The sequence below is a fragment of the Arachis ipaensis genome, chromosome B9, assembly GCF_059453495.1.
Source record: "Arachis ipaensis isolate K30076 ecotype BB chromosome B9, ASM5945349v1, whole genome shotgun sequence".
Lineage (NCBI taxonomy): Eukaryota > Viridiplantae > Streptophyta > Magnoliopsida > Fabales > Fabaceae > Arachis > Arachis ipaensis.
This window is the reverse complement of record NC_142444.1, coordinates 124,984,824-125,056,912: the sequence shown is the minus strand read 5'-3', so window position 1 is coordinate 125,056,912 and position 72,089 is coordinate 124,984,824. Positions and strand designations below refer to the sequence as shown.

At 39.1% G+C, this 72,089-nt stretch overlaps 4 non-coding genes across 4 annotated transcripts; 2 read left to right on the top strand and 2 right to left on the bottom strand.

The window, feature by feature from the left end:
• Window positions 1-11,856: 11,856 nt before the first annotated feature.
• LOC148546211 (small nucleolar RNA R71) lies at window positions 11,857-11,964 on the bottom strand. Its single transcript, XR_015901062.1, has one exon. It is a non-coding gene; the product is annotated as a small nucleolar RNA R71 (small nucleolar RNA).
• Window positions 11,965-39,129: 27,165 nt separating this feature from the next.
• On the bottom strand, window positions 39,130-39,237 carry LOC148546210 (small nucleolar RNA R71). The gene has a single exon (XR_015901625.1). It is a non-coding gene; the product is annotated as a small nucleolar RNA R71 (small nucleolar RNA).
• Window positions 39,238-46,336: 7,099 nt separating this feature from the next.
• Window positions 46,337-46,444, top strand: LOC148546209 (small nucleolar RNA R71). The gene has a single exon (XR_015902044.1). It is a non-coding gene; the product is annotated as a small nucleolar RNA R71 (small nucleolar RNA).
• Window positions 46,445-60,697: 14,253 nt separating this feature from the next.
• Window positions 60,698-60,805, top strand: LOC148546208 (small nucleolar RNA R71). The gene has a single exon (XR_015901869.1). It is a non-coding gene; the product is annotated as a small nucleolar RNA R71 (small nucleolar RNA).
• Window positions 60,806-72,089: the final 11,284 nt, after the last annotated feature.

Genomic DNA, 72,089 nt, shown 5'->3' with positions numbered 1-72,089 from the left:
AAATTGAAATCCCGATGGAGAGGACCATATGTGATTACAAGTGTGTCACCATATGGATATGTTGAGCTTCAGGATATTGACTCTGACAAAAAGTTCATTGTTAATGGACAGAGAATCAAACACTATCTTGAAAGCAATTTTGAGCAAGAATGCTCAAAACTGATACTAGAATAAAGCTCAGTCAAGGTCCAGCTAAAGACAATAAAGAAGCGCTTACTGGGAGGCAACCCAGCCATTAGCAAGTTATTTGTTTTAATTAATACTTATAGAAGTTTGATATAAATTTTCTTCAAGCTTAATCATTAAATTGTAGAAATTCACAGAGTTACAGAAGGATTCAGTGCAAAAAGCAGAGAAAAGGAGCTCACTAGCAAGAAAACGTCAGTAAGGGGTATTTTGGGCGTTAAATGCCAGAATGGGTGCCATTCTGGGCATTTAACACCAGAAAATATACCATTTTGGGCGTTAAACGTCAGAATAGGTGCCATTCTGGGCATTTAACGCCATACTTGCAGCATCCTTGGTGTTCAGAAAAACGTCCAGTGACAAAGTTGTTTCTGGTGTTTAACGCCAGCCATGGTACTTGGCTGGGCGTTAAACGCCCACAATGGCCAATATATGGGCGTTAAACGCCAGAATGGATACCATTCTGGGCGTTTAATGCCAAAAAGGCAGGGGGAGAGGATTTTGCTTTCCACTTCAAAATTTTTCAAATTTTAATGTTTTGACTCATAATTTTCTGCATAAACATATTACAAATTTTCATCATTCACCTTCAAATTTTCAAAGATTCAACAATTTCCTAAATCCCTTTTCAAATTTCTTTCAAATCATTTCCAAATCTTCTTCAAAAACTCAATTATCTTCTCAATTTCTTTCCAAATCTTTTCCAACTCATCATTTCATCTTTTAATTCTTAGATGCATCAACAAATTTTCAGATTTAACTCTTTTATATCTTTTCCATTTAAAAATCTCATCTTTTTCATATCATGATTCTATTTTTTTTCTTTCACCAATCATATCTTTTTTTCAAATTTTTGAAATCCCTCCCCTCCACTTATAAATACACATTCGGCCATCCCCACCTCTCCACCATTCGAATTTGCCTCTCCTCCTATCTCTCTTCTTTCCTTTCTTTTGCTTGAGGGAAAGCAAACCTCTAAGTTTGGTATGTTTTTCCGTGATCACTGAGCTAAGACTCATTAAGATCATGGCTTCTAAGGGAAAACAAACCAATTCAAGAGGCAAGAAAGAGAATACTCCAAAGAGTCTTTGGAATCAAGAGAGGTTCTTAACCAAAGAACATGCAGACCATTACCACAAAATAATGAGTCTGAGGTCAGTGATCCCAGAAGTTAAATTCGATCTGAAAGAAGACGAATATCCGGAGATCCAAGAGCAAATTCGAAACAGAGGATGGGAAATTCTAGCTAATCCTGAGAAAAGGTTGGAAGAAACATGGTTCAGAAATTCTACTCAAATCTGTGGCTGATAGATAAGCAGAGAATAACTGGAACCGCCTTTCATACCTACAGAACTATGGTTAGAGAGAGGATTATTTACTTCCACCTGGACAAAATAAGAGAGGTCTTCAAACTGCCTCAACTACAAGATGATCCAGAATCCTTTAATAGGAGAATGGTGAGAGTAGATAAGGGGTTGGACCAAGTTCTAGAGGACATATGCCTCCCTGGAACTAAGTGGATAACCAATTCAAAAGGTGTCCCAAACCAACTCAAGAGAGGAGATCTCAAACCAGTCGCAAGAGGCTGGTTGGACTTCATTGGGCATTCTATACTGCCCACTAGCAACCGCTCTGAGGTCACTGTCAAAAGAGCAGTAATGATTCATTGTATTATGCGGGGAAACAAAGTGGAGATTCATCATCTGATTTCTTGTGAGATTTACACAATTGCAAACAAGAACTCCACTGAAGCTAAACTGGCATACCCAAGCTTAATTTCTCTACTATATAAAGATGCTGGGGTGAGAATGGGAGTAGATGAATTCATCCCAATCGAATACCCAATCACCAAGAAGTCAATGGAAGGACAACAAGTGTAAGATAACTCCATCAAAAGGAGGGCGCAGGAGTTCCTCCCAGAAATCCCTGAAATTGATTACTGGACCCGCTTAGAAGCATCTGTCACCAAGCTTCAAGAAGCTGTGGATCAACTTAAGGAAGAACAACAGAATCAAAACTGCATGCTCTGCAAGCTGCTTAAGGAACAAGAGAAGCAGGGGCGTGAGCTACAGGAGCTGAAGCGCCAGAAGCTCTCCCTTGAAGGACCAAACACCCCACGGATTGAAGGAGCATCCACTTTCTAAAATCAAGGTTGTTGAGTCCTAACTCTGTGATAACCTTTATTAGGAATCTATTTTAAGAGTCATTTATTTTTCTGTTTTTAATTTTTTGTCTTCTATTATTATTGGTCTGCTCTTATATTTATTTTTGGGTCTTACTTTTATTCCATGATTAATAAAATTTAAAGTTTATGTCTTAAAGCTATGAATTTCCTATGAATCCATCACCTTTCTTAAAGAAAAAATATTTTAAATCACAAAAGAACAAGAAGTACATGATTTCGAATTCATCCTTGAAATTAGTTTAATTATTTTGATGTGGTGACAATACTTTTTGTTTTTTGAATGAATGCTTGAACAGTGCATATGTCTTTTGAATTTGTTGTTTATGAATGTTAAAATTGTTGGCTCTTGAAAGAATGATGGAAAAGGAGAAATGTTATTGATAATTTGAAAAATCATAAAATTGATTCTTGAAGCAAGAAAAAGCAGTAAAAAGCTTGCGGAAAAAAAAAAGAGAGAAAAAGATAAAGCAAGCAGAAGAAGTCAATAACCCTTTAAACCAAAAGGCAAGGGTAATAAAAAGGATCCAAGGCTTTGAGCATCAGTGGATAGGAGGAGCCACAGGAATAAAATCCTGGCCTAAGCGGCTAAACCAAGCTGTCCCTAACCATGTGCTTGTGGCGTGAAGGTGTCAAGTAAAAATTTGAGACTGAGCGGTTAAAGTCGTGATCCAAAGCAAAAAGAGTGTGCTTAAGAGCTCTGGACACCTCTAATTGGGGACTCTAGAAAAGCTGAGTCACAATCTGAAAAGGTTCACCCAGTTATGTGTCTGTGGCATTTATGTATCCGGTGGTAATACTGGAAAACAAAATGCTTAGGGTCACGGCCAAGACTCATAAAGTAACTGTGTTCAAGAATCAATAATACTGAACTAGGAGAAACAATAACACTATCTAAATTCTAAGTTCCTAAAGATGCCAATCATTCTAAACTTCAAGGGATAAAGTGAGATGCCAAAACTGTTCAAAGGCAAAAAGCTACTCGTCCCGCTCATCTAATTAGAGCTAAGTTTCATTGATAATTTGGAATTTATAGTATATTCTCTTCTTTTTATCCCATTTGATTTTTAGTTGCTTGGGGACAAGCAACAATTTAAGTTTGGTGTTGTGATGAGCGGATAATTTATACGCTTTTTGGCATTGTTTTTAGTATGTTTTTAGTATGTTTTACTTAGTTTTTATTATATTGTTATTAGTTTTTAAATAAAAATCACATTTCTGGACTTTACTATGAGTTTGTGTGTTTTTCTATGATTTTAGGTATTTTCTGGCTGAAATTGAGGGACCTGAGCAAAAATCTGATTCAGAGGCTAAAAAAGGACCGCAGATGCTGTTGGATTCTGACCTCCCTGCACTCGAAGTGGATTCTGACCTCCCTCACATTTTTGGACTTTACTATGAGTTTGAGTGCATATCTCTTGGGTTTCTAATCTAAGATTAGAACCTTTGTGGTATAGGCTAGAATTATTGGCGGCCATTCCTAAGATCCGGAAAGTCTAAACCTTGTCTGTGGTATTCCGAGTAGGATCTGGGAAGGGATGACTGTGACGAGCTTCAAACTCACGAGTGCTGGGCGTAGTGACAGACGCAAAAGGATCAATGGATCCTATTCCAACATGAGTGAGAACCGACAGATGATTAGCCGTGCGGTGACAGCACATGTGGACCATTTTCACTGAGAGGACGGATGGTAGCCATTGACAACGGTGATCCACCAACATACAGCTTGCCATGGAAGGAGCCTTGCGTGTGTGAAGAAGAAGACAGTAGGAAATCAGAGATTCAGAAGACAGAGCATCTCCAAAACCTCAACCTGTTCTCCATTACTGCATAACAAGTATTTATTTCATGTTCCTTTGCTTTTTACAATTAAAACTAAGAATCATTACTGATATCCTGACTAAGAATTACAAGATAACCATAGCTTGGTTCAAGCCGACAATCTCCGTGGGATCGACCCTTACTCACGTAAGGTATTACTTGGACGACCTAGTGCACTTGCTAGTTAGTTGTGTGGAATTGCAAAAGTGTGATTGTAATTTCGTGCACCAGCTACCGCACGGCTAAGTTCCCACTAGCATCGGAATAGGACCCTTGTCCTTTTGCACACTGTCACTTCACCCAACATTCCCAGGTTTGAAGCTCGTCACAGTCATCCCTTTCCAGATCCTACTCGGAATACCACAGATAAGGTTTAGACTTTTCGGATCCCAGGAATGCTGCCAATTAGTTTTAGCCTCTACCACGAAGGTTCTAACCTCCGGACTCGGTCCGTGGATTAGAAACCCAAGAGATACGCACTCAAGCTGTCGCCCAACGACTACGTTGAGCTCAGATAGAACGGATGTGGTTGTCAGGCACGCGTTCATAGAATTGAGAATAATGATGAGTGTCACGGATCATATCATTCTCTAGATTGAAGTACGAGTGAGTATCCTAGAATAGAATCAAGCGTGATTGAATAGAAAACAATAGTAATTGCATTAATCCATTGAAACACAGGAGAGCTCCTCACCCCTACCTATGGGGTTTAGAGACTCATGCCGTAGAAGATACAATATGAAGTGTAAAATGTCATAAGTTACAAAATGAACCTCTAAAACTAGTTTTTATACTAAACCAGTAACTTAGGTTTACAGAAAATGAGTAACTAAGTGTAGATAGTGCAGAAATTCACTTCCGGGACCCACTTGGTGCGTGTCTGGGCTGACCTTTCAAGCTTTCATGTGCATATGCCCAAGGTTGGATTAAACGCCACCCTGGGTTCCAAAATGGGCGTTTAATGCCAAGAATTATGCCAGTTCTGGCGTTTTACGCCAGAAAGTTTTAGGCTGTAATTTAACGCCAGTTTGGGCCATCAATTCTCGGGTAAAGGTTGAACTATTATATATTTTTGGAAAGCTCAAGATGTCTACTTTCCAACGCAATTGAGAGCACGCCAATTGGCCTTCTGTATCTCCAGAAAATCTACTTCGAGTGTAGGAGGGTCAGAATCCAACAGCATCTACAGTCCTTTTTCAGCCTCTGGATCAGATTTTTGCTCAGGTCCCTCAATTTCAGCCAGAAAATACCTGAAATTATAGAAAAACACAAAAACTCATAGTAAAGTCCAGAAATATAATTTTTGAATAAAAACTAATATGAGCATTTTGTAGAGCATGCTGTTTTGATTATGTTGCTCTTCTTTGAGTTGATTCATAGCTTCTTGCAGCTTGGTGACAGATGCTTCTAAGCGGGCCCAATAGTCAAATTGGGAAAGTTCTGGGAGGAGCTCATGTGCCCCCCTCTTGATGAGGTTATCTTGAATTTGAGGTCCATCTATCACTTTTTTTTTGTGATTGGGCGTTCAACTGTGATATAATCATCCACACTCATCTGTACCCTAGCATCTTTGCATAACAGACTAATCAAGCTTGGGTAGGCCAATGTGGCCTCAGTGGATTCCTTGTTTGCAAACATGTAAATTTCAATAGGGATCAGCTGATGAATCTCTACTTCCTTCCCCAGCATAATACAGTGGATCATCACTGCCCTTTTGACAGTGACTTCAGATTGGTTGCTGGTTAGGAGTATAGAACGCCCAATGAAATCCAGCCACCCTCTAGCAACTGGTTTGAGATCTCCTCTCTTTAACTGGTTTGGGGCACCTTTTGAATTAGTAATCCACTTGGTTTCAGGGAGGCATATGTCCTCTAGAACTTGATCTAGCCTTTTATCCTTGGCCATTCTCCTGTTAAAGGACTCTGGATCATCTTGTAGTTGAAGAAGTTTGAGAACTTCTCTCACTTTGTCAAAGTGGAAGTAAATAACCTTCCCTCTGACCATAGTCCAAAAGGAGTAGAAAGCAGTTCCCTCTAATCTTTGCTTTTCTGTCATCCACAAATTTGCATAAAATTCTTGGACCATGTTTCTTCCAACATGTATCTCAGAATTAGCCAGGACTTCCCAGCTCCTGTTTTGAATCTGCTCTTGGATCTCCGGGTATTCATCTTCTTTCAGATTGAACCTAACTTCCGGGATCACTAATCTTCTGCACACAATTTTGAAATAATGGTCTGCATGTTCTTTGGTGTAGAATTTCTCATGCATCCAACGTGGTTTTGGATTGCTTTCTTTCCTCTCTTTTGAAGCGGTTTGTCTTCCTCTGGGTGCCATGAGATTTGTTTGTTTTATCTCAAGGATCACAGAAATCACACCAAACTTAGAGATTTGCTTGTCCTCAAGCAAAATAGAAAGAAAGAAGATGAATAGAGGGAGAGAAGGATATGAATGATGGAGTAAAGGGGATGGCCAAATTTATAAATAAAGGGGAGGGAGGGAAGGGGTTCGAATCTTTTAGAAAAAGATATGCTTTGAAAGATATGATTGATAAAAGATAAACATGATATGAAAAAGAGAAGATTGTTTTCAAAATTTAAGAGATATGAAAAAGATATGATGAGGTTAGATCTAAATTTTTGTTTATGCATCTAAGAAAAAAAAGATAATACGAATGAGTTAAAAAGATTTGAAAAGAAATTGAAAATATGAATGAGTTTTTGAAAAAGAATTGAAAAGAATTAAAAAAGAATTAAAATGAATTTATAAGATTATAAATTTTTGTGAATGGAAATTTAAAAAATGAATGTTTGTAATGTTTGGATGCAGAAAATTTTGATTTAAAACATGAAAATTCGAAAAAAATTGAATTGGAAACGAAATTACCTCTCTCCTAGCTGTTCTGGTGTTAAACGCCCAAAATGATAACCATTCTGGCGTTTAACGCCCATCTGGTGGCCATTTTGGGCGTTTAACGCCCAGCCAGGTACCCTAGCTGGCGTTAAATGCCAGAAATCCTTCTTTACTGGGCCTTTTTTCCGAACGCCCAGAATGCTGCCCATTCTGGCGTTTAACGCCCAGAATGATACCTTTACTGGCGTTTTGACGCCAGTGAGCTCCTTTTCTCTGTGATTTCTCTGTTTTATGTCTTGAACCTCTATTTTCCTAACTTATTCACTGAAATACATTAGCTAACATTAGGAACAAAATTAAATGGAATTATAAAATTGTTATAAACTTCTAAATTTTGATAATGACTGGGTTGCCTCCTAGTAAGCACTTCTTTACTGTCTTTAGCTGGACTTTTACTGAGCTTTTTAATTTAGTCTCAGTTTTGAGCATTCTTGCTCAACATCACCTTCAAGATAATGTTTGATTCTCTGTCCATTAACAATGAAATTTTTGTCAGAATCAATATCTTGAAGCTCTACATAGCCATATGGTGACACACTTGTAATCACATACGGTCCCCTCCACCGGGATTTCAATTTCCTAGGGAACAATCTGAGCCTAGAGTTAAACAGCAGGACCTTCTGGACTTTCTCAAAGACTCTAGATAACAGCCTTTTGTCATGCCACCTTTTTGCTTTCTCTTTATAAATTTTAGCATTTTCGAAAGTGATGAGCGAATAATTTATACGCTTTTTGGCATTGTTTTTAGTATGTTTTTAGTAGAATCTAGTTACTTTTAGGGATGTTTTCATTAGTTTTTATGTTAAATTCACATTTCTAGACTTTACTATGAGTTTGTGTATTTTTCTGTGATTTCAGGTATTTTCTGGCTGAAATTGAGGGACTTGAGCAAAAATCAGATTTAGAGGTTGAAGAAGGACTGCTGATGTTGTTGGATTCTAATCTCCCTGCACTCAAAGTGGATTTTCTGGAGCTACAGAACTCAAAATGGCGTGCTTCCAATTGTGTTGGAAAGTAGACATCTAGGGCTTTCCAGAAATATATAATAGTCTATACTTTGGCCGAGTTTAGACGATGCCAAAGGGCGTTTAACGCCAGTTCTACGCTGCAGTCTGGAGTTAAACGCCAGAAACACGTCACAAGCCAGAGTTGAATGCCAGAAACACGTTACAAACTGGCGTTCAACTCCAAGAATGACCTCTCCACGTGTAAACTTCAAGCTCAACCCAAGCACACACCAAGTGGGCCCCGAAAGTGGATTTATGCATCAATTACTTACTTCTGTAAACCCTAGTAACTAGTTTAGTATAAATAGGACTTTTTACTATTGTAAAAGGTATCTTTGATCAGTTTTATGCTATCTTGTGATGTTTAGTTCATAGATCATGGGGGCTGGCTATTCGGCCATGCTTGGACCATTATCACTTATGTATTTTCAAACGGTAGAGTTTCTACACTCTATAGATTAAGGTGTGGAGCTCTACTGTTCCTCATGATTTAATGCCAAGTACCACTGTTTTTCTATTCAATTCAACTTATTCCGCTTCTAAGATATCCATTCGTTCCCAAGAACATGATGAATGTGATGATTATGTGACGCTCATCATCATTCTCACTCATGAACGCGTGCCTGACAAACACTTCCGTTCTACATGCAAACAAGCTAGAATGAATATCTCTTAGATATCTAATACAGGGGACCGAGTCCGAGTTATTAGTGTCTTTGTGGTATAAGTTAGAACCCATGGATGGCCATTCCTGAGATCCGGAAAGTCTAAACCTTGTCTGTGGTATTCCGAGTAGGATCTGGGAAGGGATGGCTTGTGACGAACTTCAAACTCGCGAGTGCTGGGCGTAGTGACAGACGCAAAAGGATAGTAAATCCTATTCCAGTATGATCGAGAACCTCCAGATGATTAGCCTTGCCATGACAGAGTATTTGGACCTTTTTCACAAGAGGATGGGATGTAGCCATTGACAATGGTGATGCCCTTACAGAAAGCTTGCCATGGAAAGGAGTAAGACTGATTGGATGAAGACAGCGGGAAAGCAGAGATTCAGAGGAACGAAAGCATCTCCATACGCTTATCTGAAATTCTCACCAATGATTTACATAAGTATTTTTATCTTTATTTTCTATTTATTTATTATTATTATTCGAAAATACTATAACCATTTGATATCCGCCTGACTGAGATTTACAAGGTGACCATAGCTTGCTTTATACCAACAATCTCCGTGGGATCGACCCTTACTCACGTAAGGTTTTATTACTTGGACGACCCAGTGCACTTGCTGGTTAGTTGTGCGAAGTTGTGAAGTCATGTTTGGACCATGGTATTGTGCACCAGTTGTTGGCGCCATTGCCAGGGAGAGAACGAACAACAAATTTTACAACCTCAGAGTAACAATTTCGCATACCAAGTTTTTGGCGCCGTTGCCGGGGATTGTTCAAGTTTGGAAAACTGACGGTTCATCTTGTTGCTCAAATTGGGTAATTTTCTTCTTATTCTATTTTCAAAAAAAAAATATATATTTTTTCTTCAGAATTTTTAAGAATGAATTCTAGAGTTTCATGAAGCATGTGAAGCCTGGCTGGCTGTAAAGCCAGGTCTAATTCTTTTGGATAGGGGCTTCCAACCATCAGCATAGAGGCAAGTTAATTTGAATATCAGCTGTTGCGTGCCTGATTTATATCCTAAAGTTGACTGGCTATTAAGCCATGTCCAACCCTTTGATTGGAGCTTTGGGCTAATATTGAAAGATTCCTGGAATTCTTCTTAAAAATTTTGGAATCCTTATTTTTCTTTTTCACATTAATTTTCGAAAAAAAAAATCATAAAATCATAAAAATAAAAAATATTTTGTGTTTCTTGTTTGAGTCTTGAGTCAATTTTTAAGTTTGGTGTCAATTGCATTTTTTCTGAAAATTTTATGCATTTTTCGAAAATTCATGCATTCATAGTGTTCTTCATGATCTTCAAGTTGTTCCTGGTCAGTCTTCTTGTTTGATCTTGATGTTTTCTTGTTTTGTGTCTTTTCTTGTTTTTCATGTGCATTTTTGCATTCATAGTGTCTGAACATGAAAGATTTCTAAGTTTGGTGTCTTGCATGTTTTCTTTGCATTGAAAATTTTTCAAAAATATGTTCTTGATGTTCATCATGATCTTCAAAGTGTTCTTGGTGTTCATCTTGATATTCATAGCATTCTTGCATGCATTCATTGTTTTGATCCATAACTTTCATGCATTGAGTATTTTTCATGTTTTTCTCTTTCATCATTGAAAATTCAAAAATAAAAAAAAATATCTTTTCCCTTTTTCTTCTCATAAATTCGAAAATTTGAGTTGACTTTTTCAAAACTTTTTAAAATTTAGTTGTTTCTTATGAGTCAAATCAAATTTTCAATTTAAAAATCTTATCTTTTCAAAATCTTTTTCAAAAATCAAATCTTTTTCATTTTTCTTATTTATTTTCGAAAATTTTAAAAATATTTTCAAAATCTTTTTCTTATTCTATCATATTTTCAAAAATCACATCATCAATTAATGTTTTGATTCAAAAATTTCAAGTTTGTTACTTACTTGTTAAGAAAGATTCAAACTTTAAGTTCTAGAATCATATCTTGTGATTTCTTGTGAATCAAGTCATTAATTGTGATTTTAAAAATCAAATCTTTTTCAAAACTAATTCTAATCATATCTTTCTATCATATCCTTTTTTTTAAAAAAAAAATCTTATCTTCTTCAAAAATTTTATTTTCAAATATCTTTTCTAACTTCTTATCTTCTTATCTTTTCAAAATTTGTTTCAACTAACTAATTGACTCTTTGTTTGTTTCTTATCTTTTTCAAAACTACCTAACTAACTCTCTCTCTAATTTTCAAAAATATCTCCCTCTTTTTCAAAAATTCTTTTTAATTAACTAATTGTTTCAAAATTCAATTTTAATTTATTTCTTCTTTTAATTTTCGAAAATCACTAATCCCTTTTTAAAATTTTATTTTCGAAAATCCTCTTTCTCTCTCATCTCTTTCTATTTATTTATTCATCTACTAACACTTCATCTCACCCAAATTTGAACCCCCTCTTCCATCTGTGTTCGAATTTTCTCTTCTTCCCTTCTTTACATTACATTCTTTTCTTCTTCTACTCACACAGGGGAACCTCTATACCTGGGTAAAAAGGATTCCTATTATTATTTTTCTGTTCCCTCTTTTTCATATGAGCAGGAGCAAGGACAAGAACATTCTTGTTGAAGCAGACCCTGAACCTGAAAGGACTCTGAAGAGGAAACTAAGAGAAGCTAAAATACAACAATCCAGAGATAACCTTACAGAAATTTTCGAACAGGAAAAGGAGATGGCAGCTGAAAATAATAATAATACAAGGAGGATGCTTGGTGACTTTACTACACCTAATTCCAATTTACATGGAAGAAGCATCTCCATCCCTACCATTGGAGCAAACAATTTTGAACTTAAACCTCAATTAGTTTCTCTAATGCAACAAAATTGCAAGTTTCATGGACTTCCATCTGAAGATCCTTTTCAGTTCTTAACTAATTCTTGCAGATCTGTGATACTGTTAAGACTAATGGAGTAGATCCTGAAGTCTACAGGCTCATGCTTTTCCCTTTTGCTGTAAGAGACAGAGCTAGAGTGTGATTGGACTCTCAACCCAAAGATAGCCTGAACTCTTGGGATAAGCTGGTCACGGCTTTCTTAACCAAGTTCTTTCCTCCTCAAAAGCTGAGTAAGCTTAGAGTGGATGTTCAAACCTTCAGACAGAAGGAAGGTGAATCTCTCTATGAAGCTTGGGAGAGATACAAGAAACTGACCAAAAAGTGTCCTTCTGACATGCTTTCAGAATAGACCATCCTGGATATATTCTATAATGGTCTGTCTGAATTAGCTAAGATGTCATTGGATACTTCTGCAGGTGGATCCATTCACCTAAAGAAAATGCCTGCAGAAGCTCAAGAACTCATTAACATGGTTGCTAATAACCAGTTCATGTACACTTCTGAGAGGAATCCTGTGAGTAATGGGACGCCTCAGAAGAAGGGAGTTCCTGAAATTGATACTCTGAATGCCATATTGGCTTAGAATAAAATATTGACTCAGTAAGTCAATATGATTTCTCAGAGTCTGAATGGAATGCAAGCTGCATCCAACAATACTCAAGAGGCATCTTCTGAGGAAGAAGCTTATGATCCTGAGAACCCTACAATAGCAAAGGTGAATTACATGGGTGAACCTTATGGAAACACCTATAACCCCTCATGGAGAAATCACCCAAATCTCTCATGGAAGGATCAACAAAAACCTTAACAAGGCTTTAATAATGGTGGAAGAAACAGGTTTAGCAATAGCAAGCCTTTTCCATCATCCACTCAGCAACAGACAGAGAACTCTGAACAAAATACCTCTAATTTAGCAAACTTAGTCTCTGATCTATCTAAGGCCACTGTGAGTTTTATGAATGAAACAAGGTCCTCCATTAGAAATTTGGAAGCACAAGTGGGACAGCTGAGTAAGAAGATTACTGAAACTCCTCCTAGTACTCTCCCAAGCAATACAGAAGAAAATCCGAAAGGAGAATGCAAGGCCATTGATATAACCATCATAGCCGAATCCAAGGAGAAAGGGGAGGACGTGAATCCCAAGGAGGAAGACCTCCTGGGACGTCCATTGATCAATAAGGAATTTCCCTCTGAGGAACCAAAGGAATCTGAGGCTTATCTAGAGACTATAGAGATTCCATTAAACCTCCTTACGCCCTTCATGAGCTCTGATGAGTATTCTTCTTCTGAAGAGAATGAGGATGTTACTGAAGAGCAAGTTGCCAAGTTCCTTGGTGCAATCATGAAGCTGAATGCCAATTTATTTGGTAAAGAGACTTGGGGAGATGAACCTCCCCTGTTCACCAATGAACTAAATGCATTGGATCAACTGAGATTGCCTCAGAAGAAATAGGATCCTGGAAAGTTCCTGATACCCTGTACCATAGGCACCATGACCTTTGAAAAGGCTCTATGTGATCTTGGGTCAGGAATAAACCTCATGTCACTCTCTGTAATGGAGAAACTGGGAATCTTTAAGGTACAAGCTGTTAAAATCTCATTAGAGATGGCAGACAATTCCAGAAAACAGGCTTATGGACAAGTAGAGGACATATTAGTAAAGGTTGAAGGCCTTTACATCCCTGCTGATTTCATAATCCTAGATACTGGGAAGGATGGGGATGAATCCATCATCCTTGGAAGACCTTTTCTAGCCACAGCAAGAGCTGTGATTGATGTTAACAGAGGTGAACTAGTCCTTCAATTGAATGAGGACTCACTTGAGTTTAAAACTCAAGGACATCCTTCTGTAAACATGGAAAAGAGGCACAGTAAGCTTCTCTCAAAACAGAGTCAACCAGAGCCCCCACAGTCAAACTCTAAGTTTGGTGTTGGGAGGCCACAACCAAACTCTAAGTTTGGTGTTGAACTCCCATATCCAAACTCTAAGTTTGGTGTTGGGGAGTCTCAACAATGCTCTGAACATCTGTGAGGCTCCATGAGAGCCCACTGTCAAGCTATTGACATTAAAGAAGCGCTTGTTGGGAGGCAACCCAATTTTTATTTATCTAATTTTAATTTATTTTTATTATTATTTCATGTTTTATTAGATTCATGATCATGTGGAGTCACAAAATAAATCAAAAATTCAAAAATAGAATAAAAAAAATAGCAGAAGAAAAATCACACCCTGGAGGAAGAACTTATTAGCGTTTAAATGCCAGTAAGGAGCATCTGGCTGGCGTTCAACGCCAGAACAGAGCATGTTTCTGGCGTTGAACACCAGAAATAAGCAGCATCCTAGTGTTCAGATGCCAGAAATGCATAGTGAGAAAAGCTGGCGCTGAACGCCAGAAACAAGCATAGAACTGGCGTTCAACACCAGAAACATGCTGCATCTGGGCGCTGAACGCCCAGAACAAGCATCAATTCGACGTTTAAATGCCAGAATTGCATGCAAAGGCATTTTACATGCCTAATTGGTGCAGGGATGAAATTCCTTGACACCTCAGGATCTGTGGACCCCACAGGATCAACTCAGCATCTGTGGACCCCACAAGATCCCCACCTACCACCACTCACTCTCTTCCCTCTTCTCAATGTTCATCCTCTCTTCCCAATAAACACTCTTCCCCAAAACTCTTCACCAATCACCTCAATCTCTCTTCCCTATCACCACTTCACCACTCACATCCATCCACTCTTCCCCATAAACCTACCTCATAAACTCCACCTACCTTCAAAATTCAAAATCAATTTCTCACCCAAACCCTCCCTATATAAAGCCCTCCATTCTTCCTCATTTCCACACAACACAACCCTCTCTTCCCCTTCTTGGCCGAATATACCTCTCCCTCCTCTCCTCCATATTTTCTTCTTCTTCTTCATCTATTCTTTCTTCTCTTGCTCGAGGGCGAGCAATATTCTAAGTTTGGTGTGGTAAAAGCATAAGATTTTTATTTTTCCATTACCATTGATGGTACTTAAGACCGGAGAATCCTCTAGAAAAGGGAAAGGGAAGACAAAAGCTTCCACCTCCGAGTCATGGGAGATGGAAAGATTCATCTCCAAAGCTCATCAAGACCACTTCTATGATATTGTGGCCAAGAAGAAGGTGATCCCCGAGGTCCCTTTCAAGCTCAAGAGAAATGAGTATCTGGAGATCCGACATGAAATCCAAAGAAGAGGTTGGGAAGTTCTAACAAACCCCATCCAACAGGTCGGCATCCTAATGGTTCAAGAGTTCTATGCTAATGCATGGATCACTAGGAACCATGATCAAAGTAAGAACCCGAACCCAAAGAATTATCTCACCATGATTCGGGGGAAATACTTAGATTTTAGTTCGGAAAATGTGAGGTTGGCGTTTGACTTGCCTATGATGCAAGGAGATGCACGCCCCTACACTAGAAGGGTCAACTTTGATCAAAGGTTGGACCAAGTCCTTATGGACATATGTGTGGAAGGAGCTCAATGGAAGATTGACTCAAAAGGCAAACCGGTTTAACTTAGAAGACTGGACCTTAAGCCTGTAGCTAGAGGATGGTTGGAGTTCATTCAACGCTCAATCATTCCTACTAGCAACCGGTCTGAAGTTACTATAGACCGGGCCATCATGATTCATAGCATCATGATTGGAGAAGAGGTGGAGGTTCTTGAGATTATACCTCAAGAACTCTACAAGGTGGCTGACAAGTCCTCCACTATGGCAAGGTTAGCTTTTCCTCACCTCATTTGCCATCTATGCAATTTGGCTGAGATTGACATAGAAGGAGACATTCCCATTGAGGAAGAGAAGCCCATCACTAAGAAAAGGATGGAGCAAACAAGAGAGCCCACTCATGGAGCTCAAGAAACACATAAGGAAGCTCATCATCAAGAAATCCCTGAGATACCTCAAGGGATGCACTTTTCTCCATAGAATTTTTGGGAGCAAATCAACACCTCCCTAGGAGAATTAAGTTCCAACATGGGACAATTAAGGGTGAAACATCAAGAGCACTCCATCATCTTTCATGAAATTAGAGAAGACCAAAAAGCAATGAGGGAGGAGCAACAAAGATAAGGAAGAGACATAGAAGAGCTCAAGGACATCATTGGTTCCTCAAGAAGGAAATGCCACCATCACTAAGGTGGATTCATTCCTTGTTCTTAAATTCTCTGTTTTTCGTTTTCTTTATGTTAAGTGCTTATCCATGTTTGTGTCTTATTACATGATCATTAGTATTTAGTAACTTTGTCTTAAAGTTATGAATGTCCTATGAATCCATCACCTCTCTTAAATGAAAACTGTTTTAATTCAAAAGAACAAGAAGTACATGAGTTTCGAATTTATCCTTGAACTTAGTTTAATTATATTGATGTGGTGACAATACTTTTTGTTTTCTGAATGAATGCTTGAACAGTGCATATGTCTTTTGAAGTTGTTGTTTAAGAATGTTAAATATGTTGGCTCTTGAAAGAATGATGACAAGGAGACATGTTATTTGATAATCTGAAAAATCATAAAAATGATTCTTGAAGCAAGAAAAAGCAGTGAATACAAAAGCTTGCAAAAAAAAATAGCGAAAAAAAATAGAAAAAGAAAAAGCAAGCAGAAAAAGCCAAAAGCTCTTAAAACCAAAAGGCAAGAGCAAAAAGCCAATAACCCTTAAAACCAAAAGGCAAGGGTAAATAAAAAGGATCCCAAGGCTTTGAGCATCAGTGGATAGGAGGGCCTAAAGGAATAAAATCCTGGCCTAAGCGGCTAAACCAAGCTGTCCCTAACCATGTGCTTGTGGCGTGAAGGTGTCAAGTGAAAACTTGAGACTGAGTGGTTAAAGTCAAGGTCCAAAGCAAAAACAAAGTGTGCTTAAGAACCCTGGACACCTCTAATTGGGGACTTTAGCAAAGCTGAGTCACAATCTGAAAAGGTTCACCCAATTATATGTCTGTGGCATTTATGTATCCGGTGGTAATACTGGAAAACAAAGTGCTTAGGGCCACGGCCAAGACTCATAAAGTAGCTGTGTTCAAGAATCAACATACTGAACTAGGAGAATCAATAACACTATCTGAACTGTGAGTTCCTATAGATGCCAATCATTCTGAACCTCAATGGATAAAGTGAGATGCCAAAACTATTCAAGAGGCAAAAAGCTACAAGTCCTGCTCATCTGATTGGAGCTATGTTTTATTGATAGTTTGGAATTTATAGTATATTCTCTTCTTTTTATCCTATTTGATTTTCAGTTGCTTGGGGACAAGCAACAATTTAAGTTTGGTGTTGTGATGAGCGGATAATTTATACGCTTTTTGGCATTGTTTTTAGTATGTTTTTAGTAGAATCTAGTTACTTTTAGGGATGTTTTCATTAGTTTTTATGTTAAATTCACATTTCTAGACTTTACTATGAGTTTGTGTATTTTTCTGTGATTTCAGGTATTTTTTGGCTGAAATTGAGGGACTTGAGCAAAAATCAGATTTAGAGGTTGAAGAAGGACTGCTGATGTTGTTGGATTCTGACCTCCCTGCACTCAAAGTAGATTTTCTGGAGCTACAGAACTCAAAAAGGCGCGCTTCCAATTGCGTTGGAAAGTAGACATCCAGGGCTTTCCAGAAATATATAATAGTCCATACTTTGGCCGAGTTTAGACGAGCAAAAGGGCGTTGAACGCCAGTTCTACGCTGTAGTCTGGAGTTAAACGCCAGAAACACGTCACAAGCCAGAGTTGAACGCCAGAAACACGTTACAAACTGGCGTTCAACTCCAAGAATGACCTCTCCACGTGTAAACTTCAAGCTCAGCCCAAGCACACACCAAGTGGGCCCCGGAAGTGGATTTATGCATCAATTACTTACTTCTGTAAACCCTAGTAACTAGTTTAGTATAAATAGGACTTTTTACTATTGTAAAAGGTATCTTTGATCAGTTTTATGCTATCTTGGGAAGTTTAGTTCTTAGATCATGGGGGCTGGCCATTCGGCCATGCCTAGACCATTATCACTTATCTATTTTCAAACGGTAGAGTTTCTACACTCCATAGATTAAGGTGTGGAACTCTGCTGTTCCTCATGATTTAATGCAAAGTACCACTGTTTTTCTATTCAATTCAACTTATTCCGCTTCTAAGATATCCATTCGTTCCCAAGAACATGATGAATGTGATGATTATGTGACACTCATCATCATTCTCACTCATGAACGCGTGCCTGACAAACACTTCCGTTCTACATGCAAACAAGCTAGAATGAATATCTCTTGGATATCTAATACAGGGGACCGAGTCCGAGTTATTAGTGTCTTCGTGGTATAAGTTAGAACCCATGGATGGCCATTCCTGAGATCCGGAAAGTCTAAACCTTGTCTGTGGTATTCCGAGTAGGATCTGGGAAGGGATGGCTGTGACGAACTTCAAACTCGCGAGTGCTGGGCGTAGTGACAGACGCAAAAGGATAGTAAATCCTATTCCAGTATGATCGAGAACCTCCAGATGATTAGCCATGCCGTGACAGAGCATTTGGACCTTTTTCACAAGAGGATGGGATGTAGCCATTGACAACGGTGATGCCCTTACAGAAAGCTTGCCATGGAAAGGACTAAGACTGATTGGATGAAGACAGCGGGAAAGCAGAGATTCAGAGGAACGAAAGCATCTCCATACGCTTATCTGAAATTCTCACCAATGATTTACATAAGTATTTTTATCTTTATTTTATGTTTATTTATTATTATTATTCGAAAATACTATAACCATTTGATATCCGCCTGACTGAGATTTACAAGGTGACCATAGCTTGCTTCATACCAACAATCTCCGTGGGATCGACCCTTACTCACGTAAGGTTTTATTACTTGGACGACCCAGTGCACTTGCTGGTTAGTTGTGCGAAGTTGTGAAGTCATGTTTGGACCATGGTATTGTACACCAGTTGTTGGCGCCATTGCCAGGGAGAGAACGAACAACAAATTTTACAACCTCAGAGTAACAATTTCGCATACCAGAAAGCATTGAGTATGAACTCCTCCAGCTCATTCAACTAGAGTAATCTTTTCTCTCCAGCTACCTTATCATCAAGGTTTAGGAACCTGGATGCCCAGTAGGCCTTATGTTCCAGTTCCACTGGCAGATGATAGGCTTTCCCATACACAAGCTGGTATGGAGAGGTTCCTATAGGAGTCTTGAATGCTGTTCTGTATGCCCACAGAGCATCATCCAGACTTCTTGCCCAATCCCTTCTACGGGTACTTACAGTCCTTTCCAGGATTTGTTTTAGTTCTCTATTCGAGACTTCAGCCTGCCCATTTATCTGTGGATGATATGGAGTTACCACGTTATGGTTAATTCCATATCGGACCTGTAACGACCCAATTTTCAGTACGCCTAGGACATACCAGAAACCGAGTGCTACCAATTTGTCATCCTAATTATTATCTATTATTTATTATATGAGCCTGATTCATTGTTAAAAGTTTTGTTAGTTAGTGAGGTACTTTTTTTTCCTGAAAACATTTGGATTAATAGACGGAATCATTCATAATCAACTCATAGCTGATAACAGATAAAACAGTTATAAGCAACCACACATAAATACATCACAAGTAGCTAGCAACATTCAGTTATCCAGCCTTTATTAGAGTATAGACCTTTAGTTAGAACACCCCTAGATATAGCTAGATAATAACTATATACATATACATACATACAACATCCTAGGCCCTGACTTGTTCAAGAAGTCCCTAAGCTGGCGCCCAGGCTAGCCTAGACTCTATACTCACCTATTCCCTCTAAACTACTAAAGCGAGGGAAAGTACGCTCTAAGTCTTCAAAACTCAAGTTAGGTGGAACGTCACCAAAAGTTAGAACATCATCTGCTACTCCTCTACACGATCATATGTCATTAAAGAGCGTCTCTCAAGTACTTCATCGAGTGGCCACATAACAGCAACATCGTACGGAGGACTTAGGCTAAAGTTTGTAGAAAAGTGGGGTGCAGACGTTGGCTGGCCTCATAGTATATACATATAAACAGATAACGGAGTTCACTCTAGACTCAGAAGACTATTTAGAGTGGAATCCTTTTTGTGAACGATCGTCAGTGAACTACGGAAGGGTACTCATGCTTCCATCTGAAGGGGGAAGGGAGAGAGAAGGGGTAAGAACTGGGCAGTTCTTAGTAGGGCTGGGGTTATTAGTAAAGTTCATTAATTTCGTATTGTTTAGCAGACGAATAACAAAACATCGAGAAGTAGTGAACAGAAGATACAGATAAATAGAGAAAACAGAGAAAAGAGAAAGCAAAACACAAACAAAAGAAATACAAGAAAATAATACACAGACACAGTGAATAGAATACAAACAAAGAAAGCATACATTCAAACAACAATCATAACAGAGCAAATGCGCAACCAAGTATGATGCATATCTAGCCCTAGCGCAGGTAATGATCTCATTTGTCGGTTACAGACCCGCTCCCGACGTTACCTGGAGTCCTCTGACCAGGTAAGGCTTCCCTATTGGCAATGCCCCTCGCAAGAGTCCTTTGACTTGTGAGGCAAACCACTGCAAGAGTCCTTTGACTTGCAGGGCGACACTAGCAACCCACTGCAAGAGTCCTTTGACTTGCATGGCGAAGCTAGTTAACTTATATCTGCCCAACACACTCTCTGTAAGAGTCCTTTGACTTACAGGAGCATACACACGCTCTCACTGTAAGAGTCCTTTGACTTACAGGAGCATACACACACACTCTCACTGTAAGAGTCCTTTGACTTACAGGAGTATATGCTAGTCGTGTGTTCTCGATACCTCTGTAAGAGTCCTCTGACTTACAGAATAGCATTATAGCTAAGTATCCCAGGAAAGCACTCTCAGTGGTCGTACCACCATCTATCTGACTACCTTCACGCAGCAGATCATCACATAATCATTCTCATTATCATCATTCATTATCATTCTCATTATTCATCATCACTTTCACATTCTTATGCAATACCTCTTTCTTTCTCTGTTCAATCATGCTATACAAACTTTACAGCTTTTACTTTTACAACATCATAACTCAAACCATTTCTCTTTATCACATTACTCTTTTCTCTTTATGTTTTTACTCTGCTCTGATTACTCTTTTCTCTGTATCTCTTTACTTTTCTCTGGTTACTCTGTTCTATGTGTTTCTTTACTCTGCTCTGATTTCTCTGTTTAACGTATGTATTTAAAGCTTATGTAAATTTCGGTATGAATGGTTCGCCTGTCCCAAGTATAGGTTCATATTATACTTAACCCTAACCGCAACTCAAGGACTAACTATGTTGCCCTAGTTCGTTCACTAATTTCTGTCTATTTTTCTGTTATTAAAACCTTACAGACTTTTCTTTAGTTTTTATCTTTTCTTCAACTTTTTATCTTTCTTTTATCTTTGCCTCAATAATATGTTCTTACCACTCCCTAAATGTTTTATGAAGGTAATTATGAGATTTTGCGCTTAAAGTTGTCTTTCTAAAGCTTTTACAGAAAACTGCCTTTTTCGCATTATTTTATTATTTTTATTAAAATATTATTTTTAATTAAATATTATTATTTAATATTTTATTATTATTTATTATTTTATTATTAAATTTTCGAAAATTAACTTACTTTTACTTTTAACCTTTAAAATTCACTTTTTACCACCTGTAACTTTTAATATTTCTACTTTTACCACCCTAACTTTCAGAAATTACTAAATAACCCCTCAAACACCAAAATAATTACTTCCTTGCCCTTTCTAAGATCTAAAAGGTGTTCTTCAATGTTCTTCACCACACTCAAAGTGTTCTTCATGTTCTTCATAAATTCTTCAGATTCTTTCTCTGTTTTTACCCGTTTTTCAGTCTTTTCAGCAACCGATTTTTACCAAAATTCATAATAAATTAGCAGCCACTAAAACCCCATCTTTTCTACATGATTTTAACACAAATTGAGCGTCAATTTAAGCTTAGGGTTTCGTTTTTCCAGCTGCCCAAGAACATGAACTTTAAAGCTTGAATTTCATCAAATTTCATCAAAATTTCACCAAATTTTCACCAAGAATCAATCATATATGCAACCAATTTTTAGCACAGCCAAATCATACAACTTTCACACAACTCAAACACAAATAATCAAGATTAATTTTGTGACACCCTACCTTGATTTGCTGCTCCAAATTCGGTTAGACTTTCAGGTGGTCCTTAAGCACTTTTTCCTCCTAAAACACATCAAGAACAACTTTAAATCCACAAACTCTCAACTGACCAAATCTCCCTCAGCACATTAGGAAGAGATATCTCACCTTAGACTTGCTGAAAATTAATGTTTCTTGGCCCTCAAGTCAAGTTAAGCATGATTCCTAAGGAAGAACATCAAGAAAAGACATGTTTTGCATGGTTTTCCTTGAAAACCGAATTGAAATGGGAGGGAGACAGCCATCTCACCTTATTTACAGCCTTGATAAGTCACATGGTTATGTAGAGGAAGAAGAGAGGATCATTTTGGTGAAATCGGAGTTTTGATTTGAGTTTTGGTTCAGAAGAAATCAAGCTTTGAAGATTAAGTGTTCATGAAAGTTTCTCTCTTTTCTCTCTTGTTATTTTCGGCCAAAATGATGAAATGAGATAGCCTTGGAGGTCTTGGGGGTGTAAGGTGAGTTGTGATTGGTTGGCTTGGAGGTGAATTAAAATAATATTAAAATATCTCAGGTGTATAACTACTAAAACTAGGTGTATCGGAACACTTGTAAAAACATCTCTAAAAATTATTTTCTGAGCTACTAGCATAAATGACACTAGTAACATATTTATTATGAGAATAGTACATGTATAATGAGGCCTTAGCATTGCTAAATTCATCAGAGAGTGTTGGTGCTAAGCTGCACCAGTAAACCGTAAACCCGGATAAACCGATTTTCTGTTTTTAACTAAAACTGACCAGGTAACCTTATAATATCATTCAAGCATTTTCTAATACTAATATAATGATAATATTATACTATTATCTCTCTCCTCTCATAAATCGAGTCCGGTTTGTCAAACTGAGACTATTTACGAAAATCAGAATTAAAACTCCTAACCGGTACGGTTCAAAAACTAGGTTCTTCGTGATTGCGTTATCGAGCTTGCCTCAGAAAAGGTTCTAGCTTAAGGATGACATAATGACAATGAGGATCGAGATGCTTGATGATATAACAGAGGTGTTCCCTTTACTGATCTTTCGGAGAAATCCATGCCTTCAGAAAAGATCTCGCGTACTCGAAAATCAGGGTTGTTACAGGACCAGAGCAGAGTCAAGTTGTTTATTGTAGAAATGAGTGCCTCCATCGCTGATCAATATCTTAGGAACACCGAACCTGTTGAAGATATGCTTCTGGAGGCACTTCATTACTGTCTTATTATCATTAGTGGGTGTTGCAATTGCTTCTACCCATTTAGATACATAGTCTACTGCCACCAGAATATAAGTGTTTGAATATGATGGTGGAAAAGGCCCCATGAAGTCAATACCCCATACATCAAACAACTCAATCTCTAGGATCCCTTGCTGAGGAATGGCATAACTGTGAGGCAGATTACCAGCTCTCTGGCAATAGACACAATTACGTACAAACTCTCGGAAGTCGAGTAGGCCATTAGAAACCACATTGGAGAACCTTTGTGGCTGTTCGCTCACCTCCAAAGTGTCCTCCATATTGTGATCCATGGCAATGCCATAGGATCTTCTGTGCCTCTTCTCTAGGCACACATCTGCGGATTACTCCGTCTGCACACCTCTTAAAGAGATATGGTTCACCCCACAAGTAGTACTTTGCATCAGAAATCAATTTTTTCATTTGCTGCTTACTGTACTCTTTGGGTATGAATCTCACAGCTTTATAGTTTGCAATGTCTGCAAACCATGGTAATTCCTGAATGGCAAAGAGTTACTCATCCGAAAAGGTTTCAGAGATCTCAGTAGGAGGGAGGGACGCCCCTGCTACTGGTTCTATTCGGGACAGGTGATCAGCTACTTGGTTCTTTGTCCCTTTTCTGTCTCTTATTTCTATATCAAACTCTTGCAGAAGCAACACCCATCTTATGAGTCTGGGTTTTGAATTCTGCTTTGTGAGGAGATATTTTAGAGCAGCATGGTCAGTGTACACAATCACTTTTGATCCCACTAAATAAGATCTGAACTTGTCAATGGCATAAACCACTGCAAGTAACTCATTTTTTGTGGTTGTGTAATTCTTCCGCGCGTCATTTAAAATACGGCTAGCATAATAAATGACATGCAGAAGCTTGTTATGCCTCTGTCCCAGTACTGCACCAATGGCATGGTCACTGGCATCACACATTAGTTCGAATGGTAATGTCCAGTCTGGTACAGAAATGACTGGTGCTGTGACCAGTTTAGCTTTTAGAGTTTCAAACGCATGTAGAAACTCTGTGTCAAAGATAAATGGCGCGTCAGTAGCTAGCAGATTGGTAAGAGGTTTTGTAATTTTTGAAAAATCCTTTATATACCTCCTATAGAATCCTGCATGCCCCAGAAAGCTTCTGATTGCCTTAACATTGGTAGGTGGTGGTAATTTTTCAATTACCTCTACCTTAGCTTGATCTACCTCTATCCCCTTGTTTAAAATTTTGTGCCCAAGGACAATTCCTTCAGTCACCATAAAGTGACATTTTTCAAAGTTTAAAACCAGGTTAGTCTCTTGGCACCTTTTCAGAACAAGTGCTAGATGGTCAAGACAGGAGCTGAATGAGTCTCCAAATACTGAGAAGTCATCCATGAAGACTTCCATAAATTTCTCTACCATATCAGAGAAGATAGAGAGCATGCACTTCTGAAAGGTTGCAGGTGCATTACACAGACCAAATGGCATCCTTCTGTAGGCAAATACTCCAGAAAGACATGTGAATACTGTTTTCTCTTGGTCTTGAGGATCTACTGCAATTTAGTTGTAACCTGAATAGCCATCCAAAAAGCAGTAGTATTCATGACCTGCTAGTCTCTCTAGCATCTGGTCTATGAATGGTAAAGGAAAATGATCCTTTCTGGTGGCTGTATTGAGTCTTCTGTAGTCAATACAAATACGCCACCCTGTAACTGTTCTTGTAGGAACCAGTTCATTCTTTTCATTATGAACCACTGTCATACCTCCCTTCTTGGGGACAACTTGAACAGGGCTCACCCAAGGACTATCAAAAATAGGATAAATAATCCCAGCCTCTAGTAACTTAGTGACCTCTTTCTGTACCACCTCCTTCATGTCTGGATTCAGCCGCCTCTGTGGTTGAACCACTGGCTTGGCATCATTCTCCAATAGTATCTTGCATGCATCTGGCTGGGCTAATGCCCTTAAGATCACTTATGGACCACCCAAGAGCTGTCTTGTATGTCCTTAGAACCTGAATTAGTGCTTTCTCTTCCTGTGGCTCTAAAGTAGAGCTTATGAATATTGGAAAAGTGTCATTTTCTCCCAGAAATGCATATTTCAGGGATGGTGGTAGTGGTTTGAGCTTGGGTTTAGGAGGCTTCTCCTCTTCCTGAGGAGTTTTCAGAGGTTCTTCTATTTTCTCTGGTTCCTCCAGATCAGGCTGAACATCTTTAAAAATGTCCTTTATCTCTGATTCAAGACTCTCAGTCATATTGACTTCTTCTACCAGGGAGTCAATAATGTCAGTGCTCATACAGTCTTTTGATGTGTCTGGATGCTGCATAACTTTGACAGCATTCAACTTGAACTCATCCTCATTGACTCTCAGAGTTATCTCTCCTTTTTGGATGTCAATGAGGGTTTGTCCAGTTGCTAGGAATGGTCTTCTTAGAATGAGAGTTGCACTCTTGTGCTCCTCCATTTCCAGCACTACAAAGTTAGGGGAAAAGAAAAATGGCCCAACCTTGACAATCATGTCCTCAATTACGCCTGATGGAATCTTAATGGAGCCATCAGCAAGTTGAAGGCATATCCGGGTTAGTTTAACTTCCTCAGTCAAACCAAGCTTTTTGATAGTGGATGCAGGTATTAGGTTGATACTTGTCCCAAGATCACATAGAGCTGTCTTGGTACAAGCATCCTCTAATGTGCATGGTATCATAAAGCTTCCAGGATCTTTAAGCTTTTCTGGTAATCTTTTCAGAATGACTGCACTGCATTCTTCAGTGAGGAAAACTTTTTTAGTTTCTCTCCAATCCTTCTTATGACTTAAGATCTCTTTCATGAACTTAGCATAAGAGTGTATTGATGCCAGAGCATTTTGGCCAGTTTCACTGACCTTTTCTTTACTGTTTTAGGGTAGTTTCATGCATTTTCTTAGGAAATAAGCAAGTTTTGGGTGGAATTTCACTTACATCTTGATTTAAGCATACATTGTGCACTTTACATGATTTCATGGGAATTTTTCATGAATTAGATGACAAATTGGATGATGCATATCTAATGATGTGGATTAGAACTTTGATGCACTTTATTGCTTGATTTCAGGACAAAAGAAGCAAGAAAGAACCACGTTAGCAGCCACATTAGTCTAACTAACATGACCAGTAACGTGGAATGAGAGCTAGCTTGCAACGTTAATGAAAAAAGTAATCGCCAATAACGTCCTCGAAGCCATCATAGCCCACGTTAAGAGTCACGTTAACTAGGTTAACGTGAACTCTAACGTGGAAGAAAGAAAGTGGAGCCAACGTTAGTGACACTCACCTTTTTCACTAACATTGGACCAAGCTCATATTGGCCACGTTAGCTTCCACGTTAACTTAGTTAACATGGACTCTAACATTGGGAAGCAAAAGAATGGCCAACGTTAGTGACACTCATCATTGTCACTAACATTGGACTAAGCCACCTTGAGCTACGTTAACTCCCATGTTAACTTAGTTAACGTGGAAGTTAACGTAGAGAAAGCAAACAATCGCCAATGTTAGTGACACTCACTTTTGTCAGTAACGTTGGAATGAGCCACAATGAGCCACCATGAGCCACGTTAACTCCCACGTTAACTTAGTTAACGTGGAAGCTAGCGTTGAGGATAGGATGATGAGCCAACGTTAGTGACACTCACCTTTGTCACTAACGTTGGAGATGGCTATCATTACCACGTTAGAAGCCACATTAACTAAGTTAACGTGGACTCTAACGTGGGAAGTAGGGGCACCTTGGAACGTTAGTGACAAAGGTAAGTGTCACTAACGTTCTCGAAGAATTGGCAAGCCTACGTTAAGAGCCACGTTAACTAAGTTAACGTGAACTCTAACGTAGGAGGAGGGAAGACTCTCAACGTTATTGGAAAAGGTGAGTCCCAATAACATGTGTGAAGAATCAAGAGGCAACGTTAGTGGTCACGTTGATGCCACTAACGTTGAAGTTAACGTGGATCATCCCTGGGTGAGGAACGTTAGTGAAAAAGGTGATTGTCACTAATGTTCTCGAACCCACACTCTCACTTAATGTTAACACCACTAACGTCCTGAGCTAAAGACCCTGCCTACTTCACACTTTCTCTCTGCAAGTAAAGCTAAGCCCACTGCGGAAGATAACTGCTTCAAACTCAAGATCTAAAGGCCCATATCCAAAACTTGAAGAATCAACTAGAAGATCAGAAGAGTAATATATATAGGGGTAGTTTTGAATTAGAAAGTAGCTTTAGAGAGTGAGGAATTTTGAGAACTATTCTCTGTAATACTTTACTTTCTCTGCACTTCTAGTTTTACTTTTCATAATGTATTTTCCATCTTTGTTTTTGATTTCCACAGCTATGAACAACTAAACCCCTTTCATTGGGTTAGGGAGCTCTGTTGTAATTTGATGGATCAATATTAGTTTTCATTATTCTTCTTCTATCTTTTCTCTTGATTTTACTAGAAAGCTTTCAATCTTCATCCAATTGGGTAGTTATCTTGGAAAAGAAGTTATTCATACTTGGATCTCTTCTGAACCTTGGAAGAGGAATGAAGAGATCATGCTAGAAATGCTTTCTCATGTTGGACCAAATTGGGGTTGGATGGATATGGTGACTATAATTCTACCAACACTTGATTTGGGAAGGCATGTGGTATAATTAGTGACCATATTTCATCTCTTCTCATGAGCAATTGACCAAGGAATTGGCTATTGATCAAGATTTGAGAGATTGAATTACAAGGAATTGTAATTCGATCACTTAAGATTCCCAAGGAGATCAATGAACGCATTGATTGAGGAAGAGATGAAAATGAACTTGATCCGGAGAATGCAACATCTCCTAAGCCCAATGAATTCCCCATTTCTGATCTTACCCATTCTCTTTAATTTCTGCAATTTACTTTTATGAGCATCTTTCCCATTCCCATTTAAGATTCTGCAATTTACTTTCCGCCATTTACATTCAGCTCTTTATTTCCAGCAATTTACATTTTCTGCTGTTTACTTTCCCGCCATTTAATTTTCTGCAAATCTCAAATCAAATTCTACTTCGCTCAACTAGAACATTCCTCTAATTAAAGTTGCTTGACCAATCAATCCCTGTGGGATTCGACCTCACTCTATTGTGAGTTTTTACTTGACGACAATTCGGTATACTTGCCGAAGGAAAATTGTTGAGAGACAAGTTTCCGTGCTATCAAGTTTATGGCGCCGTTGTCGGGGATTGATTTTGTATCAACAATGATTAAATTGGAGGATAACTAGATTGTGAATTTTTCTGTTCTTTGATTTAAGTTCATTTGAGTAATTTACTTTCTGTTCAGTTATTATCTTCCCTTTCCCTTACCCATTTTCTTTGTTATTTACCATTCAGTTCACTAACACACTAACTGTTTGATATATTGCATCACTCACGCTAACAGCATTTCTAACAAGAAACACTTTCTGCATACGTTTGCTTGCTTGTGCCTTGTTGGGTGTATGACAGGGAGAAAAAGCGGGGCTTCAACTTCCTTTGATTCTGAACCAGAGCGGACCTTCCTTAGATTAAGGAGGGAAGCAAGAGGAAAGAGAGTAGTCGGTGCTGAGGAAGAGGAAGAGTACTTTGAACCAGACATGAAGGAGAATATGGAGAACCATCATGAAGAAGAGGCTCACAACCATGGCAGAGAAGGTCTAGCAAATCATGCTGGGTAAGAGAGAAGAGTTCTAGGCTCTTACATCAACCCAAACCCAGGAAACTGTGGGAGTAGCATCCAAAGGCCAACCATACATGCCAACAACTTTGAACTAAAGCTATAGCTCATCACCCTTATTCAGAACAACTGTTCATTCGGAGGAGGCGTCCAAGAAGACCCCAATCAACATCTAACCACCTTCCTGAGGATATGCGATACTGTGAAGTCCAATGGTGTTCATCCTGACACCTATAGACTACTTCTGTTTTCTTTCTCACTCAAGGACAAGGCATCCAAATGGCTAGAGTCCTTCCAAAGGAGAGTTTAGCAACCTGGGAAGATGTGGTGAACAAATTCCTGGCAAGATTTTATCCTCCTCAACGGATCAACAGGTTGAGAACTGAGGTACAAACATTCAGGTAGCAAGATGGTGAGACTCTATACGAAGCATGGGAGAGGTTCAAGGACCTGACAAGAAGGTGCCCACCAGATATGTTCAATGAATGGGTGCAGCTACACATTTTCTATGAAGGCCTTTCTTATGAATCAAAGAAGGCAGTAGACCACTCATCAGGGGGATCTCTGAACAAGAAGAAGACCATTGAAGAAGCCATAGATGTCATTGAGACTGTAGCAGAGAATGACTATTTCTATGCTTTTGAAAGAGGCAACACTAGAGGAGTGATGGAGCTAAACAATGTGGATGCACTACTGGCCCAAAACAAGCTTATCACCAAGCAGCTGGCTGACCTCACCAAGAAGATGGAGAGGAACCAAGTAGCAGCAATTACCACCTCATCAGCAACCCAAGAGGGAGTGAATGCAGAGGCAGAGGATGAACAAGAACAAGCCAACTACATTAGAAACTCACCCAGGAAGAACCATGACCCATACTCCAAGACCTACAACCCTGGATGGAGGAATCACCCAAACTTTGGGTGGGGAAATCAACAAGATCAAGGCCAAGATCAGAGATGTCATAACCCCAACAACCATGTAGCTCACCAACATTCCACACAGAGATCATATCAACACCACCCTACCAACACCTCTTCACATCCATACCAAGGCCAAAATGGCCCTTCTCATCCCTACACTCTCAACTCACCATCATCTAAAGATAGACTATCCAGAATCGAGACTCTACTTGAAGGCATAAGCAAAGAGATTCAAGATAACAAGGTGTTCAAAGAGGAGGTGCGAGCGAGTATCAAGAACCAGGGAGACACCATCAAGAAGCTGGAATTTCAAGTGGGATACTTATCTGAGAAGATTCCCAAACCTACTGATGGGTTCCTGGTATGCGAAATTGTTACTCAGGTTGTGAATTATTGTTCGAAATTGATTCCCTGGCGATGGCACCAAAAACGGATGCACAGAACCATGTTCTAAACATATCTTCACAACTTTGCATAACTAACCAGCAAGTGCACTGGGTCGTCCAAGTAATACCTTACGTGAGTAAGGGTCGAATCCCACGGAGATTGTTGGTATGAAGCAAGCTATGGTCACCTTGTAAATCTCAGTCAGGCGGATATAGAATAGTTATGTAGTTTTCGAAATTTAGTAATAAAAGAAGGATAGAAATACTTATGTAAATCATTAGTGAGAATTTCAAATAAGCGTATGGAGATGCATTCGTTCCTCTGAACCTCCGCTTTCCTACTGTCTTCATCCAATCAGTCTTACTCCTTTCTATGGCTGGCTTTATGTAAGGATGTCACCGGTGCCAATGGCTACTTTCAATCCTCTCGGAAAAATGGTCCAAATGCTCTGTCACAGCACGGCTAATCGTCTGGAGGCATCACCCTTGTCGATGGTTGCATCCTATTCCTCTCTGTGAAAATGGTCCGATGCGCTGTCACTGCATGGCTAATCATCTTGGAGATTCTCGATCATACTGGAATAGGATTTACTATCCTTTTGCGTCTGTCACTACGCCCAACACTCACGAGTTTGGAGTTTGTCACAGTCATTCAATCCCAGAGTCCTACTCGGAATACCACGGACAAGGTTTAGACTTTCCGGACTCTCATGAATGCCGCCATCAATCTAGCTTATACCACGAAGATTCTGATTAAGAGATCTAAGAGATACTCATTCAATCTAAGGTAGAACGGAAGTGGTTGTCAAGCACGCGTTCATAGGGAATGATGATGATTTTCATGTTCATCACATTCAGGTTGAAGTGCGAATGCATATCTTAGAAGCGGAATAAGTTGAATTGAATAGAAAAACAGTAGTACTTTGCATTAATCTTTGAGGAACAGCAGAGCTCCACACCTTAATCTATGGAGTGTAGAAACTCTACCGTTGAAAATACATAAGTGATAATGGAGTTCATTGGTCTCGGTCCCAGAGGGGAACCGGAGCAACCAAGACTACGAATACAATGATAAAAAGTTCTATTTATAATAAACTAGTCACTAGGGTTTACAGAAGTAAGTAATTGATGCATAAATCCACTTCCGGGGCCCACTTGGTGTGTGCTTGGGCTGAGCTTGAAGTCTACACGTGGAGAGGTCATTCTTGGAGTTGAACGCCAGCTTTTGTGCCATTTTGGGCGTTGAACTCCACTTTGCAACTTGTTTCTGGCGCTGGACGCCAGAATTGGGCAGAGAGCTGGCGTTGAACGCCAGTTTGCATCATTAAAACTCGGGCAAAGTATAGACTATTATATATTGCTGAAAAGCTCTGAATGTCTACTTTCCAACGCAATTGAAAGCGCGCCATTTTGAGTTCTGTAACTCGCGAAAATTCATTTTGAGTGCAGGGAGGTCAGAATCCAACAGCATCAGCAGTCCTTCTTCAACCTCTGAATCTGATTTTTGCTCAAGTCCCTCAATTTCAGCCAGAAAATACCTGAAATCACAGAAAAACACACAAACTCATAGTAAAGTCTAGAAATGTGAATTTAACATAAAAACTAATGAAAACATCCCTAAAAGTAACTAGATCCTACTAAAAACATACTAAAAACAATGCCAAAAAGCATATAAATTATCCGCTCATCACAACACCAAACTTAAATTGTTGCTTGTCCCCAAGCAACTGAAAATCAAATAGGATAAAAAGAAGAGAATATACTATAAATTCCAAACTATCAATGAAACATAGCTCCAATTAAATGAGCGGGACTTATAGCTTTTTGCCTCTTGAATAGTTTTGGCATCTCACTTTATCCATTGAGGTTCAGAATGATTGGCATCTATAGGAACTCAGAGTTAAAATAGTGTTATTGATTCTCCTAGTTCAGTATGATGATTCTTGAACACAGCTTCTTTATGAGTCTTGGCCGTGGCCCTAAGCACTTTGTTTTCCAGTATTACCACCGGATATATAAATGCCACAGACACATAATTGGGTGAACCTTTTCAGATTGTGACTCAGCTTTGCTAAAGTCCCCAATTAGAGGTGTCCAGGGTTCTTAAGCACACTCTTCTTTTGCTTTAGACTTTGACTTTAACCGCTCAGTCTCAAGCTTTCACTTGACACCTACACGCCACAAGCACATGGTTAGGGACAGCTTGGTTTAGCCGCTTAGGCCAGGATTGTATTCCTTTAGGCCCTCCTATCTACTGATGCTCAAAGCCTTGGGATCCTTTTTATTTACCCTTGCCTTTTGGTTTTAAGGGTTATTGGCTTTTTGCTCTTGCTTTTTCTTTCTATTTTTTTCGCTTATATTTTTTTTTCTTCTTTTTTTTTTTCTGCAAGCTTTGTTCTTTGCTGCTTTTTCTTGCTTCAAGAATCATTTTTATAATTTTTCAGATTATCAAATAACATGTCTCCTTGTCATTATTCTTTCAAGAGCCAACATATTTAACATTCTTAAACAACAACTTCAAAAGACATATGCACTATTCAAGCATTCATTCAGAAAACAAGAAGCATTGTCACCACATCAATATAATTAAACTAAGTTCAAGGATAAATTCGAAACTCATGTACTTCTTGTTCTTTTGAATTAAAACATTTTTTCATTTAAGAGAGGTGATGGATTCATAGGACATTCATAACTTTAAGACATAGTTACTAACTACTAATGATCATGTAATAAGACACAAACATAGATAAGCACTTAACATAGAAAACGAAAAACAGAGAATGTAAGAACAAGGAATGAGTCCACCTTAGTGATGGTGGCATTTCCTTCTTGAGGAACCAATGATGTCCTTGAGCTCTTCTATGTCTCTTCCTTGCCTTTGTTGCTCCTCCCTCATTGCTTTTTGATCTTCTCTTATTTCATAAAGGATGATGGAGTGCTCTTGATGTTCCACCCTTAGTTGTCCCATGTTGGAACTTAATTCTCCTAGGGAGGTGTTGATTTGCTCCCAATAGTTTTGTGGAGGAAAATGCATTTGAGGCATCTCTGGGATCTCATGGTGATGAGCTTCCTGCGCCTCTTGAGCTCCATGAATGGGCTTTCTTGCTTGCTCTATCTTTTTCTTAGTGATGGGCTTCTCTTCCTCAATGTGAATGTCTCCTTCTATGAAAGCTCCAGCTGAGTAACATAGATGGCAAATAAGATGAGAAAAAGCTAGCCTTGCCCCAGCAGAGGGCTTTTTGGCTATTTTGTAGAGTTCAAGGGACATGACTTCATGTACCTCTACTTCTTCTCCAATCATGATGCTATGGATCATGATGGCCCGATCCATAGTAACTTCAGATCGGTTGCTAGTGGGGATGATGGAGCATTGGATGAACTCCAACCATCCTCTAGCCACAGGCTTGAGGTCCAATCTTCTTAGTTGAACCGGCTTGCCTTTGGAGTTAATCTTCCATTGAGCTCCTTCCACACATATGTCCATGAGGACTTGGTCCAACCTTTGATTAAAGTTGACCCTTCTAGTGTAAGGGCGCTCATCTCCTTGCATCATAGGCAAGTTAAACGCCAACCTCACATTCTCCGGGCTAAAATCTAAGTATTTCCCCCGAACCATTGTAACATAATTTTTTGGATTCGGGTTCTTACTTTGATCATGGTTCCTAGTGATCCATGCATTGGCATAGAACTCTTGAACCATTAGGATGCCGACTTGTTGGATGGGATTTGTTAGAACTTCCCAACCTCTTCTTTGAATTTCATGTCGGATCTCTGGATACTCATTTCTCTTGAGCTTGAAAGGGACCTAAGGGATCACCTTCTTCTTGGCCACAACATCATAGAAGTGGTCTTGATGGGCTTTGGAGATGAACCTTTCCATCTCCCATAACTCGGAGGTGGAAGTTTTTGTCTTCCCTTTCCCTTTTCTAGAGGATTCTCCGGTCTTAGGTGCCATCAATGGTAATGGAAAAACAAAAAGCTTATGATTTTACCACACCAAACTTAGAATATTGCTCGCCCTCGAACAAGAGAAGAAAGAATAGATGAAGAAGAAGAAAATGGAGGAGAAGGAGAAGGGGTTGTGTTTCGGCCAAGAAGAGAAGAGAGGGTTGTGTTGTGTGAAAATGAGGAAGAATGGAAGGCTTTATATAGGGAAGGGAGGGGGGTTTAAGTTTCAGCCATATGGGTGGGTTTGGGTGGGAAATTGATTTGAATTTTGAAGGTAGGTGGAGTTTATTGGGTAGGTTTATGGGGAAGAGTGGGTGGATGTGAGTGGTGAAGGATTAATAGGGAAGAGAGATGGAGGTGATAGGTGAAGGGTTTTGGGGAAGACTGTTTATTGGGAATAGAGGATGATTGAGAAGAGAGAAGAGAGTGAGTGGAGGTAGGTGGGGATCCTGTGGGGTCCACAGATCCTGAGGTGTTCAAGGATTTACAACCTTACACCAAATTAGGCATGTAAAATGCCCATGCACACAACTCTGGGCGTTCAGCGCCAGGTTGGTGCCCATTTTGGGCGTTCAACGCCCATTTGTTGCCCATTTCTGGCGTTGAACGCCAGAACCATGCTTGTTCTGGGCGTTCAGCGCCAGCTCTTCTCCAGGGTGCAATTTTGGCGTTCAGCGCCCAGATGCTGCCCATTTTGGGCGTTCAGCGCCCAGATACTGCCCATTTTGGGCATTCAGCGCCAGAACCATGCTCTGTTCTGGCGTTGAACGCCAGACAGGTGCTTCCTCCAGGGTGTGATTTTTCTTCCACTATTTTTGATTCCGTTTTCAATTTTTATATTTATTTTGTGACTCCACATGATCATGAACCTAAGAAAACATGAAAGACAAAAATAAAATTAGATAAATAAACATTGGGTTGTGATGAGCGGATAATTTATACGCTTTTTGACATTGTTTTTAGTATGTTTTTAGTAGGATCTAGTTACTTTTAGGGATGTTTTCATTAGTTTTTATGTTAAATTCACATTTCTGGACTTTACTATGAGCTTGTGTGTTTTTCTGTGATTTCAGGTATTTTCTGGCTGAAATTGAGGGACTTGAGCAGAAATCAGATTCAGAGGTTGAAAAAGGACTGCTGATGCTGTTGGATTCTGACCTCCCTGCACTCAAAGTGGATTTTCTGGAGCTACAGAACTCGAAATGGCGCTCTTCCAATTGCGTTGGAAAGTAGACATCCAGGGCTTTCCAGCAATATATAATAGTCCATACTTTGGCCAAGAATTGACGACGTAAACTGGCGTTCAACGCCAGCCTTCTGCCCAAATCTGGCGTCCAGCGCCAGAAAAGGATCCAAAACCAGAGTTGAACGCCCAAACTGGCACAGAAACTGGCGTTCAACTCCACAAATGGCCTCTGCACGTGCAACACTTAAGCTCAGCCCAAACACACACCAAGTAGGCCCCGGAAGTGGATTTATACATCAAATACTTACTCATGTAAACCCTAGTAGCTAGTTTATTATAAATAGGACCTCTTACTAGTCTTTTTGACCATCTTTGGATCAACCTTATGATCCTTTGATCATGTTTTAGGGGGCTGGCCATCTCGGCCATGCCTGGACCTTAACTTATGTATTTTCATACGGTAGAGTTTCTACACTCCATAGATTAAGGTGTGGAGCTCTGCTGTTCCTCAAAGATTAATGAAAGTACTACTGTTTTCTATTCAATTCATCTTATTTCGCTTCTAAGATATCCATTCGCACCCAAGAACGTGATGAAGGTGATGATTATGTGTGACGCTCATCATCCTTCCCCCTTATGAACGCGTGCCTGACAAACACTTCTGTTCTACATGAATTAAGCTAGAATGAGTATCTCTTAGATCTCCTAACCAGAATCTTCGTGGCGTAAGCTAGAATGATGGCGGCATTCAAGAGAATCCGGAAGGTCTAAACCTTGTCTGTGGTATTCTGAGTAGGATTCAATGATTGAATGACTGTGACGAGCTTCAAACTCGCGAGTGCTGGGAGTTAGTGACAGACGCAAAAGGAGGGTGAATCCTATTCCAGCATGATCGGGAACCGACAGATGAATAGCCGTGCCGTGACAGGGTGCGTGAGCATATTATTCACTGAGAGGAGGGGATGTAGCCACTGACAACGGTGATGCCCTTGCATAAAGCCAGCCATGGAAAGGAGTAAGACTGATTGGATGAAGATAGCAGGAAAGCAGAGGTTCAGAGGAACGAAAGCATCTCCATTCGCTTATCTGAAATTCCTACCAATGAATTACATAAGTATTTCTATCCCTATTTTATTAATTAATATTCGAAAACACCATTATCCATTTATATTCGCCTGACTGAGATTTACAAGGTGACCATAGCTTGCTTCATACCAACAATCTCCGTGGGATTCGACCCTTACTCACGTAAGGTATTACTTGGACGACCCAGTGCACTTGCTGGTTAGTTGTATCGAAGTTGTGACAGACAATAAAACTAGATCAGAGCACCAGGCCTTTGAAGCCATGGATATGTATCACAATTTCGTGCACCAAGTTTTTGGCGCCGTTGCCGGGGATTGTTTGAGTTTTCGGCAAGCTTTTGGTCCGGTAACATCAGTGCCAGATTCCCTTTTGATCCGGCAACAGCACCAAGTTTTTGGCGCCGTTGCCGGGGATTGTTTGAGTTTGGACAACTAACGGTTCATCTTGTTGCTCAGATTAGGTAATTTTCTTTTTATTTTCTTTTCAAAAAAATTTTCAAAAATATTTCTAAAATTTTCTCATCTGTTTTCGAAAATAATAAAAATGTTTTCAAAAAAAAAATGTTTTCAAAAAAATTTTATTCAAAATTTTTAAGAATGAATTCTAGTGTTTCATGAAGCATGTTGAAGCCTGGCTGGCTGTAAAGCCATGTCTAAATTCTTTTGGACTGAGGCTTCAACTAATCACTTCAATGCATGTAATTCCATATATCACAGCTTGGCTGGCCATTGGCCATGTCTAGTGTTTTGGACTGGAGCTTTCATTGAAAGCTTGGCTGGCTAGTGAGCCATGTCTAATTCCTGGACTGAAGCTTTAGACTAAGAATGCAAGATTCCTGGAATTCATATTAAAAATTTTGGAATCCTTATTTTTCTTTTTTTTCATAATAATTTTCGAAAAAAAAATACAAAAAAATTAGAAAATCATAAAAATCAAAAAAATATTTTGTGTTTCTTGTTTGAGTCTTGAGTCATGTTATAAGTTTGGTGTCACTTGCATATGCATCTTGCATTTTTCGAAAATTTCATGCATTCATAGTGTTCTTCATGATCTTCAAGTTGTTCTTGGTAAGTCTTCTTGTTTGATCTTGATGATTTTTTGTTTTGTGTCTTTTCATGTTTATCATATGCATTCTTGAATTCTTAGTGTCTAAGCATTAAAGAATTCTAAGTTTGGTGTCTTGCATGTTTTCCTTGCATTAAAAATTTTTCAAAAATATGTTCTTGATGTTCATCATGACATTTAAAGTGTTCTTGGTGTTCATCTTGACATTCATATCATTCTTGCATGCATCACATGTTTTGATCTAAAAATTTCATGCATTGCATTTTTTTTGTGTTTATCCCTCTCATCATAAAAATTCAAAAATAAAAAAATAAAAAAAAATATCTTTCCCTTTTTCTCTCATCAAATTCGAAAATTTGGATTGACTTTTTCAAAAATTTTTAAAATCAATTTGTTTCTTATGAGTCAAATCAAATTTTTCAATTTGAAAATCTTATCTTTTTCAAAATCTTTTTCAAAATTCAAATCTTTTTCAAAATTCTTAATTATTTTCGAAAATTTCAAAAATATTTTTCAAAAATCTTTTTCTTATTTTTATATAAAACTTTCGAAAATAACTAATCAATTAATGTTTTGATTCAAAAATTTGAAGTTTGTTACTTGCTTGTTAAGAAAGATTCAAACTTTAAGTTCTAGAATCATATCTTGTGATTTCTTATGAATCAAGTCATTAATTGTGATTTTAAAAATCAAATCTTTTTCAAAAACTAATCTCTATCATATCTTTTCAAAAATATCTTCTTATCTTATCTTTTTCAAAAATATCTTTTCAAAATATCTTTTCTAACTTCCTAACTTCTTATCTTTTCAAAAATTGTTTCAACTAACTAACTAACTTTTTGTTTGTTTCTTAACTTTTTCAAAACCACCTAACTAACTCTCTCTCTCCAATTTTCGAAAATATCTCCCCTCTTTTTCAAAAATTTCTTTTTTTATTATTTTTATTTTTAATTTCAAAAATTTTCGAAAAAAAAAAATAAAAATAAAAATACTAACAATTTTCAAAAACTATTTTCAAAAATCACTAACCCCTTTTCAAAATTAATTTTCGAAAATTCCCTCCTTCTCTCTCATCTTATTCTATTTATTCATTCATATCCTAACATCTCATCTCACCTCTCGTCCATCCTCACAGATGTGTTTCTTCCATTATATTACATTCTTTGTCTCCCCATCTTCTTCCACTCACACAGGAATCCCTATACTGTGGTATAAAGGATCTCTATTATTATTATTATTTTTCTGTGCCTTCTTCTTTGTCATATGAGCAGGAGCAAGGACAAGAACATTATTGTGGAAGCAGATCCAGAACCTGAAAGGACTCTGAAGAGAAAATTAAGAGAAACTAAAATACAACAATCCAGAGATAACCTTTCAGAAATTTTCGAACAGGCAGAGGAGATGGCAGCCGAAAATAATAATAATGTAAGGAAGATGCTTGGTGACTTTACTGCACCTAATTCCAATTTACATGGAAGAAGCATCTCCATTCCTGCCATTGGAGCAAACAACTTTGAGCTGAAACCTCAGTTAGTTTCTCTGATGCAGCAGAACTGCAAGTTTCATGGACTTCCATCTGAAGATCCTTTTCAGTTCTTAACTGAGTTCTTGCAGATATGTGATACTGTTAAGACTAATGAAATAGATCCTGAAGTCTACAGGCTCATGCTTTTCCCCTTTGCTGTAAGAGACAGAGCTAGAATCTGGTTGGACTCTCAACCCAAAGATAGCCTGAACTCTTGGGATAAGCTGGTCACGGCTTTCTTAGCCAAGTACTTTCCTCCTCAAAAGCTGAGCAAGCTTAGAGCTGATGTTCAAACCTTCAGACAGAAAGAAGGTGAATCTCTCTATGAAGCTTGGGAAAGATACAAACAGTTGACCAAAAAGTGTCCTTCTGACATGCTTTCAGAATGGACCATCCTGGATATATTCTATGATGGTTTATCTGAGATATCAAAGATGTCACTGGACACTTCTGCAGGTGGATCCATTCACCTAAAGAAAACGCCTGCAGACGCTCAAGAACTCATTGACATGGTTGCTAATAACCAGTTCATATACACTTCTAAAGGAATCCTGTGAGCAATGGGACGCCTATGAAGAAGGGAGTTCTTGAAGTTGATACTCTGAATGCCATATTGGCTCAGAACAAAATATTGACTCAGCAAGTCAATATGATTTCTCAGAGTCTGCATGGAATGCAAGCTGCATCCAACAGTACTCAAGAGGCATCTTCTGAAGAAGAAGCCCATGATCCTGAGAACCCTGCAATAGCAGAGGTAAATTACATAGGTGAACCTTATGGAAACACCTATAACTCAACATGGAGAAATCATCCAAATTTCTCATGGAAGGATCAAAAGCCCCAACAAGGCTTTAATAATGGTGGAAGAAACAGGTTTAGCAATAGCAAGCCTTTTCCATCATCAACTCAGCAACAGACAGAGAACTCTGAACAAAATGCTTCTAATTTAGCAAATCTAGTCTCTGATCTATCTAAGGCCACTGTAAGTTTCATGAATGAAACAAGGTCTTCCATTAGAAATCTGGAAGCACAAGTGGGCCAGCTGAGTAAAAGGATCACTGAAATCCCTCCTAGTACTCTCCCAAGCAATACAGAAGAGAACCCAAAAGGAGAGTGCAAGGCCATTGACATAAGCGCCATGGCCGAACCTGTGAGGAGAGGAGAGGACGTGAATCCCAAGGAGGAAGACCTCCTGGGACGTCCAGTGATCAATAAGGAGCTTCCCTCTGAGGAACCAAAGGACTCTGAGGCTCATTTAGAGACCATAGAGATTCCATTGAACCTCCTTATGCCCTTCATGAGCTCTGATGAGTATTCCTCTTCTGAAGAGAATGAGGATGTTACTGAAGAGCAAACTGCCAAGTTTCTTGGTGCAATCATGAAGCTGAATGCCAAATTGTTTGGCATTGATGCTTGGGAAGTTGAACCTCCCTTGTTCATCAATGAACTAAGTGATCTGGATCAACTGACATTGCCTCAGAAGAGACAGGATCCTGGAAAGTTCATAATACCCTGTACCATAGGCACCATGATCTTTAAGGCTCTCTGTGACCTTGGTTCAGGTATAAACCTCATGCCCCTCTCTGTAATAGAGAAACTGGGAATCTATGGGGTGCAAGCTGCTAAAATCTCACTAGAGATGGCAGACAGCTCAAGAAGACAGGCTTATGGACAAGTAGAAGATGTATTAGTAAAGGTTGAGGGCCTTTACATACCTACTGATTTCATAGTCCTGGATACTGGAAAGGAAGAGGATGAATCCATCATCCTAGGAAGACCTTTCCTGGCCACAGCAAGAGCTGTGATTGATGTTGACAGAGGTGAAATAGTCCTTCAATGGAATGAGAACTCCCTTGTGTTTAAAACTCAAGGATCTCCCTCTGCAACCATGGAGAGGAAGCAGAAAAAGCTTCTCTCCAAGCAGAGTCAACCAGAGCCCCCACAGTCAAACTCTAAGTTTGGTGTTGAACTCCCATATCCAAACTCTAAGTTTGGTGTTGGAGAGTCTCAACAAAGCTCTGCACATCTGTGAGGCTCCATGAGAGCCCACTGTCAAGCTATTGACATTAAAGAAGCGCTTGTTGGGAGGCAACCCAATGTTTATCTAATTCTTATTTTTATTGTTTTTCATGTTTTCTTAGGTTCATGATCATGTGGAGTCACAAAATAAACAAAAAAATCAGAAACGGAATCAAAAACAGCAGAAGAAAAATCACACCCTGGAGGAGCATCTGTCTGGCGTTCAAACGCCAGAACAGAGCATAGTTCTGGCGCTGAACGCCCAGAATGGGAGCATCCTGGCGCTGAACGCCCAGAACAAGCATGGTTCTGGCGTTCAACGCCAGAAATGGCAGCAAAGGGGCGTTGAACGCCCAAAATGGGCACCAACCTGGCGCTGAACGCCCAGAGTTGTGTGCAAGGGCATTTTGCATGCCTAAATTGGTGCAGGGATGTAAATGCCTTGACACCTCAGGATCTGTAGATCCCACAGGATCCCCACCTACCTCATCATCTCTCTTCCCATTTATGATCATCCCTTCTGTTATCCATTTACCACTCACATCCATACACCCACTACCTTCAAAATTCAACATCTCTCTCCCACCCAATCCCACCCATATGGCCGAATACACACTCCCATCCATCTCCTCCATATCTTCTTCAGTCTTTCTTCTTTTGCTCGAGGGCGAGCAACATTCTAAGTTTGGTGTGGTAAAAAGCATAGCTTTTTTGTTTTTTTTTTTCCATAACCATTGATGGCACCTAAGGCCAGAGAAGCCTCTAGAAAGAAGGAAAGGGAAGACAAAAGCTTCCATCAAGGGTCTATAGCTTAGTGGTAGAACATTTGACTGCAAATCAAGAGATTCCTGAGATACCTCAGGGGATACATTTTCTTCCACACAATTATTGGAAGCAACTAAGGGTGGAACATCAAGAGCACTCCATCATCCTTCATGAAATCAGAGAAGATCTAAAAGCAATGAAGGAGGAGCAGCAAAGACAAGGAAGAGACATAGAAGAGCTCAAGGACATCACTAAGGTGGACTCATTCCTTGTTCTTACTCTCTCTGTTTTTCGTTTTCTATGTTATGTGCTCATCTATGTGTGTGTCTTCATTACATGATCATTAGTAGTTAGTAACTTTGTCTTAAAGATATAAATGTCCTATGAATCCATCACCTCTCTTAAATGAAAAATGTTTTAATTCAAAAGAACAAGAAGTACATGAGTTTCGAATTTATCCTTGAACTTAGTTTAATTATATTGATGTGGTGACAATGCTTCTTGTTTTCTGAATGTATGCTTGAACAGTGCATATGTCTTTTGAAGTTGTTGTTTAAGAATGTTAAATATGTTGGCTCTTGAAAGAATGATGACTAGGAGACATGTTATTTGATAATCTGAAAAATCATAAAAATGATTCTTGAAGCAAGAAAAAGCAGCAAAGAGCAAAGCTTGCAGAAAAAAAAATAGAAAGAAAAAGCAAGCAGAAAAAGCCAATAACCCTTAAAACCAAAAGGCAAGGGCAAATAAAAAGGATCCCAAGGCTTTGAGCATCAGTGGATAGGAGGGACTAAAGGAATAAAATCCTGGTCTAAGCGGCTAAACCAAGCTGTCCCTAACCATGTGCTTGTGGCGTGTAGGTGTCAAGTGAAAACTTGAGACTGAGCGGTTAAAGTCAAGGTCCAAAGCAAAAAAAAAAAAAAAGAAGAGTGTGCTTAAGAACCCTGGACACCTCTAATTGGGGACTTTAGCAAAGCTGAGTCACAATCTGAAAAGGTTCACCCAGTTATGTGTCTGTGGCATTTATGTATCCGGTGGTAATACTGGAAAACAAAGTGCTTAGGGCCACGGCCAAGACTCATAAAGAAGCTGTGTTCAAGAATCATCATACTGAACTAGGAGAGTCAATAACACTATTCGAAATCTGAAGTTCCTATAGATGCCAATCATTCTGAACCTCAATGGATAAAGTGAGATGCCAAAACTATTCAAGAGGCAAAAAGCTATAAGTCCCGCTCATATGATTGAAGCTATGTTTCATTGATAGTTTGGAATTAATAGTATATTCTCTTCTTTTTATCCTATTTGATTTTCAGTTGCTTGGGGACAAGCAACAATTTAAGTTTGGTGTTGTGATGAGCGGATAATTTATACGCTTTTTGACATTGTTTTTAGTATGTTTTTAGTAGGATCTAGTTACTTTTAGGGATGTTTTCATTAGTTTTTATGTTAAATTCACATTTCTAGACTTTACTATGAGCTTGTGTGTTTTTCTGTGATTTCAGGTATTTTCTGGCTGAAATTGAGGGACTTGAGCAGAAATCAGATTCAGAGGTTGAAAAAGGACTGCTGATGCTGTTGGATTCTGACCTCCCTGCACTCAAAGTGGATTTTCTGGATCTACAGAACTCGAAATGGCGCGCTTCCAAATGCGTTGGAAAGTAGACATCCAGGGCTTTCCAGCAATATATAATAGTCCATACTTTGGCCAAGAATTGACGACGTAAACTGGCATTCAACGCCAGCCTTCTGCCCAAATCTGGCGTCCAGCGCCAGAAAAGGATCCAAAACCAGAGTTGAACGCCCAAACTGGCACAGAAACTGGCGTTCAACTCCACAAATGGCCTTTGCACGTGCAACACTTAAGCTCAGCCCAAACACACACCAAGTGGGCCCCGGAAGTGGATTTATACATCAAATACTTACTCATGTAAACCCTAGTAGCTAGTTTATTATAAATAGGACCTCTTACTAGTCTTTTTGACCATCTTTGGATCAACCTTATGATCCTTTGATCACATTTTAGGGGGCTGGCCATCTCGGCCATGCCTGGACCTTAACTTATGTATTTTCATACGGTAGAGTTTCTACACTCCATAGATTAAGGTGTGGAGCTCTGCTGTTCCTCAAAGATTAATGAAAGTACTACTGTTTTCTATTCAATTCATCTTATTTTGCTTCTAAGATATCCATTCGCACCCAAGAACGTGATGAAGGTGATGATTATGTGTGACGCTCATCATCCTTCCCCCTTATGAACGCGTGCCTGACAAACACTTCTGTTCTACATGAATTAAGCTAGAATGAGTATCTCTTAGATCTCCTAACCAGAATCTTCGTGGCGTAAGCTAGAATGATGGCGGCATTCAAGAGAATCCGGAAGGTCTAAACCTTGTCTGTGGTATTCTGAGTAGGATTCAATGATTGAATGACTGTGACGAGCTTCAAACTCGCGAGTGCTGGGCGTTAGTGACAGACGCAAAAGGAGGGTGAATCCTATTCCAGCATGATCGGGAACCGACAGATGAATAGCCGTGCCGTGACAGGGTGCGTGAGCATATTATTCACTGAGAGGAGGGGATGTAGCCACTGACAACGGTGATGCCCTTGCATAAAGCCAGCCATGGAAAGGAGTAAGACTGATTGGATGAAGATAGCAGGAAAGCAGAGGTTCAGAGGAACGAAAGCATCTCCATTCGCTTATCTGAAATTCCTACCAATGAATTACATAAGTATTTCTATCCCTATTTTATTAATTAATATTCGAAAACACCATTATCCATTTATATTCGCCTGACTGAGATTTACAAGGTGACCATAGCTTGCTTCATACCAACAATCTCCGTGGGATTCGACCCTTACTCACGTAAGGTATTACTTGGACGACCCAGTGCACTTGCTGGTTAGTTGTATCGAAGTTGTGACAGACAATAAAACTAGATCAGAGCACCAGGCCTTTGAAGCCATGGATATGTATCACAATTTCGTGAACCAGGTTGCCTCCCAACAAGCGCTTCTTTAATGTCAATAGCTTGACAGTGGGCTCAGATGTGCAGAGCTTTATTGAGACCTCCCAACACCAAACTTAGAGTTTGGATATGGGGGTTTGACACCAAACTTAGAGTTTGACTGTGGAGGCTTTGGTTCACTCTGCTTTGAGAGAAGCTTTTTCTGCTTCCTCTCCATGGATGCAGAGAGAGATCCTTGAGTTGTAAACACAAGGTTGTCCTTATTTAATTGAAGGATCAATTCTCCTCTGTCCACATCAATTACAGCTCTTGCTGCGGCTAGGAAAGGCCTTCCTAGGATGATGGATTCATCCTCTTCCTTTCCAGTATCCAAGACTATGAAATCAGTAGGGATGTAAAGGCCTTCAACCTTCACTAACACGTCCTCTACTTGTCCATAAGCCTGTTTTCTTGAATTGTCTGCCATCTCTAGTGAGATTTTAGCAGCTTGCACCCCATAGATTCCCAGTTTCTCTATTACAGAGAGGGGCATGAGGTTTATTCCTGAACCAAGGTCACACAGAGCCTTAAAGATCATGGTGCTTATGGTACAAGGTAATATGAACTTTCCAGGATCCTGTCTCTTCTGAGGCAATGTAAGTTGATCCAGATCACTTAGTTCATTGGTGAACAAAGGAGGTTCATCTTCCCAAGTTTCAATACCGAATAATTTGGCATTTAGCTTCATGATTGCACCAAGGAACTTGGCAGCTTGCTCTTCTGTAACATCCTCATTCTCTTCAGAAGAGGAATACTCATTAGAGCTCATGAATGGCATAAGGAGGTTCAATGGAATCTCTATGGTCTCTAGATGAGTCTCAGATTCCTTAGGTTCCTCAGAGGGAAGCTCCTTATTGATCACTGGACGTCCCAGGAGGTCTTCCTCCTTGGAATTCACGTTCTTCTCCTCTCTTGTGGGTTTGGCCATGGTAATTAATTCAATGGCCTTGCACTCTCCTTTTGGATTCTCTTCTGTATTGCTTGGGAGAGTACTAGGAGGGACTTCAGTGATCCTTTTACTCAGCTGGCCCACTTGTGCTTCCAAATTTCTAATGGAGGATCTTGTTTCATTCATGAAACTCAAAGTGGCCTTAGATAGATCAGAGACTAAATTTACTAAGCTAGATAAATTCTGCTTAGAATTCTCTGTCTGTTGCTGAGTGGATGATGAAAAGGGCTTGCTATTGCTAAACCTGTTTCTTCCACCATTATTAAAGCCTTGTTGAGGATTTTGATCCTTCCATGAGAGATTTGGGTGATTTCTCCATGATGGATTATAGGTGTTTCCATAAGGTTCACCCATGTAATTTACCTATGCTATTGCAGGGTTCTCAGGATCATAAGCTTCTTCTTCAGAAGATGCCTCTTGAGTACTATTGGACGCAGCTTGCATTCCATTCAGACTCTGCGAAATCATATTGACTTGCTGAGTCAATATTTTATTCTGAGCCAGTATGGCATTCAGAGTATCAATTTCAAGAACTCCCTTCTTCTGAGGCGTCCCATTACTCACAGTATTCCTCTAAGAAGTGTACATGAACTGGTTATTAGCAACCATGTCAATGAGTTCTTGAGCTTCTGCAGGCGTTTTCTTTAGGTGAATGGATCCACCTGCAGAAGTATCCAATGACATCTTAGCTAATTCAGACAGACCATCATAAAATATATCCAGGATGGTCCATTCTGAAAGCATGTCAGAAGGACACTTTTTGGTCAGTCCTTTGTATCTCTCCCAAGCTTCATAGAGGGATTCACCTTCCTTCTGTCTGAAGGTCTGAACATCCACTCTAAGCTTGCTCAGCTTTTGAGGAGGAAAGAACTTGGCTAAGAAAGCCGTGACCAGCTTATCCCAAGAGTTCAGGCTATCTCTGGGTTGAGAGTCCAACCATACTCTAGCTCTGTCTCTTATAGCAAAAGGGAAAAGCATGAGCCTGTAGACTTCAGGATCTACTCTATTTGTCTTAACGGTATCACATATCTGCAAGAATTCAGTTAAAAACTGAAAAGGATCTTCAGATGGAAGTCCATGAAACTTGCAGTTCTGCTGCATCAGAGAAACTAATTGAGGTTTCAGCTCAAAGTTGTTTGCTCCAATGGCAGGAATGGAGATGCTTCTTCCATGTAAATTAGAATTAGGTGCAGTAAAGACACCAAGCATTCTCCTTGCATTATTGTTGTTGGGTTCGGCTGCCATCTCCTTTACTTGTTCGAAATTTTCAATAAGGTTGTCTCTGGATTGTTGTAATTTAGCTTCTCTTAGTTTCCTCTTCAGAGTCCTTTCAGGTTCTGGATCAGCTTCAACAAGAATGTCTTTTTCCTTGTTCCTGCTCATAAGAAAGAGAAGAGAACAAGAAAAGAAGAGGAATCCTCTATGTCACAGTAAAGAGGTTTCTTATTGTTAGTAGAAGAAGAAAAGGAATAGGGATGAAGAAGAATGAAGAATCCAAACACAAGGGTAAGGATAGGAGCAGTGATGTGAGATGAAGAGATGTTAGTAGATGAATAAATAAATAGAATAAGATGAGAGAGGGAGAGGATTTTCGAAAATAATTTTTGAAAAAGAGTTAGTGATTTTTGAACATAGTTTTTGAAAAAGGTTAGTAATTTTCGAAAATAAAAAAAATCAAAAATTAAAATAATTAGTTAATTAAAAAGAATTTTTGAAAAAGAGGGAAGATATTTTCGAAAATTAGAGAGAGAGAGAGTTAGTTAGGTAGTTTTGAAAAAGATAAGAAACAAACAAAAAGTTAGTTAGTTAGTTGAAACAAATTTTGAAAATCAATTTTGAAAAGATAAGAAGATAGGAAGTTAGAAAAGATATTTTGAAATCAAATTTTTGAAAAAGATAAGATAAGAAGATATTTTTGAAAAGATATGATTGAAATTAGTTTTTGAAAAAGATTTGATTTTTAAAATCATAATTAATGACTTGATTCACAAGAAATCACAAGATATGATTCTAGAACTCTAAGTTTGAATCTTTCTTAATAAGCAAGCAACAAACTTGAAATTTTTGAATTAAAACATTAATTGATGATGTTATTTTCGAAAAGTATGAGGTAAAGATAAGAAAAAGATTTTTGAAAAATATTTTTAAAATTTTCGAAAATAACTAAGAAAAATGAAAAAGATTTGATTTTTGAAAAAGATTTTGAAAAAGATAAGATTTTTAAATTGAAATTTTGATTTGACTTATAAAAACAACCAGATTTTAAAAAATTTTTAAAAAAGTCAAATCTAATTTTCGAAATTTTAAGAGAGAAAAAGGGAAAGATATTTTTTTTTATTTTTGAATTTTTTAATGATGAGAGAGAAAAACATGAAAAAGACTCAATGCATGAAAATTTTGGATCAAAGTATGTGATGAATGCAAGAACACTATGAATGTCAAGATGAACACCAAGAACACTTTGAATGTCAAGATGAACATCAAGAACATGTTTCTGAAAAATTTTTAATGCAAAGAAAACATGCAAGACACCAAACTTAGAAATCTTTCATGTTTAGACTCTATGGATGCAAAAATGCACATGTAAAACAAGAAAAGATGCAAAACAAGAAAACATCAAGATCAAATAAGAAGACTTACCAAGAACAATTTGAAGATCATGAAGAACACCATGAATGCATGAATTTTCGAAAAATGCAAAATGAATATGCAATTGAAACCAAACTTATAACATGACACATGACTCAAACAAGAAACATAAAAATTATTTTTGATTTTTATGATTTTATGAAATTTTTTTTTTGTATTTTCTTTTAATTTTCTCGAAAATCATTTTCAAAAAGAAAAATAAGGATTCCAAAATTTTTAATATGAATTCCAGGAATCTTATGCTCTTTGGTCTAAAGCTCCAATCAAAGGGTCAGGCATGGCTTAATAGCCAGCCAAGCTTTAGTATGTAACTCAGACATGACACGCCTAACATGCCCTACAGTCAGCCAGGCTTTAACCTGCTTCATGAAACACTAGAATTCATTCTTAAAAATTCTGAAGAAAAATATATTTTTGAAAACTTTTTTTTATTTTAAAAATTTTTTTTTCAAAAACAAAGGAGAAAATTTTTGAAAGATTTTTGAAATTTTTTTTTTTGAAAATAAAACAAAAAGAAAATTACCTAATCTGAGCAACAAGATGAACCGTCAGTTGTCCAAACTCGAACAATCCCCGGCAACGGCGCCAAAAACTTGGTATGCGAAATTGTTACTCAGGTTGTGAATTATTGTTCGAAATTGATTCCCTGGCGATGGCACCAAAAATGGATGCACAGAATCATGGTCTAAACATATCTTCACAACTTCGCATAACTAACCAGCAAGTGCACTGGGTCGTCCAAGTAATACCTTACGTGAGTAAGGGTCGAATCCCACGGAGATTGTTGATATGAAGCAAGCTATGGTCACCTTGTAAATCTCAGTCAGGCGGATATAGAATAGTTATGTAGTTTTCAAAATTTAGTAATAAAAGAAGGATAGAAATACTTATGTAAATCATTAGTGAGAATTTCAGATAAGCGTATGGAGATGCATTCGTTCCTCTGAACCTCCGCTTTCCTACTGTCTTCATCCAATCAGTCTTACTCCTTTCTATGGCTGGCTTTATGTAAGGATGTCACCGGTGCCAATGGCTACTTTCAATCCTCTCGGGAAAATGGTCCAAATGCTCTGTCATAGCACGGCTAATCGTCTGGAGGCATCACCCTTGTCGATGGTTGCATCCTATTCCTCTCTGTGAAAATGGTCTGATGCGCTGTCACTGCATGGCTAATCATCTTGGAGGTTCTCGATCATACTGGAATAGGATTTACTATCCTTTTGCATCTGTCACTACGCCCAGCACTCGCGAGTTTGGAGTTCGTCACAGTCATTCAATCCCAGAGTCATACTCGGAATACCACGGACAAGGTTTAGACTTTCCGGACTCTCATGAATGCCGCCATCAATCTAGCTTATACCACGAAGATTCTGATTAAGAGATCTAAGAGATACTCATTCAATCTAAGGTAGAACGGAAGTGGTTGTCAGGCACGCGTTCATAGGGAATGATGATGATTGTCACGTTCATCACATTCAGGTTGAAGTGCGAATGCATATCTTAGAAGCGGAATAAGTTGAATTGAATAGAAAAATAGTAGTACTTTGCATTAATCTTTGAGGAACAGCAGAGCTCCACACCTTAATCTATGGAGTGTAGAAACTCTACCGTTGAAAATACATAAGTGATAATGGAGTTCATTGGTCTCGGTCCCAGAGGGGAACCGGAGCAACCAAGACTACGAATACAATGATAAAAAGTTCTATTTATAATAAACTAGTCACTAGGGTTTACAGAAGTAAGTAATTGATGCATAAATCCACTTCTGGGGCGCACTTGGTGTGTGCTTGTGCTGGGCTTGAAGTCTACACGTGGAGAGGTCATTCTTGGAGTTGAACGCCAGCTTTTGTGCCATTTTGGGCGTTGAACTCCACTTTGCAACTTGTTTCTGGCGCTGGACGCCAGAATTGGGCAGAGAGCTGGCGTTGAACGCCAGTTTGCGTCATCTAAACTCGGCCAAAGTATGGACTATTATATATCGCTGGAAAGCCCTGGATGTCTACTTTCCAACGCAATTAAAAGCGCGCCATTTTGAGTTCTGTAGCTCCAGAAAATCTATTTTGAGTGCAGGGAGGTTAGAATCCAACAACATCAGCAGTCCTTCTTCAACCTCTGAATCTGATTTTTGCTCAAGTCCCTCAATTTCAGCCAGAAAATACCTGAAATCACAGAAAAACACACAAACTCATAGTAAAGTCCAGAAATGTGAATTTAACATAAAAACTAATGAAAACATCCCTAAAAGTAACTAGATCCTACTAAAAACATACTAAAAACAATGCCAAAAAGCGTATAAATTATCCGCTCATCAGTTCCCAAGTGACACAGAGAAAAATCCAAGAGGTGAAGCAAAGAAAGTCAGATGGGAAGATTGCAAGATGGTGACTATAAGTGATAAGGAGACTGAGGAAGAGCTGAACAACCCATCAGAACAACCTAAAGACACTTCAGCAGGAAAGCAGGGGGAGAATCATCAAGAAACCACAATTATACAGAAAGAGCTTACACAGAAGGAGCTACTGAGACTCTATGCACCCTTTCCCCAATTACTAAATGGCTGTGTGGAGAAGAGAATATACTCAAGGTTCCTTGACATATTTGCATCTCTCCATGTAAACATACCATTCATCAAGGCCTTCCAACAAATTCCCTCATACATCAAGTATATGAAGGAGCTACTAACCAGGAAAAGCTCACTCAAGAGAGGACAAACCATAGTGATGAACAAGAAGTCCAGTGCTCTCCTTCAACTGGAGTTGCCTAAAAAAAGGGAAGGACCCAGGGAGTTTTTACATCCCCTGTGCCATAGGAGAAATAATGTTTGATAAAGGACTCTGTGATCTGGGAGCAAGCATCAACTTAATGCCTTTATCCCTTATGAAGAGACTGCAGATCAATGAGATAATGCCCACAAATGTAGTCATCAGGTTGGTTGACAAAAATAAAAAACAAGCAGTGGGAGTAGTTGAAAATGTGCTGGTGAAGGTTGGAAAATACTTCCTGTCTACAGACTTTGTCATCTTGGACATGGAAGAGAGTCACCTCCACCCAATCATATTGGGAAGACCATTCCTAGCTACAGCCCGAGCACTTATAGATGTGGAGCGAGGGGAGCTAATTTTGAGGATCCAAGACGAACAACTCACCTTCAATGTTTTCAACCTTTCACAAGAAACAGATCAAGAGAACAAAGAACCAAGCAAAGATCACAGTGAGATACTGAAGGAAGAAGCAAGCACTGAAGCACAACCAGCACATCTGGGAATCTCCTTAGTTGAGGAACAAGGCAATCAGCAGCTGTCACAACTCAAAGAAAATCAGGAGGAACCTAAACCACCAGAGCTATATGAGACCAGCAACAAAACCTATTTGAAAGAGGAGGTCACAAAGAGTAAGGCAACATCAAAAGGAACAAAGAAGAAGGTACCAAGGAGGTGGAGGAACAAGAAGATCCCTACAGAGAACTTTTCTCCAGGGGATAAAGTGATCTCAGCCTACTTCCCAAATATTCCACCTCATCTCCCCACTATCCCATCTCAGTTACCTAAGGTCTTCACCATCAACAGAGTTCTTTCCTTAGAACATGTGGATATCCTTGATGAAGCCAATGGATATAGGTCTACTGCAAGAGGGGAAGATCTGAAGCATTACCAGCCACCATGACAAAGGCAAAACGTCAAGCTAGTGATGCTAAAGAAGCGCTTCATGGGAGGCAACCCATGTTTTACATGTTTTTAAAAATAGTTAATAAATCAAGGTTCATGAAATTCAAATCAACTTGATATGAACTTGAATGAATCATTGTGTGCAACATATAGTGAGGAACAAGTTTGGTGTTCAAGGCACACTAAGAGAACATGAATGTAACCCACATCATGTCACTCTTAGGAGCCTTGAACAAATCTTTTACACCACATGGCACCAAACTAAGTTTGGTGTTGCCAATGTTGCGTACATGGATATTCAGTTAATCAGTTGGTTGGCATTCATGAATACTACTTAGTTAGTTACAAACAAAAACTAAAAAAAGTGGTAGTTGTTTCCATTTTTATTTTGCCGCCACTATCCACACAATTAATAATTACACCTTTTTTTTGTTTTGTAGGAAAATTGATGGACAACAGAAAGGAAGATTCGGCTACCACAAAAGGAGAGTATTTCACACTTGTCTCAAGGGGGAATACATTGGAAAATGTTACTATGCAAAAATTGAAAGAATGAGACCCTTGGAGACCGAACCAATCTCCTTCATAAAGATGAGGATCCTTGTGCTCATCCTATGCTAAAACTCCATCCGTTCATCATACACCAACCCTATCAATCCACACCTTTCATCCACACACCACTTCCTTATATAAGTGATTTTAGTCCGTACCCCTTCCACATTCGAAATTCCCATCCTTTATACTCTACATTCCAACAACCACTTCTTCAAACCTCTCATTCTCGAAATCCAACACCTTCACATAGCCAAAATCACTGATGGCATCATCAAGCTCTAAAAGAAGAAAGGGAAAGGAGCCTGTGGAGCAACGCCCTTTCGATGAAAAGAAATTTAGAACCCTTCACCATGCGTTGCAGTATGGGTGGATGGTTGATAAAGAGATCATATATGAGCTAGGATTTCAAGTCAGAAAGACTGAGTGCCCCGAAATCACAAAGAAGGTGGAAAAGAGAAGATGGGAGCTCCTCACTGATCCGGTCACTAGGATAAATGCAAATCTTGTAAGAGAGTTTTATGCAAATGCTGTCCGATATGATAAGGCAGATGAGTCTTACACAAGTTTTGTAAGAGGAAAGACCATAGATTTCAGTCCATGAGCATCATGAGGGCATTAAAGTTACGGTCTATACCGTTTGAGGAAGAAAGCTATCATTCAAGAATTGATAACAGCCCCAATTATGACCAGATTGTGCAAGATATATGTGTACCAGGCGTTGACTGGGTGTGAGATTCCGAAAGGAAACCCAAGTTCATTAAGAGAGGGGACCTCACTCCCGAAGCAAAGGGGTGGTTCGAAATTGTAAGGAGATCCATCCTCCCTGCCGGGAACAACTCAGAGGTGAATCTCAAGATAGCCACAATGGTGCACTGTATACTCAAAGGAGGAGAGATCAAGGTTCATGAACTCATAGCCCAAGGCATCAGGAAGAGGGCCGAGAATAGCGATTCTAGAGGAAAGCTAGGCTACCCCAACACTATTTTCCGACTATGCGACAGGGTTGGGGTGGTGTTTGAAGACGAAGACCCCGAGTGGATAAAAGAGGGCATTCCAATTACGGTCCGACGGATGAATGCTGTTGCATCTCCCCTACCTCAACGGAAGTCTAGGAAGAGGCCAGCCCATCACATAGTAGAAGGACAAGACCTAGAAGAGCAAGCCCCAGCCACCTTGAACATGCACCAATTACAAGAAGCTATTGATGGCTTATCTAGGCAATATTGGGAAAATCAAGAGGCACAGAAGGAGCTCCAGCTACAAATGATGAACCGCCAAGAAGAATCATTTTCTAGATGGACGAATCAACAAGGGGAGTGGCAGAAGCAAATGATGGAGCAGCAATTGGAACAAGGAAAATAATGGGGTGAATCTTTCCACAGGATAGAACAAAGGCAAAATGAACAACAAGAATCTGTCCAGAAGCTAATCAACATCCAAGCACATCAAGGTGCACACATACATGAGATGCATCGAAAACAAATAGAACAAGCAGAACTCTTTGACGAGCACAGGGCATTTTCTGAAGGGGTTTACATGAGTGAAAGTGGAAATCATGTAAACATGCTAGCAAGGCTTGGATACTTAGTTGGACAGCTACCTAATGTACATCCGGGAATCACAAAATATGATGAAGTGAAGGATGAGTTAGCACGAGAAGAAAGAGTAAGGGTTGAGAAGAGTCATGAATCAGTAAAGAAGGCACTTGAAGACTGGAAAAGAGCCAGACTAGCACGGATGCAAGGAAGCACAAGTAGACACAAAGAGGACAAACAAGAAGGAGAGCAGGGGCAACCCCATGAGTAAAAAGTGGTGGAGTTCCCTCATTGTCCCATCTTTTTCAAGTTTTAAATAAGGAAAATCATGTATGAAATAGAACATGCTTCCATGGTAGTTTAGGATTTTCAATTCTGTTTTTAGTATTCTCATTGCTTAGGTCTGTAATTGCTAGTCAAATTGCCTGTTTTCAATTCCATCTTGCTTATTGTGCTTCTTGCCTCTTTTTAATCAAATAAAATGAGAATGTGTGTTATCAAAGACCAGAGTGAAATTCATATTGTGGAGTAAGTTCTTAGATTTGTGGTGTTATAATAGATTAGCTAAGTTGGTTCACCAATAAGGTGGGAAGGCAACTATCTGTCCTGAATCATATGCTTGAAACACACTGGTATGCGAAATTGTTACTCTGAGGTTGTAAAATTTGTTGTTCGTTCTCTCCCTGGCAATGGCGCCAATAACTGGTGCATAATACCATAGTCCAAACATAACTTCACAACTTCGCACAACTAACCAGCAAGTGCACTGGGTCGTCCAAATAATAAAACCTTACGTGAGTAAGGGTCGATCCCACGGAGATTGTTGGTATGAAGCAAGCTATGGTTATCTTGTTAATCTCAGTCAGGCGGATATCAAATGGTTATGGAGTTTTCGAATAATAATAATAAATAAACAGAAAATAAAGATAGAAATACTTATGTAATTCATTGGTGAGAATTTCAGATAAGTGTATAGAGATGCTTTCGTTCCTCTGAACCTCTGCTTTCCTGCTGTCTTCATCCAATCCTTCCTACTCCTTTCTATGGCAAGCTTTCTGTAAGGGCATCACCATTGTCAATGGCTACATCCCATCCTCTCTGTGAAAATGGTCCAAATGCTCTGTCACGGCATGGCTAATCATCTGGAGGTTCTCAATCATACTGGAATAGGATTTACTATCCTTTTATGTCTGTCACTACGCCCAGCACTCGCGAGTTTGAAGTTCGTCACAGCCATCCCTTCCCAGATCCTACTCGGAATACCACAGACAAGGTTTAGACTTTTCGGATCTCAGTAATGGCCATCCATGGGTTCTAACTTATACCACGAAGATACTAATAACTCGGACTCGGTCCCCTGTATTAGATATCTAAGAGATACTCATTCTAGCTTGGTTGCATGTAGAACGGAAGTGTTTCTCAGGCACGCGTTCATAAGTGAGAATGATTATGAGCGTCACATAATCATCACATTCATCATGTTCTTGGGTGCGAATGGATATCTTAGAAGCAGAATAAGTTGAATTGAATAGAAAATAGTAGTACTTTGCATTAAATCATGAGGAACAGCAGAGCTCTACACCTTAATCTATGGAGTGCAGAAACTCTACCGTTTGAAAATATATAAGTGATAATGGTCTTGGCATGGCCAAATGGCCAGCCCCCATGAAAGTCTAAGATAGCATAAAACTGATCAAAGATGTAAATACAATAGTAAAAAGTCCTATTTATACTAGACTAGCTACTAGGGTTTACAGAAGTAAGTAATTGATGCAGAAATCCACTTCCGGGGCCCACTAGGTGTGTGCTTGGGCTGAGCTTGAAGTTTACACGTGCAGAGGCTTCTTTTGGAGTTGAACGCCAAGTTGTAATGTGTTTTTGGCGTTCAACTCTGGTTCGTGACGTATTTCTGGCGTTTAACTCCAGACTGCAGCATAGAACTGGCGTTCAACGCCCTTTTGCGTTGTCTAAACTCGACCAAAGTATGAACTATTATATATTTCTGGAAAGCCCTAGATGTCTAGTTTCCAACGCAATGGGAAGCGCGCCATTTGGAGCTTTGTAGCTCCAGAAAATCCACTTTGAGTGCAGGGAGGTCAGAATCCAACAGCATCAGCAGTCCTTCTTCAACCTCTGAATCTGATTTTTGCTCAAGTCCCTCAATTTCAGCCAGAAAATACCTGAAATCACAGAAAAATACACAAACTCATAGTAAAGTCTAGAAATGTGAATTTAACATAAAAACTAATAAAAACATCCCTAAAAGTAACTAGATCCTACTAAAAACATACTAAAAACAATGCCAAAAAGTGTATAAATTATCCGCTCATCACACACCCCATGAGACTAGCCAAATAACAAGATCCAAATAAAAGAAAAGGGAAAGAAAAATGAAAGTTAGGAATAAAAGAAAAAGAGTAAGAAATAAGGCTAGGCACCAAGGGTTTGAATCTTGAGGGAAGTGTCTGTGGTGTTCCTGTGTAAGGGATTTACTTGGATGAATAAGCTCTTAGGGGTGCCTTATCACTTGGTAACTTGGGTTAACTAACCCGGGATTATCAGCTGAAAGTCCACTATCAAGAGTAACCTTTTCTACAGAACGCATAGTAACCCAAAGAGGTGCTGGACACCAAGGTCTCAAGAAAGAAAATAACAAACCATGTGTCTGTGGTGTGTATGTATGGGGGAAAGAGACTTGAGGGAGTAAGTCCTTAGGGGTGTCTTAACACCTAGCACCTTGAACCAACTAGGTCGGGAGTGCTGGCTGAAAGCTTATCTTAAAGAGTCACCCCCTTACAGAGCATCTAGTCTAAGAACTCAAATAAACCCTGAAATGACAAAAAGGATCAGAGAATAAGAGTCTCATAGGGTGCAGTTAAGTGAGCATTCCAGAATATGATAAAGGTCTGAAAGCCAGTGAAGGAATGAACCTAAGTTGCTATGCATGAAACCACCATAAAACCAAGGACATGACTTTCACAATAATGACTCATTTCTCTTGGCATTTCATTCATCATTCTCTTGTTCTAGTACTTGCTTAGGGACAAGCAAGCTTTAAGTTTGGTGTTGTGATTCCAGGATATTTTGGCCAGTTTCACTGACCTTTTCTTTACTGTTTTAGGATAGTTTCATGCATTTTCTTAGGACATAAGCAAGTTTTGGGTGGAATTTTACTTACATCTTGATTTAAGCATACATTGTGCACTTTACATGATTTCATGGGAATTTTGCATGAATTAGATGACAAATTGGATAATGCATGTCTCATGATGTGGATTAGAACTTTGATGCACTTTATTGCTTGATTTCAGGACAAAGAAATCAAGAAAGAACCACGTTAGCAGCCACGTTAGTCTAACTAACATGACCACTAACATAGAATGGGAGCTAGCTTGCAACGTTAATGAGAAAAGTAATCGCCAATAACGTCCTCGAAGCCATCATAGCCCACGTTAAGAGTCATGTTAACTAAGCTAACGTGAACTCTAACGTGGAAGAAAGAAAGTGGAGCCAACGTTAGTGACACTCACCTTTGTCACTGGTATGCAAAATTGTGATCTCTGGTAATGAATTATTGTTCAAAATTGATTCCCTGGCGATGGCACCAAAAACGGATGCACAGAACCATGGTCTAAACATATCTTCACAACTTCGCATAACTAACCAGCAAGTGCACTGGATCGTCCAAGTAATACCTTACGTGAGTAAGGGTCAAATCCCACGGAGATTGTTGGTATGAAGCAAGCTATGGTTACCTTGTAAATCTCAGTCAGGAGGATATAAAATAGTTATGGAATTTTCGAAATTAATACTAAAATAAGGATAGAAATACTTATGTAAATCATTGGTGAGAATTTCAGATAAGCGTATGGAGATGCATTCATTCCTCTGAACCTCTGCTTTCCTGCTGTCTTCATCCAATCAGTCTTACTCCTTTCTATGGCTGGCTTTGTGTAAGGATGTCACCGGTGCCAATGGCTACTTTCAATCCTCTCAGAAAAATGGTCCAAATGCTCTATCACAGCATGGCTAATCATCTGGAGGCATCACCCTTGTCGTTGGTTGCATCTTATTCCTCTCTGTGAAAATGGTCCGATGCGCTGTCACTGCATGGCTAATCATCTTGGAGGTTCTCGATCATACTGGAATAGAATTTACTATCCTTTTGCGTCTGTCACTACGCCCAGCACTCGCGAGTTTGAAGTTCGTCACAGTCATTCAATCCCAGAGTCCTACTCGGAATACCACGGACAAGGTTTAGAATTTCCGGACTCTCATGAATGCCGCCATCAATCCAGCTTATACCACGAAGATTCTGATTAAGAGATCTAAGAGATATTCATTCAATCTAAGGTAGAACGGAAGTGGTTGTCAGGCACGCGTTCATAGGGAATGATGATGATTGTCACGTTCATCACATTCAGGTTGAAGTGCGAATGAATATCTTAGAAGCGGAATAAGTTGAATTGAAAAGAAAATAGTAGTACTTTGCATTAATCTTTGAGGAACAGCAGAGCTCCACACCTTAATCTATGGAGTGTAGAAACTCTACCGTTGAAAATACATAAGTGATAATGGTGTTCATTGGTCTCGGCCCCAGAGGGGAACCGGAGCAACCAAGACTGCTAATACAATGATAAAAAGTTCTATTTATAATAAACTAGTCACTAGGGTTTACAGAAGTAAGTAATTGATGCATAAATGCACTTCCGGGGCCCACTTGGTGTGTGCTTGGGCTAAGCTTGAAGTCTACACGTGGAGAGGTCATTCTTGGAGTTGAACGCCAGCTTTTGTGCCATTTTGGGCGTTGAACTCCACTTTGCAACTTGTTTCTGGCGCTGGACGCCAGAATTGGGCAGAAAACTGGCGTTGAACGCCAGTTTGCGTCATCTAAACTCGGGCAAAGTATGGACTATTATATATTGCTGGAAATCCCTGGATGTCTACTTTCCAACACAATTGGAAGCGTGCCATTTTGAGTTCTGTAGCTCCAGAAATTCAATTTTGAGTGCAGGGAGGTCAGAATCCAACAGCATCAGCAGTCCTTCTTCAACCTCTGAATCTGATTTTTGCTCAAGTCCCTCAATTTCAGCCAGAAAATACCTGAAATCACAGAAAAACACACAAACTCATAGTAAAGTCCAGAAATGTGAATTTAACATAAAAACTAATGAAAATATCCCTAAAAGTAACTAGATCCTATTAAAAACATACTAAAAATAATGCCAAAAAGCGTATAAATTATCCGCTCATCACAACACCAAACTTAAATTGTTGCTTGTCCCCAAGCAACTGAAAATCAAATAGGATAAAAAGAAGAGAATATACTATAAATTATCCAAGACTATGAAATCAGTAGGGATGTAAAGGCCTTCAACCTTCACTAACACGTCCTCTACTTGTCCATAAGCCTGTTTTCTTGAATTGTCTGCCATCTCTAGTGAGATTTTAGCAGCTTGCACCCCATAGATTCCCAGTTTCTCTATTACAGAGAGGGGCATGAGGTTTATTCCTGAACCAAGGTCACACAGAGCCTTAAAGATCATGGTGCCTATGGTACAAGGTATTATGAACTTTCCAGGATCCTGTCTCTTCTGAGGCAATGTCAGTTGATCCAGATCACTTAGTTCATTGGTGAACAAGGGAGGTTCATCTTCCCAAGTTTCAATACCAAATAATTTGGCATTTAGCTTCATGATTGCACCAAGGAACTTGGCAGCTTGCTCTTCTGTAACATCGTCATTCTCTTCAGAAGAGGAATACTCATTAGAGCTCATGAATGGCATAAGGAGGTTCAATGGAATCTCTATGGTCTCTAGATGAGTCTCAGATTCCTTAGGTTCCTCAGAGGGAAGCTCCTTATTGATCACTGGACATCCCAGGAGGTCTTCCTCCTTGGAATTCACGTTCTTCTCCTCTCTTGTGGGTTCGGCCATGGTAATTAATTCAATGGCCTTGCACTCTCCTTTTGGATTCTCTTCTGTATTGCTTGGGAGAGTACTAGGAGGGACTTCAGTGATCCTTTTACTCAGCTGGCCCACTTGTGCTTCCAAATTTCTAATGGAGGATCTTGTTTCATTCATGAAACTCAAAGTGGTCTCAGATAGATCAGAGACTAAATTTACTAAGCTAGATGGATTCTGCTCAGAATTCTCTGTCTGTTGCTGAGTGGATGATGGAAAAGGCTTGCTATTGCTAAACCTGTTTCTTCCACCATTATTAAAGCCTTGTTGAGGCTTTTGATCCTTCCATGAGAGATTTGGGTGATTTCTCCATGATGGATTATAGGTGTTTCCATAAAGTTCACCCATGTAATTTACCTCTGCTATTGCAGGGTTCTCAGGATCATAAGCTTCTTCTTCAGAAGATGCCTCTTGAGTACTGTTGGACGCAGCTTGCATACCATTCAGACTCTGCAAAATCATATTGACTTGCTGAGTCAATATTTTATTCTGAGCCAGTATGCCATTTAGAGTATCAATTTCAAGAACTCCCTTCTTCTGAGGCGTCCCATTACTCATAGTATTCCTCTCAGAAGTGTACATGAACTGGTTATTAGCAACCATGTCAATGAGTTCTTGAGCTTCTGTAGGCGTTTTTTTTAGGTGAATGAATCCACCTGCAGAAGTATCTAATGACGTCGTAGCTAATTCAGACATACCATTATAGAATATATCCAGGATGGTCCATTCTGAAAGCATGTCAAAAGGACACTTTTTGGTCAGTCCTTTGTATCTCTCCCAAGCTTCATAGAGGGATTCACCTTCCTTCTGTCTGAAGGTTTGAACATCCACTCTAAGCTTGTTCAGCTTTTGAGGAGGAAAGAACTTGGCTAAGAAAGCCGTGACTAGCTTATCCCAAGAGTTCAGGCTATCTCTGGGTTGAGAGTCTAACCACACTCTAGCTCTGTCTCTTACAGCAAAAGGGAACAGCATGAGCCTGTAGACTTCAGGATCTACTCCATTAGTCTTAACGGTATCACATATCTGCAAGAATTCAGTTAAAAACTGAAAAGGATCTTCAGATGGAAGTCCATGAAACTTGCAGTTCTGCTGCATCAGAGAAACTAATTGAGGTTTCAGCTCAAAGTTGTTTGCTCCAATGGCAGGAATGGAGATGCTTCTTCCATGTAAATTGAAATTAGGTGTAGTAAAGTCACCAAGCATTCTCCTTGCATTATTGTTGTTGGGTTCGGCTGCCATCTCCTTTACTTGTTCGAAATTTTCAATAAGGTTGTCTCTGGATTGTTGTAATTTAGCTTCTCTTAGTTTCCTCTTCAGAGTCCTTTCAGGTTCTGGATCAGCTTCAACAAGAATGTCTTTTTCCTTGTTCCTGCTCATAAGAAAGAGAAGAGAACAAGAAAAGAAGAAGAATCCTCTATGTCACAGTAAAGAGGTTCCTTATTGTTAGTAGAAGAAGAAAAGGAATAGGGATGAAGAAGAATGAAGAATCCAAACACAAGGGTAAGGATATGAGCAGTGATGTGAGATGAAGAGATGTTAGTAGATGAATAAATAAATAGAATAAGATGAGAGAGGGAGAGGATTTTCGAAAATAATTTTTGAAAAAGAGTTAGTGATTTTCGAAAACAGTTTTTGAAAAAGGTTAGTAATTTTCGAAAATAAAAAAAATCAAAAATTAAAATAATTAGTTAATTAAAAAGAATTTTTGAAAAAGAGGGAAGATATTTTCCAAAATTAGAGAGAGAGAGTTAGTTAGGTAGTTTTGAAAAAAGATAAGAAACAAACAAAAAATTAGTTAGTTAGTTGAAACAAATTTTGAAAATCAATTTTGAAAAGATAAGAAGATAGGAAGTTAGAAAAGATATTTTGAAATCAAATTTTTGAAAAAGATAAGATAAGAAGATATTTTTGAAAAGATATGATTGAAATTAGTTTTTGAAAAAGATTTGATTTTTAAAATCATAATTAATGACTTGATTCACAAGAAATCACAAGATATGATTCTAGAACTCTAAGTTTGAATCTTTCTTAATAAGCAAGCAACAAACTTGAAATTTTTGAATTAAAACATTAATTGATGATGTTATTTTCGAAAAGTATGAGGTAAAGATAAGAAAAAGATTTTTGAAAAATATTTTTAAAATTTTCGAAAATAACTAAGAAAAATGAAAAAGATTTGATTTTTGAAAAAGATTTTGAAAAAGATAAGATTTTTAAATTGAAATTTTGATTTGACTTATAAAAACAACCAGATTTTAAAAAATTTTTAAAAAAGTCAAATCTAATTTTCGAAATTTTAAGAGAGAAAAAGGGAAAGATATTTTTTTTTTATTTTTGAATTTTTTAATGATGAGAGAGAAAAACATGAAAAAGACTCAATGCATGAAAATTTTGGATCAAAGTATGTGATGAATGCAAGAACACTATGAATGTCAAGATGAACACCAAGAACACTTTGAATGTCAAGATGAACATCAAGAACATGTTTCTGAAAAATTTTTAATGCAAAGAAAACATGCAAGACACCAAACTTAGAAATCTTTCATGTTTAGACTCTATGGATGCAAAAATGCACATGTAAAACAAGAAAAGATGCAAAACAAGAAAACATCAAGATCAAATAAGAAGACTTACCAAGAACAATTTGAAGATCATGAAGAACACCATGAATGCATGAATTTTCGAAAAATGCAAAATGAATATGCAATTGAAACCAAACTTATAACATGACACATGACTCAAACAAGAAACATAAAAATTATTTTTAATTTTTATGATTTTATGAAATTTTTTTGTTTTTTTTTTGTATTTTCTTTTAATTTTCTCGAAAATCATTTTGAAAAAGAAAAATAAGGATTCCAAAATTTTTAATATGAATTCCAGGAATCTTATGCTCTTTAGTCTAAAGCTCCAATCAAAGGGTCAGGCATGGCTTAATAGCCAGCCAAGCTTTAGTATGTAACTCAGACATGACACGCCTAACATGCCCTACAGTCAGCCAGGCTTTAACCTGCTTCATGAAACACTAGAATTCATTCTTAAAAATTCTGAAGAAAAATATATTTTTGAAAACATTTTTTTTTATTTTAAAAATTTTTTTTTCGAAAACAAAGGAGAAAATTTTTGAAAGATTTTTGAAAATTTTTTTTTTGAAAATAAAACAAAAAGAAAATTACCTAATCTGAGCAACAAGATGAACCGTCAGTTGTCCAAACTCGAACAATCCCCGGCAACGGCGCCAAAAACTTGGTATGCGAAATTGTGATCTCTGGTAATGAATTATTGTTCGAAATTGATTCCCTGGCGATGGCACCAAAAACGGATGCACAGAACCATGGTCTAAACATATCTTCACAACTTCGCATAACTAACCAGCAAGTGCACTGGGTCGTCCAAGTAATACCTTACGTGAGTAAGGGTCGAATCCCACAGAGATTGTTGGTTTGAAGCAAGCTATGGTTACCTTGTAAATCTCAGTCAGGCGGATATAAAATAGTTATGGAGATTTCGAAATTAATACTAAAATAAGGATAGAAATACTTATGTAAATCATTGGTGAGAATTTCAGATAAGCGTATGGAGATGCATTCATTCCTCTGAACCTCTGCTTTCCTGCTATCTTCATCCAATCAGTCTTACTCCTTTCTATGGCTGGCTTTGTGTAAGGATGTCACCGGTGCCAATGGCTACTTTCAATCCTCTCGGGAAAATGGTCCAAATGCTCTGTCACAGCATGGCTAATCGTCTGGAGGCATCACCCTTGTCGTTGGTTGCATCCTATTCCTCTCTGTGAAAATGGTCCGATGCGCTGTCACTACATGGCTAATCATCTTGGAGGTTCTCGATCATACTGGAATAGAATTTACTATCCTTTTGCGTCTGTCACTACGCCCAGCACTCGCGAATTTGAAGTTCGTCACAATCATTCAATCCCAGAGTCCTACTCGAAATACCACGGACAAGGTTTAGACTTTCCGGACTCTCATGAATGCTGCCATCAATCTAGCTTATACCACGAAGATTCTGATTAAGAGATCTAAGAGATACTCATTCAATCTAAGGTAGAACGGAAGTGGTTGTCAGGCACGCGTTCATAGGGAATGATGATGATTGTCACATTCATCACATTCAGGTTGAAGTGCGAATGAATATCTTAGAAGCGGAATAAGTTGAATCGAATAGAAAAAAGTAGTACTTTGCATTAATCTTTGAGGAACAGCAGAGCTCCACACCTTAATCTATGGAGTGTAGAAACTCTACCGTTGAAAATACATAAGTGATAATGGTGTTCATTGGTTTCGGCCCCAGAGGGGAACCGGAGCAACCAAGACTGCTAATACAATGATAAAAAGTTCTATTTATAATAAACTAGTCACTAGGGTTTACAGAAGTAAGTAATTGATGCATAAATCCACTTCCGGGGCCCACTTGGTGTGTGCTTGGGCTGAGCTTGAAGTCTACACGTGGAGAGGTCATTCTTGGAGTTGAACGCCAGCTTTTGTGCCATTTTGGGCGTTGAACTCCACTTTGCAACTTGTTTCTGGCGCTGGACGCCAGAATTGGGCAGAAAACTAGAGTTGAACGCCAGTTTGCGTCATTTAAACTCGGCCAAAGTATGAACTATTATATATTTCTGGAAAGCCCTGGATGTCTACTTTCCAAAGCAATTGGAAGCGCGCCATTTTGAGTTCTGTAGCTTCAGAAAATTCATTTTGAGTGCAGGGAGGTCAGAATCCAACATCATCAGCAGTCCTTCTTCAACCTCTGAATCTGATTTTTGCTCAAGTCCCTCAATTTCAGTCAGAAAATACCTGAAATCACAGAAAAATACACAAACTCATAGTAAAGTCTAGAAATGTGAATTTAACATAAAAACTGATGAAAACATCCCTAAAAGTAACTAGATCCTACTAAAAACATACTAAAAACAATGCCAAAAAGCGTATAAATTATCCGCTCATCAGTCACTAACGTTGGACCAAGCTCATATTGGCCACGTTACCTTCCACGTTAACTTAGTTAACATGGACTCTAACGTTGGGAAGCAAAAGAATGGCCAACGTTAGTGACACTCACCACTGTCACTAACGTTGGACTAAGCCACCTTGAGCTACGTTAACTCCCACGTTAACTTAGTTAACGTGGGAGTTAACGTAGCTCAAGGTGGAAGTTAACGTAGAGAAAGCAAACAATCACCAATGTTAGTGACACTCACCTTTGTTACTAACGTTGGAATGAGCCACAATGAGCCACTATGAGCTACGTTAACTCCCACGTTAACTTAGTTAACGTGGAAGCTAACGTTGAGGATAGGATGATGAGCCAACGTTAGTGACACTCACCTTTGTCACTAACGTTGGAGATGGCTATCATTACCACGTTAGAAGCCACGTTAACTTAGTTAACGTGGACTCTAATGTGGGAAGTAGGGGCACCTTGGAACGTTAGTGACAAAGGTAAGTATCACTAACGTTCTCGAAGAATTGGCAAGCCTACGTTAAGAGCCACGTTAACTAAGTTAATGTGAACTGGTGCACGAATTGTAAATCACACTTTTTACAACTCGTACCACTAACCAGCAAGTGCACTGGGTCGTCCAAGTAATACCTTACGTGAGTAAGGGTCGATCCCACGGAGATTGTTGGCTTGAAGCAATCTATGGTTATCTTGTAACTCTTAGTCAGGAAAACAATAAAATAATTCACTTATAAAATTTGATTGCAAGGAAAAAAATGGCAGAACACAAATTATAACTTGGAGTTTTGGAGATGCTTTGTCTTCTGAAATTCTGCTTTCCTCTGTTTTCTTATTCACGCACGCACGTCCTCCTATGGCAAGCTGTGTGTTGGTGGATCACCGTTGTCAATGGCTACCATCCATCCTTCCAGTGAAAAGGGTCCAGATGCGCTGTCACCGCACGGTTAATCATCTGCAGGTTCTCAATCGTACCGGAATAGGATTTACTATCCTTTTGCGTCTGTCACTACGCACAGCACTCGCAAGTTTGAAGCTCGTCACAGTCATTAAATCCCTGAATCCTACTCAGAATACCACAGACAAGGTTTAGACTTTCCGGATTCTCTTGAATGCTGCCATCAATCTAGCTTATACCACGAAGATTCTGATTAAGAGATCTAAGAGATATTCATTCATTCTATGGTGGAACGTAAGTGGTTGTCAGGCACGCGTTCGTGGAGGAATGATGATGATTGTCACGTTCATCACATTCATATTGAAGTGCGAATGGATATCTTAGATAGGAACATGCATGTTTGAATGGAAAACAGAAATACTTGCATTAATTCATCGAGACACAGCAGAGCTCCTCACCCCCAACAATGGAGTTTAGAGACTCATGCCGTCAAAAGGTACAAAGTTCAGATCTAAAAATGTCATGAGATCCGAAATAAACCTCTAAAAGTTGTTTAAATACTAAACTAGTAACCTAGGTTTACAGAAAATGAACAAACTATGATAGATGGTGCAGAAATTCACTTCTGGGGCCCACTTGGTGTGTGCTGGGGCTGAGACTTAAGCTAATCACGTGCATAGGGCTGTTTTGGGCATTCAACGCCAGCTTTGGATCCTTTTCTGGCGTTGAACTCCAACTTGTAACTTGTTTCTGGCGCTGGACGCCAGACAGCAACATAGAACTGGCGTTGAACGCCAGTTTATGTCGTCTATCCTTGAGCAAAGTATGGACTATTATATATTTCTGGAAAGCCCTAGATGTCTACTTTCCAACGCAATTGGAAGCGCGCCATTTGGAGTTCTGTAGCTCTAGAAAATCCACTTTGAGTGCAGGGAGGTCAGAATCCAACAGCATCAGCAGTCCTTTTTCAGCCTGAATCAGATTTTTGCTCAGCTCCCTCAATTTCAGCCAGAAAATACCTGAAATCATAGAAAAATACACAAACTCATAGTAAAGTCCAGAAATATAAATTTTGCCTAGAAACTACTAAAAATAAACTAAAAACTAACTAAAACACACTAAAAACTATATAAAATTAACCCCAAAAAGCGTATAAAATATCCGCTCATCACAATACAAAAATTAAATTGTTGCTTGTCCTCAAGCAACTAGATAAATAAAATAGAATACAAATAATTTTAAGAAGCAATAATATCTCAGAGTTTTTGAGTGAAGCTCGGATTCTAATTAGATGAGCGGGACTAGTAGCTTTTTGCTTCTAAACAGTTTTGGCATCTCACTTTATCCATTGAAGCTCAGAGTGATTGGCATCTATAGGAACTCAGAATTCAGATAGTGATATTGATTCTCCTAGTTAAGTATGTTGATTCTTGAACACAGTTACTTTATGAGTCTTGGCCGTGGCCCTAAGCACTTTGTTTTCCAGTATTACCACCGGATACATAAATACCACAGACACATATTTGGGTGAACCTTTTCAGATTGTGACTCAGCTTTGCTAAAGTCCCCAATTAGAGGTGTCCAGGGTTCTTAAGCACACTCTTCTTTTTGCTTTGGACCTTGACTTTAACCGCTCAGTCTCAAGTTTTCACTTGACACCTTCACGCCACAAGCACATGGTTAGGGACAGCTTGGTTTAGCCGCTTAGGCCAGGATTTTATTCCTTTAGGCCCTCCTATCCACTGATGCTCAAAGCCTTGGGGTCCTTTTTATTACCCTTGCCTTTTGGTTTTAAGGGCTATTGGCTTTTTCTGCTTGCTTTTTCTTTTTTTTTTCTATTTTTTTTTCTGCAAGCTTTTGTATTCACTACTTTTTCTTGCTTCAAGAATCATTTTTATGATTTTTCAGATTATCAATAACATGTCTCATGTTCATCATTCTTTCAAGAGCCAACATATTTAACAGTCTTAAACATCAAATTCAAAAGACATATGCACTGTTCAAGCATTCATTCAGAAGACAGAAAGCATTGCCACCACATATAAATAATTAGAATTTATCTTATTAAAAACTCGAAAAAATATTGCCTCTTATTCTAAAGAAATTCTTCTATTTTATTCATGTTTAATGATGATGATAAAATTAAATTATAGCTTAATTGGGGATAAAATCAAAAATATAGATACTAATTACTACTATATGACTCCTAAGGTAAAACTAAAATAAAAACAGTTATCACAGAGTTAAGGCTAAGATTGAAATTTAACAACCTTTGTTCTGGGAAGTGGATGTTCCTCTAATCTACGGGGTGCTTGGTCCTTCAAGAGATAATTTCTGGCGCTTCAATTCGCTTAAATCACGCCCTTGCTCCTCCTGTTCTTTAAGCAAATAGCAAAGAATGCTACTTTGTTCCTTCTGTTCTTTCTGTATTTGTTCCATAGCTTCTTGCATCTTGGTAATAGATGTTTCAAGATACTCCTAGTATTCAGATTGAGGGATTTCTGGGAGAATTTCCTGTGTTCTCTTCTTGATGGGGTCATCCTGTGATTGTTGTTTTTCCATTGATGCTTTGGTGATTGGCCGCTCAACTGAGATATACTCTGTTATTCCCATCCTTACTCCAGCATCCTTGCAGAGCATAGAAATCAAGCTTGGATAAGCCAACCTGGTATCTTTGGAATTTTTGTTTGCAATTTTGTAGAATTCAGTTGAAATCAGTTGATGAACTTCCACTTCTTTTCCTATCATGATGCAATGGATCATCACTGCTCTTCTAATAGTGACTTCAGAATGGTTACTAGTGGGCAGCAGAGAATGCCCAATGAAGTCCAGCCATCCTCTGGCGACTGGTTTGAGATCATCTCTTTTGAGTTGATTTGGGACACCCTTCGTGCTGGTGGTCCACCTGGCTCCAGGGATGCATATATCCTCTAGAATCTTATCCAGGCCCTTGTCTGTTCTCATCATTCTCCTATTGAAGGAGTCTGGATCATCTTTCAGCTGAGGTAGCTTTAAGATCTCCCTGATCTTGTCAGGATGGGTATGAACAATCTTTCCTCTGACCAAGGTCCGATAGTCATAGATAGCAGATCCAGATAGTCTTTGCCTGTCTGTATGCCACATATTAGCATAGAACTCCTGGACCATATTCCTTCCCATTTTCGTTTCAGGATTGGCTAGGATCTCCCAGTTCCTGATTCGGATTTCCTCCTGGATCTCCGGATATTCGTCTTCTTTCAGATCGAATCTAACTTCCGGGATCACTGATCTTAGACCCATTATTTTGTAATAATGGTCTGAATGTTCTTTAGTTAAGAACTTCCCTTTATTCCAAAGTGGTTTTGGAACACTCTCTTTCTTGCCTCTTGGAGTGGGTTGTTTTCCTTTAGGAGCCATGATTTTAGTGGGTATGGTTTAATGATCACGGATAAACACACCAAACTTAGAGGTTTGCTTGTCCTCAAGCAAAAGAAAAGAAAGGAGAGGGATAGAAGGAGAGCTAGTGTAGGATGGTGGATGAGAGGGGAGGGAGGCCGAACCCATATTTAAAGGGAGAGGGGGTGGGTTGTTTCGAAAATACAAAGAAAGATAAGATAGAAGATATGATTTAAGATTGAAAAGATATGAAAGATATTTGAAAAAGATAGATTTGGATTTTTGAAAAAGATAGTATGGAAATTTGAAAAAGATATTGATTAGTTGAAAAGATTTTTGAATGAAAAGAGATAGATTTATTTTGAAAATTTTGAAAAAGGGTTGAATTGGATAAAAAAAAGGATTTGTGCTTATGGATTAAGATATATTTGATATTTTTAAAATAGGGTTTTTGGAAATTAGGGATTTTAGAAATCAGGGTTCTTAACATGTTTATGCAAGAAATCATGAATTGAAACATGAAAATTAAATTTAGAATGAAAAATATGAAGTAAAAACGAATTCACCTCCTCCCCACCATCCTGGCGTCTGAACGCCCAAACGCTGCATGTTTTGGGCGTTCAACACCCAAATGCTGCCTCTCCTGGGCGTTCAACGCCCAGCTGTTGCTTCTTTCTGGCGTTGAACGCCAGGAACTCCTTTGTCACTGGGCATTTTTCTGAACGCCCAGGACGCTGTAAATCTGGCGTCAAACGCCCAGAAAGAGCTTCTTTCTGGCGTTCAACGCCCAGATGGCTATCCTTATTGGCGTTCAACGCCCAATGGATGCTTCTTTTGGGCGTTGAACGCCCAAAATAGACTCTTACTGGCGTTTTCTTGCCAGTGAGCTCTTTTTCTCTGTTTTGTGTGCAGAATCCTTCTGTAACCCTGTGAACTTATACAATTCACTCTTTACGTTAGTATCAGTGAACTTTATATAAACAAATAAAATCAAGAATAGGGCAAAATGCTTAGAGGAAGTGATGCCCCATGGCTGGGTTGCCTCCCAGCAAGCGCTTCTTTATTGTCTTTAGCTGGACCTTGCTGAGCTTTTAATCTAGCTTCAGCCTTGAGCACTCTTGCTCAACATTGCCTTCAAGATAGTGCTTGATTCTCTGTCCATTAACAATGAACTTCTTGTCAGAATCAATATCTTGAAGCTCCACATAACCATATGGTGATACACTTGTAATCACATATGGTCCCCTCCACCGGGACTTCAGTTTCCCGGGGAATAGCCTGAGCCTAGAGTTAAACAACAGAACCTTTTGTTCTGGTTCAAAGATTCTAGATGACAGCTTTCTGTCATGCCACTTTTTTTATTTTTCTTTATAAAGCTTGGCATTTTCGAAAGCAGTGAATCTGAATTCTTCTAGCTCATTTAGCTGGAGCAATCTTTTTTCTCCAGCTAATTTGGCATCAAAGTTTAGGAATCTGGTTGCCCAGTAGGCTTTATGTTCCAGTTCCACGGGTAGGTGGCATGCCTTACCATACACAAGTTGGTATGAAGAGGTCCCTATAGGAGTCTTGAATGCTGTTCTGTAAGCCCACAGAGCATCATCCAAGCTTCGTGCCCAATCTTTTTTACGGGTACTTACAGTCCGTTCCAGGATTCTTTTGAGTTATCTGTTAGAGACTTCAGCTTGCCCATTTGTCTGTGGATGATATGGAGTCGCCACCTTGTGACGAATCCCATACCGGACCATGGTAGAGTAAAGCTGTTTGTTGCAGAAGTGAGTGCCCCCATCACTGATTAGTACCATGGGGACACCAAACCTGCTGAATATATATTTCTGGAGAAATTTCAGCACTGTTTTAGTATCATTGGTGGGTGTGGCAATGACCTCAACCCATTTTGATACATAGTCAACTGCCACCAGAATATAAGTGTTTGAGTATGATGGTGGGAAAGGCCCCATGAAATCAATACCCCATACATCAAACAACTCAATCTCCAAGATTCCTTGTTGAGGCATGGCGTAACTGTGAGGCAAATTACCAGCTCTCTGGCAACTGTCACAGTTACGTACAAACTCTCGGAAATCTCTGTAGAATGTAGGCTAGTAGAAGCCACATTGGAGGACCTTGGTGGCTGTTCGCTCACCTCCGAAATGACCTCCATATTGTGACCCATGGCAATGCCATAAGATCCTTTGTGCTTCTTCTTTAGGCACACACCTATGAATTATGCCATCTGCACATCTCTTAAAGAGATAGGGTTCATCCCACAAGTAGTACTTTGCATCAGTAATTAATTTTTTCTTTTGTTGCCTGCTGTACTCCTTGGGAATGAACCTTGCAGCTTTGTAGTTTACAATGTCTGCAAACCATGGTGTTTCCTGAATGGCAAACAAATGCTCATCCGGAAAGGTCTCAGAGATTTCAAGAGAGGGGAATGACGTCCCTTCTATTGGCTCTATCCGAGACAGATGATCAGCCACTTGGTTCTCTGTCCCTTTTTTGTCTCTTATTTCTATATCAAACTCTTGCAGAAGCAACACCCATCTTATGAGCCTGGGTTTTGAATCCTGCTTTGTGAGTAGATATTTAAGAGCAGCATGGTCAGTATACACAATCACCTTTGATCCTACCAAGTATGATCTAAACTTGTCAATGGCATAAACCACTGCAAGCAATTCTTTTTCTGTGGTTGTGTAATTTTTCTGGGCATCATTTAAAACGCGGCTAGCATAATAAATGACATGCAGAAGCTTGTCATGCCTCTGCCCCAGTACTGCACCAATGGCGTGATCACTGGCATCACACATTAGCTCAAATGGTAATGTCCAGTCTGGTGCAGAAATAACTGGTGCTGTGACCAGCTTGGCTTTCAGCGTT